We start from the raw sequence: 69439 nt of genomic DNA, 5'->3' as shown, positions 1-69439 counted from the left end.
ACGGAGGGAGTAGATTTCTAGGGGGTTAAGGGACTAACATTAGATGATTGTCCAAATATTGTAAGTAGGATTTTCAAATTATCTGATTTTACTTTTTGGTCTTTACTTGTACATATTATTTTTTTCATTTTTTTCTATATTTATTTTTTTAAACTCTTTTGTCCCATGCATAGCATGGGTGTTAACACTAGTATATAAAAATAGACATAATTTTAATTTTTATTCTTTCCAAAATAGTAAATACTCTTTTTATTTTATTAGTCCTCCACTAATAACATTTAAATAATATTCTTTTGATCCTCTTTTATTTCACAAATTGCACATTAAAACTTGCTTTGTTTCAAAATTATCTTCTTTTACACAACGAAAATAGTACATAAAAAATATATTACACTATTAAAAATCACACACAAAGAATAGTACATAAAAATAATATTACACTATTAAAAACTTGTATCAATTTTATTGGAACACAGGGATTACACACTATTGAAAATAGTTTATGAATTTTGAAGGAAAATTATTACTCTGTGCTATGCAATTTGTGATACCAAGCATAGAGAAAAAAAAAACCATCATGTATTTCATGATTTTATCTGTTGTATCGGTTATTGGAAAAGAATAGTAGCACTATTAATTTCAAACAATAAATGAACAATTAAGAAAACTCTTTTACTTATATTTTAACTAGTGTTAACACCCGTACTAGGCACGGGTCATGTGATTTTCATTATTAATAAGTAATAATTTTAAAAAGTGCAACATAAATAAAAATAATATCATATGTAATTTTAGAGAAAAAAATTTAATTCTCAAGTTTCCTTCTATATAAAGCATTTCGTTTTCAGCATTAGATTTTATATACATATTTATATTTTATGAGTTGAGTGGAGAAGGATAATGTATGACATATGTTAAAGTACATTATAAAAAAATAATAATTAGGGTAAGAAATCCAAACCACCCCACCCCCGCTAAAAAAAATGTGTTGCTTACAATGGAACAGAGGGAGTAAATACTACTAATTCATTATTATATAGTACTCTCTGTCTCATTAAAAATAAAACGTTTTTCTTTTAGTTGTCTCGTTACAAAAGAAACGTTTCCTAAGAAACAACATCATCGTCACCCCGCATTCACTTTGCATGAATTTTTTTCATAATATAACAATATCACTTATGATTAGTGAACTCTGAACAAATCCACATATAAAAAACATAATGTACAATTATAAATAATTAAAAAAAAAATCATTAAATTACTATAATTTTTTTCCATAAATTTCCAACATAATTTACTTATACGCAGCATCCATAAACATTTCCAATAACAATTGCATGGGCACAAAATTATATCATTTCCAATAATAAACATTTAATAATGAGGTGAAAATTTTATGTCATTATTTAATGGTTCAATATATTATTCTTGCTATTTTGATATAATAACCGGGCCCAATATAGAAAGGTGATTATTGTGATCCTATGGAATTAGCAGAAGATTTGGTTAATTAAAAAGAGCATCATACTACATCTTATAAACAAATTCCACATCTCCTTTCTCCATTCAAATTAGCTTGCATCAATTAGTGGACCTACATTTTTTTATTCAACTAATATGTTTTACTTACTACCTTATTATTCCAGAAAAGTGAAAGATGGATTAAAAAAAATTATAATGCAAGATCTTTAATTTGAACCAAATAATAAATCAATAATCTTTTATTCAGACAGTAGATCAAGTCAAGCTTTGTTTTTGTTTCTTATTTTAGTTAAGAAATCTAATTATGAAAGAAGAAAGATGGAAGGAAAAGAAGATGGGAACAAAGGAAGGTGAGACCCATCTTTTCATGTTCTTATCTCTTCAATGAATATGAACAAATAAGTGAAGGATTTAGCAAACTTCACTTACTCATTGGCAAGCTGCAGCTTCTTTTCCTTTTCCTCCCACCTTTTTGCTTCATGCAAATACTGTGAAGGGTGAAGATGTTGAAATAGAATTTTCCCAATTCGACAATGACTTCTTATACTTATTATTTGTTTTCTGAAATAGTTCTACTTGTTTGCTTTAGGCTAGTTGGTTGAGCAGCTGTTGGAGAAGAGCCATGTAGGAATGCATACCGTTCCCTGCAAAAACTTCTATCTTCTATCTTTTTGAGTAAAATCAAGGAGAAGAGAAACAAAATTGAAGGAATGAAATCGATTGTGAAGACAGGAAATGAACATGCATTGATGGTTGGTATTTATAGAAAAACTTGTTGGAGTTGGCTCTGTTTTTTATCCAATGATCACAATTTTCGAAAATGGTAGCTTTGAATTTTAACAGCATCCAACATATGCAATAAAAAGATTTCACAGCATCCAACGTATCTAATAAAAAGCTTTCACAGTGACCAATGTTATGTCATAAACTGTCTTCCATGCTGGTAATAACAATTGGATGGGCACAATGATCGACAGCTTTCCCGCCAACAATGGCAATCTTGTTATTTTTAAGACAACTCTCACTTTATATTAGTATAGATAGATTCATAAATAAATTGACACAGTTTTTGAGACACTAATAATATTATTATATTATAAATTGAATCATCTTCTTCACAAACACCCGGCGGCCATTGTTGTCCATTTTTGTCTGCAATTTTTATTTTCAGAAAGAGAAATTTCGGAATAAGGGGTTAAATTCGCTGACCTTTCGTAATTAGGGGTTCAATTCGCTGGCCTTTCATAATTAGGGATCGAGGCATGCGTATTCTTCGGACTAAGGGATTTCTGATGTTTTATCTTATTTATGTTCATTTTTAATACTATTTCCCTCTAAACATTTATCAATTGCCTAAAGTATCCCCTTCAAACTTTTACCTAAATTCAATAAAATAAAATAAAAAAGAAATCAGCGCCGTTTTCTTCTAAATAATTTAGCGCCGTCTTGAAAGCGTTGGAAACGATACATACGATCATAAGAATTCCACTAGATTAAATTTTTACACACAATAAGTTTCACTTAGCTATGCTTTTAGTTTTTATCTTTGCATATTTGAAAACCTATTTTAGTTATAGAATCGAATTGAATTGCATTTTTATTAAGTGAGTTCATTTATCCATGTATGAAATTACTGCATGCATAGACAAATACGGCACAATATTATAATTATTTCTATATAGTTTAATTAACTTTGTAGAAATACGTGGGACGAACCAAAATGGAAAAGTGAAGTGGGACAAATTATGTGAGACGAACCGAAATGGAAATACGTGGTAAAAGTGAAGTGGGACAAATTATGTGGGACGAACCGAAATGAAAAAGTGGGACAATTAAAAAAAACGTCAGCACCGTTTTCCTGTAAATAGGATTTGCCCAACTGTTTTTTTTCTTCCTTTCCATATAACCTTTCCACAAGCACGCATCCACAGATGCAAACTGAAAACATTTATTTAATCATATGCAATCAAGAAACATTTATTTACTCATGAGTATTTTTTTCTAAGAAATCCAAAAACAAACATGTTCATATAGAAGAGCAACTGCCAAAACTCTTCTTACACGATTTCTTCCAAAAAAGGAATGAATTCAAAAAATCATAGTTTCACAAAATACTTCAAAAAAATCATAGTTTCACAAAGTACTTCGTCAAAATTATAGTTTCACAAAATACTTCCACAAAAGCATAGATCATCCATGGACATGTTCTTCAAAAGCATAATTCTTCAACATACATGATCACTAAATTGGCTTCCTTGGAGTGAGCTTCTTCTTCGCACATATTTTTACTGTATTTTCTTCTAGGTTTATGCTTTCCACTACCTCTATGCTGCAATCTACTAGGCTGAAATTTTTTTATACTAATGTCAGCATATAAAAAACAGTTGGCTCCATCCTACAAATTATACACAGTTAATTCTTCGTACCTCATTGGTTCTTCAACTGCCTCCTGACTTTGGCATGCACTGGCATGCATCCCACCTAAAGGTCGTCCCTTTGCACAACTCTTCCTGCAGCTCAAATAAATTAAACAAAAATAAGATTGAGATAATAAAATAAAGAGTAAGATGCAATTCCAAGTAATTACCTTTTCTTTGTTCCATTAAAAACACATTTAGCTGATGATTCCCTATGACCAAATTCTTTGCATTGCATACATTGAACCTGCCACATTCCTTTTGTCCTAGATTTGTTTCCCTTACCTTCCAAGCATCCCGGTATTCTATTTTTCCTCGGTCTCCCTGGAGCTCGTTTTTGCAAAGGAGGTAACACCTTGAAGCTAAGGTTCATGCTAGGCCACTGAGACTTGTCAGGAAATGGGCTAATTACTCCTGCATATGCTAGCCTAAATAAATTCACTGAAAAGTAAGGATGTAGGTAATCTTCCATTTTAGGATTTCTACGTGAAGTTATCACTGCTAATGCATGTGGGCAAGGTTTCCCTGAGACTTGCCACTCCCTACATGAGCAAGTGTGTTGCTCAAGATCCACCACTTGTCTAATTACCTTGTGTCTATCTGTGATCTCAGTCACCTCTGCCTCACCCATACCACCTACTTTAACCTTCAAGTGGCCCAATTGTCTACTAAGAACATTGAAATGACGAACAACAATTGGAAGCATAGTGTGGTCTCCCAATCTTTCACCTATATTTCTCCTCCTTGCATAGAGCTCCATGAACTTCGATCTCAGACTGTCAACTAGCTCGGCTATTGGAAGGTCCTTAAGGTCCTTCACCCACCTATTCCATACTTCTGCAATATTGTTTGTAACATAATCACATTTGATCTCTTCAGAAAATTTGCTCCTCATCCAAAGCAGTCTGTGATATGTCTCTAAGAAGGGTTGCACCTTGTCATTTGCTTCGTACATCTTGTGCATTAGGTGTTCATGATAAATTGGACAAAATGTCCTAGCTGCAGGATACATGTGTCAAAAAATTGTACCTTGAAACCTCTTAGAAAAATTCTCCATCAAGTGGAAAAAGCACTCTCTATGCTCTGCCAATGGAAACACTGCCTTCACAGCATTCTCCAACCCCTTGCATGCATCTGAACAAATAGCTAAATGACGTGGACTTCCAATTGCCTTCTTTAGCTGCTCCATAAACCAAATCCATTCTTCATTGGTCTCACTTTGAAACAATCCAAAAGCTACTGGAAATATCCAGTTGTGGCCATCTAACGCAGTTGCTGAAGCTAGTTGTCCATTCCATCTACCATTAAGAGTCGTTGCATCTACACTTAAATATGGCCTACACATATTTAGAAATCCATTGATACTAGGCTTGAAGCAACAAAAAAATCTTTGAAAGTACATCCCATCTTCGGTCTCTTTCAACCCTATCTCAACCACACTCCCTGGCATTTTAAGCTCAACCATTGCCTTAAAGTTAAACAAATCCTCAAAACTGTCTTCCCATGTTCCATACAATTTTTCACGTGCAATCTGCATACCTGCATATATAGTAGAATATTTAATTGTGGTTACGTACTTCTCCTGTAACTCAGTTTGCAACTTCTTTGCTCCCATGTTTGGATCTTTCTTTAAAAAAGAAATTGCCTTTTCTCCAACCCAATGATACGAGGTCATCTTAGTACTCACTCTACCAGTGGATGAACAAAAATGCTCTCCTTTATTCAAAGTAACCTATCCAGGGACACAAATATATTAGTAAGAAAATACACACATAATTAAAATGAGCAAATATTTAACTACATCAGTACGCATTATTAAATATACCTTGACATGCTTTTCTTTTTTCATCAACCTAGCAACAATTGACCACGGACAAGTCTTAGCTTTGCAGAAACCTCTGAACAAATTTGGATTGGATTTCTCTGTTACTAGTTCAAATTGAGTCTTTATAGCATGTTGCTTCACTGCTCTCCTGAAATCATTCATATTTGCATATATGGTTCCAACATCCATTGGAGGGTCTTCCATATCATGAAATACAGTCTCTTCGTTCGGAATATGATCATCAACTGTTATGTCCATTATCTCATCAACAATTGGATCAGACTTCATTTTCTCTACCGCATCACTAGGTTTCTCTGAGGTTAGATCAACAAAAGCAAACATTGTTTCTTCATCCATCAAGCTCTCAGGAGCACCAATTTGTGATTATTCAAGTGGAATAATTTCTATACTGTCCCAATCAATGGTATCAATTTCATCTATGTGATCCATCCTACCAAATAACAAAAGAACTAAATATATCAAAATTTTCAACATAATTATATAAGTTCCAAACAAATATGTATGTATATATAAACAAACGTATATATACGTATTGTATGTGTATGTTTTCTGCCACAAACAAACGTGTACTATGTTCTGCTCCACAAAATTTCAACAAGTGTATGTCAAATTTTCCAATTACGTAAGCTAAGTAATATCAAAACACTAATATATTCAATCTCTCTACTTTTGAGACTTGTATATAAGGCAGAAAAAACAAAAACCATGTACATATGCATATTATATATAGCACAGTATGTAACAAAACAAAATTTAAGTATATATGTATATTGCATATACACACAAAACAGAAATACGTACTCCATATGTGTAGTTTGAATTCCTTGCAGAATCACAGCTATTTTGCGTTAAAGAGACGGATGAGAAAGGTAGAGGCAAAGGCGGCGAATAGTCGAGGCACCCGTTAAGTAAGGAAAAGAGGCAATGAAGGCAGTGAAGAACGGAGGCGCCGTGTTGGGGAGAGGAGAAGGGTGGAGGCAGGTTTTTATGAAAAAGGCGGGTGATTTGGGAGAGATTACAAGACGACGCTAAATTATTTAGAAGAAAATAGCGCTGATTTCTTTTTTTGTTTATTTTTATGAATTTAGGTAAAAGTTTGAAGGGGTAATTTAGGCAATTGATAAATGTTTAGAGGGAAATAATATTGAAAAAGAACTTAAATAAGATAAAACATCAGAAATCCCATATTCTGAAGAATACGCATGCCTCGATCCCTAATTACGAAATGCCAGCGAATTGAATCCCTAATTACGAAAGGTCAGCGAATTTAACCCCTTATTCCGAAATTTCTCTTTCTTGCTCCTCCAAGTAACAAGGTTTCCTCCAACAAATGTAAAGTATCCGGCAGTGGATTTTCTGTCATTCGGATTCCCTGCCCAATCCGCATCAGTGAAACCGTTAATCTCCAAGTGTCCGCGTTTCTTAAATAGTACTCCATGTGTCGCAGTCCCTTTCAAGTATCGGACAATTCTCAATACAGTTTCCCAATGATCCTCTTGCGGTGAGTGCATAAACTGGCTCACCACTCCCACCGCATATGCAATATCTGGTCGAGTGTGAGATAGATAGATGAGCTTTCCTACTAACCTCTGGTATCTCCCCCTGTCAGTGAGTTCCGCTCCTTCTCGTATCCGTAGTCCGTGGTTCTGTACCATCGGAGTGTCTGCAGGCTTGCAGTCTATCATCTCAACTTCAGCTAGAAGGTCCAACACATATTTTCTCTGGTTGATGAAGATTCCATGATCCGATCTTAGGACTTCAATTCCCAAGAAATATTTGAGAAGGCCAAGATCCTTCATTTCAAACTCTTTATACAAGTTTTTTCTCAACTCACCAATCTCCTCTAAATCATCCCCAGTAATGATCATATCGTCGACATAGATTATAAGACATGTGATCTTCACATTCTTCTTCTTGAGAAACAGTGTGTGATTCAAGTTGCTCTGTTTATAGTCATATTTCTTCATTACTTCGGTGAACCTCCCAAACCAGGTTCTCGGTGACTGTTTAAGTCCATACAGTATCTTCTTGAGTTGACACACTTCCCCAGACTCAAAATCTTCAGTGAACCCAGGAGAATGAATCATGAATACTGGTTTTGGTAGCTCCCCGTGTAGAAAGGCATTTGTCACATCAAACTGGTGGAGAGGCCAATCTTTGTTTGCTGAAATTGAGAATTCTAAGTAATTGCCCCATAGATCCTATATCTATCTATATGAAGAATAAATTATGTAACGAAGGGGATTCTTATTTGTACAAATGGTACTTCGAGCTTGCAACGAGCATGAAGAAATTAACGATACTTCTTTATCTTTTGAGTTGTTCTGCCGGATCGGTCGCTCAAGATCTTTGGTCTCTACCCGGACCCGATGAAAAAAATGGGATCACTTCTTATGGACTCGTTGAGAATGATTCGGATCTAGTTCATGGCCTATTAGAAGTAGAAGGCACTCTGGTGGGATCTTCACGGACAGAAAAAGATTGCAGTCCGTTTGATAATGTACTCTTACTGTGTTGATCTTTGCCACTGGAGAGAAGGTTTTAGCATAGTCAACTCCATACGTTTGAGTATACCCCTTTGCAACGAGTCGCGCCTTGTACCTATCAATTGACCCATTTGGCCTTCGTTTGATTGTGAACACCCACCTGCATCCCACAGGCTTCACTCCTCTGGTAATCTTCGCTTCACCCATGTATTGTTTTTTATCAATGCCTTCATTTCTATGAACATAGCCTCCCTCCAATGTTTATGTTCCATTGTTTCCTCAGCCGTATGTGGAATTTCCTCCTCTTCATATAGTGTTGCTTTGAAAGAACGTGCCATTTTTTTTAAGGAGGGTAGAGTTGTAACACCCCGAAAATTGGGCCAGTTATAAATCAATAATTTGGTAAAAAAAAATAAATAGATGATTTTTAGATTTTTACAAAAATCAATTCTGGTCGATATCAATTAACATGAATAATATACAATCTAAATTCTAATTAGCTTATAGATGTAAAAATGATTAGAAATGATCATAGTACTATATTTATATAAATTAAACCTTAGTCCTCTCTTTGCTATTGAAGTGGTCGAATTGTTTCCTAGAAATTTTGAGATATTAATAGATTATGTGTTGGACTTGTTGTATAGATTCATTCTAGAGAATATAAGCAAGCAAATATAAATAAATAGTAAAACAAATAATAAAGAAAAGAAGGGGGATATCTATCTTCATTCTCCCACTTACGGGAAGGTTCGAGACACAGCACCATTCACACACACACACACACGTTGAAACACACACACACAAAGCCCTCCTTCGGTGACGCTGCATCTATGACGACCGTGTGCAGATTTCCTCTCGTCTCTCTTCCTCTCCCTCTCAATCCCTCTCTGCTGCAGGCGCACACATAGACAAGTCTCTCTCTCTGCGTCGCGACTGTCCTAAAAATTTCGCCGTCGTCATCACCGAATTCTATCGAACCTATAGGCTAGTCTACCTTCCATTTGTGTAAGGGGTCTCCCTACATCTGCGATTCATTTAATTTTATCTTCAATTGAAAGTTAGGATTTATGTTTAGGTTTTTTCCCATATTTGAAGTTAAGCAAATTAGTTGGAAATCTAAATTGTGTAATGACTAATTAGTTTCTTATGCATAACCGGGAAGGTGAACTAGGAGAAAATATGATCTTGTTATGTGAATGTAGTTTTAATTTAGAATGCTTCAATATAGTTGGGCACACTGCTACTCAGATTTAGCTTGAGAAAGTATCATGCTAGTATAAGTTAAACCCTATAACTACATGTGAAGGTTGTTATTTTTGAGTATTCTTAACTAGAGATGATCATAATAGTGGTACAAAGTGATGCTTGAATAGGACAGTTTCTACAAAAATATGAGAAAGGTGGGATAAAAATCTTAATGTATACTTAAAGGTGAAAATGAGATTTAAAGTGAGTTACCAAATGATATTGAGGAGTGCTCCATCAAAAGTCGAAAAATAAAAAGGGAATAAGATTAAATTAGGAAATAAGATATAAATGAAAATTATAAGTTAACTGTGGGTTCATGTGATTAATTTAAGTTGTATATGAATATTGTAATATTATGTGGTTCCGTGTTTGATACATATATGCTTACATAGTTATAGGATATATATATATCATAATTAATAATTGTTATGTGATGATTATTAACCCTATATGCGTTATCGACACCCCTGTGTGGGTTATTAGCACCCTATATGGGTTATTGACATCCTATGTGGGTTATCGGCACTCTCGTATGGGTTATTGACACCTCTATATGGGTTAATGACACCTTAATATGGGTTATTGTTGGTGGTATTCTATGAACTTTGTGTCGAGACCAAGCATAGGGTTATCGATGTTAAATGTGATACTTGGAATTATTGAGGATATTAATGTTATCAATGATAAATATGACACTATAGAAGTTGTTGATGCTGAACAAAGTTATGCATAGTGATTAGTTAATGACTTATTGGCTTAAATTTAAATATTGGCCGTGTTAAGTCCTTTACTACAACATATTATTTTAATTTGAATATTGGAATTAACTGTGACTATGATGCAGGTCGCTAAGGTTGGTGTTTTCGCCTCAACATTTCGTGTGTCGTCTTTAGTAGCTAATCTTATTACCTTTTGGTATAGTCACTGATATTATTATCTTTTGGTATAGATCTCGTTTGTAAAAGTATGACATAATTATAACTAACTTATGTATAATATATTCAGCTACTTTGTAAATTATTTCAGAACTATGGTTTTGCCACTATCAGAATTAGAATCAATATGTTTTGCTATGAATATTTTTATGAAATGCTTGGTAACATGGAATTTTTTTTAATTTATCGAGTTTACAGTACCGGAATTGTGACGTCTCCTACCCGGGCGGTCATCGATCGGGCAGGGGGTGTTACAAACACCCCGAGTACTTCTATGTGGTAGAATATATCTCCCAGTATCACCATCAACAGTATTATCTTCACTCTCTGCACCGTTAGTAGTAACTGCAGTTTCATCGGTAGAGTCGGGGCATACCTCGGATATCGGTTGAGGAGCATCGGAAGGTGGTGGCTGAGGTGACTTTGGTGGAGAGGCATGCTCGGCGGCAGTGACCACTGTCTCTGTTAGGTCCTCAATCAAAGGACTTAGAGGTGACACAAACCAACTTAGACAGTCCTCATAATTATTTGTAGGATTTTGCTCCCCCTGACTGCTAAGGTGGTGAGGGTAAAAGAACTCTGTTTCTAAGAAATTGCAATTCATAGTGGTGACAACCTTCTTAGTATTAGGATCAAAGCATCTGTAGCCCTTCTTATTTACTTCATATTCCACGAAAACGCATTTTGTCGCACACGGGGACAGTTTGGTTCTCTCGTGTTTGGGAATGTGGACATAGACTACGCACCCAAAAACTTTCGGTGTCATGCTAAGAGGTACAAGTAGTTTGGCTTGTTTGGAGAGGATATCGAGAGGGGCTTTTTTTGTTTAGGATTTTTGTGGGTAATCGGTTTATGAGATAGATTGCGGTGGCTATAGCCTCGGACCAAAGGAAGGTGGGGACTTTGGATTCGATCATAAGAGCACGGGTTACTTCTAGGATGGTTCTGTTTTTTCTCTCGGCTACCCCATTTTGTTCAGGTGTATAGGCACAAGAAGTTTGGTGAACAAGACATTTTTCTCTAAAAAATTCAGACATAGTTTTATTAACAAATTCTTTCCCGATATCTGATCGAAGGTTTTTATGGTCGTTTGGAACTAAGTTTGAATCATTTGGAGGAAAAAGACAAATTTTTCGGTTACCTCGGATTTGTGTTTCAAGAAATAGATCCAAGTCATTCTAGTGCAATCATCAATAATGGTAACAATATATCTAAAACCGTTCCCCCCAATGACAGGTGCAGGACCCCAAACATCAGCATGTACTAAATCAAACATAAATTTCATACGAGTGTCTGAAGGTTTGAAAGATTGTCTGTGGCTCTTGGCCAAAACACATGTCTCACAAGAAAAATTCTCAGGAACAGTAAAATCAGGAAACAAAAGCTTAAAATAACCCGGGGAGGGATGTCCTAGTCTTCTGTGCCACAGCCAAGCCTCCTCTTTTGTGGACCCGTGAGCCAGCATTGCACTGCCATGTTGAGCTACCTCGTCCACATAGTAGAGTCCTTGGTCCTCAGTGCCACGCCCAACGATCTTCCTCGTCCGAATATCCTGTAAAATGCAAAAACTCAGATGCATTAGGAGTGTACAATTTAGCTCCCTTATAACATGACTTATTGACATCAATCTCTGAGATAAACCCGGAACAAACAAACAATTCGACAATCGAAGATTGGGAGAAATTTCTATGGTTCCAGCCTCTGCCACAGTAATTAGTTCCTCATTCGCAGTCCTAATGTAAGTTTTAGTGATTTCACAAAAGTCACTAAAATCAGTCCTTTCGGGAGTCATAGTATCGGTGGCTCCACAATCAAAAATCCAACCTTTCCTATCAATTTTATCACTGTTTTGTACATTGAATGCAGCGAAAAATTCATAAGAGGTGCAAAACGATTTTGGACATCAATGTGATAGTTTCTGGGGTGATTGCAGAATTTGGGAAACTATTGGGTGGCTTATCATAATACTGTAAATCTGGGGGATCATATTTGTAGGAATGGGATTGATTTTGCATTTTATAGAGAGTATGGGGAGTTGACTGAGATAACATAAACATATTAGGGTTTGATAGATTATCAAACCCTTTACTTCCATCAAATGTGTCGCCTCCCCGATTTGGTAACTCCACCGCTCTGGCCCCTTCCACAAAATTCCCGACCCGAATTCCATCGCCAGCGGAGGATTCTAGGTATGAGGCGTTGTTCTGTTGAGTTCCGCCCCTGATTGCCGCTTCTTGACTCTGAATCGAGGCATTCTGCCATTACCCTGTTTCTGCGACGCCGACGGTGGCCAATTTCGCCTGAGCTCGTGCTCTCTGCCTCTCGTCCCACCATTCTGGGTATCCTACCCGAAGGAAACACGTTTCTCTCGTGTGTTTGATTTTCCCACAGTGGGAACACCATAGTGTTCTCTTGTCCGTGGGCTTCCCTCCGGTTTGGTGTGTGGCTCCGGTTGGCAGCGGTCGATGCGGTCCGTTCCGGTTATTTGGTCAATCTCGCTGTGCTCCAAATCCATGACCTATCACCCCCGATGATGCATCGGCGCTTCCCACGCCAGGTGTGTCTCCGATGTGTTGAGAGGACGCTGGTGGCATGATCTTCCGTCGAGCCGCCTCCCTCTTCACATATCTGTAGGCCTCTTCACTGAGGGGTATGGTTCCATTTTGAGGATGTCCCTTCGAATCCCATCGAATTCCTCATTCAATCCAGGGAGGAATTTGATCAACCGTTTTTCACTCGAGTGTTGCCGGAACTGCCTGACCCCTTTGTCACAGCAAGTTATCGGCGATTTCTGGCTTCTGTCAACGCTCACCCACAAACCGTATATTCAACGGTAATACGTCTCGAGATCCATACTTCCCTGTCTAATTGATATTACCTTGTCTTCCAGGTCATATATAAGGTACGAATCTGCCTTGCTCTCGAAGGTTATCGCCAGGTTGTCCCACAATGCTTTAGATGTCTGGTGGTGGGCAAAGTCGGCGATAATATCGGTTTCAATATTATCAACGATCCATGAGAAGACCACTAGATCGGTTTCTTCCAGACCGTGGTATCCCTTGCTGTCGGGTTCTGGTGGTTCGTCAGTGATATGAGAGTATCCCCTTCTACTCCCAATCGCGACCACAGCGGGTAGTTTGTCCCCGTTCAATTTGAACGCCACGGTAACATTCCTGGTCGTTTTCAATCTGGTTGATTCCGTCGTAGGTTTCTCCTCCTCTGTGTCTGTGTCTGACATTTTGTGTTATAGGAAAGGATTTTCTGGTTGATTTCATCCTCTTGGCCGAGTTTTGGTATGAAAATAGGGCTAGGATGAAATTTTTCTGAGCCCTAAATCCTGCTCTAACGCCATGATAAAAATAGTTTGGGGAATTGTTTCAATTGTATTACTTGAATATGTTCGGGATACAACCTTTAGAGGCAAGACTCAATGTACATATGGAAACCACAAACTTCTACTCTATTTTTGGACTAAGATCAATTTGGAATCAATCACATTTAATTACATGATTTCTTTCCAACTTGTCGAATTTTGTGGTTATGCTTCACTGCTTAAGAATACAACTCACTCATGATCACATGTAATGATTATATATATAATTTATATATATTTATGTTTCTGTGATTGTGAGATGCATAAAATTTCATTTAATTATGTGATCACCTTTGTAATTCCCTGATTTAAGGGTAGTTTCGGTATTTACTTATCGGATTTTGAACAAGATTGGGGAAATCAAGTGTTGGGCTTCATTTTTACAGACTTATTTATAAATATAACAATAAGTCTATGCAACCAAATTTTGTACAACCAAAAATTGGTTTATTTGAGTAAAAAAATAATTTATTTATGCATTTAATTAAAAAGTATAGACATATATATAGTATATGGAATGTGCACAATATTATGGTATTTGTGTATAATTTTTTTAAATTTTTTTGAACCATAAAATGTAATTAATGCATACTTTAATACAAATTTAAAATATAATAGAGAAATAATTCAAATATAAAAATAAAAAATTGAAAATGAGGCTAAAGATTAATAAATTGGTTTTAATTTGTTAACTAATTATATCTATTATTTTAATATTTAATTAACATATCAAAATTACTAATATAATCTTGTTTTGATTGTACAAAATTTGGTTGTTTATCATTGCTGTAAATATAATGGTGGGCTTCGTCTTGATTGTCTAAAATTACAATATAGAATCATCACATCAGTCAATTCTGTCATTCGTTGCCTTTTGGTACTAATTAAGTGTGAGCGTGACTGCCATGAATAGGCCCACATGTTGAATTGAAGTGATTTTGATGGTATTTGCCAACTTGATTTAGTTGACATTTCAATAGCAGTTACAGCCATACATGAGAGGATACATTCTTCTCAATGATACTCATAGTCATATGTGAAAGCCAAAATCAAGTTATTTTATTTTACTACTCCCCCGTCCCGCTTAAGATGACACATTTTCCTTTTTAGTTTGTTCCAACTAAGATGACACATTTCCTTTTTAGATAACTTTCTCTCTCCAATTAATACACTCAACCACTTTTTTCTCACTCCTATTAAAATATCCATCTTTCTTTATCTCTCTACTTTAATACTTACACACACATTCTCTCTCTCCAATTAAACACTTTAACCAATAACTTCTAAAACCCCGTGCCGGCTAAGCAATATGTCATCTTAGCCGGGACGGAGGGAGTAATATTTTATTTTGTCTTCAACTAGATTCTACCATTGTTGGTAGAGTTTAGGGTTTTCCGCTCCGTTTTATTTACTAAGTAATATAATTGATTGTGTCTTGATGTAATACTCAGAGGGCATTTTAACTTTATAATATATGATTCAAGTTTAATTTTATTATTGAAACGGCAAACACTTTTTCACGTAACATATAAATTATATACAATCGTGTCGTCTATTTGGAGGTTGGCCATCTTAAGAAAGGGAAATCAGCTATATATTTATTTTATCCTGCAAGTGGTGTGGTTTTAAAGGTATTTATATCTTGAGGCTGATGTTGAAGTTGAACCAAAGCAAGAAATCTTAGATTGCATACTTCTTTAACTCCCGCTTCCAAATAAATAAATAAGAAAAGAAAAGGGGAAAATACAAAACCAAATTCTAAAGCTGTGAAGATTATATACTCCATTAATGTTTACACAAGGACCATCCTAATTCCTAACCCATATATATATATATCAATATATGCATCTGTCTCAAATAAAGTTGTCAAACTAAAATAACACCAAATTAATTAAACATTTTAAGACTTTTTTGAGTTAATGTTTTTGGTATATAATCTTTCTACCAATTAATTATTAATTAGGTCTGGTTAATCTTGACTTGTTTGTACTTGATCGATCTTGAAAAGGTTGATTGTATTTGCTGTAAAAAGACTGAAATAACTTTCTTCTGAATTGAATCTATGGAATTGATTATAACATGACAAAATAAATTAGAACTTGTGTGTATTCTAATATGTATGTGACTAATGTACAACTAATTAAACAAGGCCTAATTAGGCTAAATAAACTCCTGCACCAACTCACCAAAATCGAATTTGGGATTGCAGCATTGAATTGCATTGATCACTTCTTCAAATGCGGCAACACTGCACGGTACAACCAGCACATTTGTTTGGTCGAATCCGAACTCATTATACGCCCTCTCCAACATGATCTTGAACAAAGGGTGTGACAGATAGCCCGTTGGCACTACAAATCTCTGCCGGCACTTTCCCACGTACATAGGGAAGGTTCCGATGGGAGTCGTGCATGCTTCGGAGAGTACTACTCCGTCATCCCCGAGCAAGTTGTCATCATATGATGCCTCGTTGCTTCCAATGGACTTAACCTTCTTGGCTAGTATCTTCATTGATCCAAGTTTCTTCTTTGAGCCGAGTTTCTTCATTGATCCAAGTTTCTTCCCCAACATTTTTGTGTCATGGATTGGAGATTTATAGCAATTTTGTGGAAGAGGTAAGTTATGGTTTCTTGACTGTTGCATAGAGGGAAAGGGTGGATGGGAGATGGCTTTTTGTAGTGTTTTTTGGGAAAATTGTCATTCATTTGACTTTTTGAATCAAGACTCAAGAGACTTTGCATGATTGTGGTAGTTAATTGACGTGGAATTCTTTTCAATTTTTCATTTACTTTGATCCGGTAACAGTTATATTTAGGTTAGTACTTTAATATGTATAGGTACATTCGAAGAAACATGATTGGATGATCTTATTACTACCATTTTTTCCAATAAAATATGGAAAGTTGTTTGTGGAAACTAGACTCGCATCACCAATCATAATCTAAGGCTGCAAGAGCAACTCTAAGAATTAATCAGAAATTTCATTTATTTCTCGTCTACCAATATAACTCTTTGAAGTGCAAAAAATTTATTATGTTATAAATTAGTAGTCCCTCCGTATAATTGAAGCTTGTTGATTTGTTCAACCAAGATGACATATTACTAAAAAGGGAAACACATTTAATACATAAAATAAAATTACATAAAATCTCGTGCCACCCAAGAAATGTGTCATCTTCCTTAAGACGAAGGTAGCACTATAGTAGCTCCTGGTTATGTTTAGATTTTTTAGATACAAAAGAAACGCTCAAACTGAAGACGCAGCGATCAAAACAGCCGTTAACAAATGAACGAATAAAACAAAAATAAAAGACATACCCAAAAAAACTATGTAATATCCCCAAGTTTTCTGCCATTTGTGTAGGGGAAAAAGGAAATCCTGAGCACCAACCCCTCACCCATGTGCTAAGGCGACACAAATGTCTTCTCTTTTTAAACTCTCACTTCGGTGTGAAGTCTTGAAAAATTATTTTATGCCGGATGTCCCTTACAGTATGCGATATGCTGTTAAAATAAATTTTGAAAATACAATTACATGTGGCGTACACTATACATATATACACTTTAAAGTTGGTAAAAAGGTATAACTACCAATATATACAAGGTGCGCCAGCAAGTTGTTAGACTAATTAGCTCAGTGATTAGTGGGGCTGTATCATTATTGATGGACTATGGTCCATAACCAAAGATGCACGTCTCATGACTCATCACCAAGATTTTGAAATGAGACTCTTTGATTTGGTTTGACTAGTATTATTAGATGCCAACTGTATTCAGCTTTCAAATAGTATTAGTAGAGCGCGTTTATGAGTCCGTGTATTTAATTGATAATATTTACATATTTTTCGATAGTTATTCTAGTCATAACCTCATAGGTAGCAGATGTACTATACCAATGTTTCACAACTAGAGACAATTACTTTTGGATAAATTAATAACATCAACTGTTATATAGCATTTGTATATGTATAATGCTATAGGCAAACTGCAGATGATCATTTTTATAGATAAAAAGAGATGTAGGCTGTATGTATATCACTATATTAGTATATGGCCAATAAATTTTGTCAACTATACTACTAGCAATTTTTAAATTTAATTAGCCAATTATGATCCGGAAAATAAGTAAACAAAGACGGCACTAGTATATTATTGCGTTTTGCCTTTTGTGGTTGATAAAGAATGCTTGGCAACTTGGCAGCAAAGAAATTGGAGTGAAATTCAAACAAGAAAATAAAAGAAATAAGCACTATATCCATTTGTTGCGGAGTCATTTCTCCTTATATTTTGAAATAAATCACATTTTATTTCTCTTATTTAATTTTTCTTTATCCCTATAATTGTTTTATGCCTGCTTTATTTTATTTTTATATAATATACTCAAAACAATTTTTTTATTAAATCTCATATAAAAAAGAAATGCATCTAGATGCAGAAATAAACAGTATGAAATTAAATAAATCTAAATTGAAAACACGATATCCAATTATATAGGATGCAGTTGACGTGGTGCGCTTACTTTCGAGGTCAAGTCAACCTTCATCACTTTCTATGGTCCAAGACTCCAAATTACCTCCCATTTCCCCACTATATCTCCCCACTCCAAAATTTTAGGTTCTCTCCTACTCTCTCGCTCTTGCAGTAATATACCCATTCTAATTGGACACAAATTTTAATATATACTTAATAAAATAAAATAAAAATAAAAATTACATTTTTAAATTTAGAAAATGTATATTATAATGGAATGGGCTAAAAAGAAAATGGTATATATTCTTATCTAAAGAGGAAGTATATTATTTCGTTATAAATAATATCTCTGGATTCTTGTAATATTCGAACATGTATCATCGTCATCATCATATATATACTTTGATAACTTTATAGTGAAAACAAAATTTATGTTAAAATTAAGTTAAATATGGTAAATTAAATTCAAAAAGTAGATGGTGGAGATTTAAGTTTCCTATACTTCGTACCCAAAATAAAATATCTTATTGAATTCATTTTTTAGATGGTGTTGTACTATATACCGTACGTTTTTGTAAAAGAATAAATCATAACCTACATAACTAGTAATATGAAGATTATCGGTTCAAGTAATTTTTTTGAAGAATATACTCCCTCCATTACATAACAGTGAAGTCATTTCTCTTTTTAGTAAAAAGTCGACACATTTCTTCTCACTTACGTTTCCCTTTCTCTTACTTTATTCTCTACTTTTTCCTTTTCCCTACTTTATTATCATTTTATTTAATAACATTACACACATTTTTCTTAATCTCCGTGCCGAAAAGAATTGTCTCTATTACTATGGAACGGAAGGAGTAATTGATAAAAAGCTAAAATAGTGAATTGGGAGATGAAAAACCATCTAACGTCAGAAGAAACAACCCTCAGAGTATAACTCAAAACTAGGCGTGCTTAAACGATTTCCGATTCTCGGTTAACCGGAATCGGTACTGGAACCGACCGGTTAATTGAGGAACCGGAAAACCAGTTCCAGTTCCGGTTTGAACTTTTGAAATAAAACTTGTTCCGGTTCAAATCAGAACCAAGCAATTTCTAACCGAGAACCGGATTACAATTCAATTTTTTTTTTATAATTTAATATAAATCTAACTTAATTGAATTAATATTGAATTTAAGTAAAATAATTTGAACATTGAGTGATTTTTAGATTTAAACAGTGTTAAATTTGCGAGCTCTGTTTTTTTGAAGTATTTAAAATGTTTAAACCATGATGCTTTTAAATGTACAATTATTTCTCCAATCCATTTTTTATGAACTAACTGCTATGAGTAGGACATTATAAGTAGGGGTGGCAAATCGTGCGTGTCGGGTCGTTATCGTGTCGACACGATAACGACACGAACACGATAACAACAAACACGAACACGACCCATTAAGAAAACCTCAAACACGAACACGAACACGACCCGCTACCCTCCAGACCTTACACCATAACACGACACGAACCCATTAACGACACGAACCGTTTCGGGTCAACACGACACACGAACCCATTAATGACACGAAAATAAGTATTGAAAAATGAAAATAATAAGAATAATAATATTAAAATATTATGTGTTAATAAGAATAATAATATTAAAATATTATGTGTTAACGAATAACACACGAACAACACGCATTGTTAACGGATAACACGAACCCGACACGAACACGACACGAATTTTGTGTCCTTAATGGGTCAACCCGATAAGGACACGAACACGATAATCTCTGACCCAAACCCATTAATTTCGTGCCGATTCGTGTCGTGTTATCGTGTCGTGTCAAAAATTGTCAGCCCTAATTATAAGTATTTTTTTAATTTCCAAAAGAACTTATACAAATACAATATCATTTCATATGATAGAAATTAAACTTTATAATAAATTTATATAACAATTCATTTAACATACGATTTTAACCTGTTTGTGAATGATTTATTAATTATTCTGTATTAAACAAAAAAGTTACAACAAGATCAATTAGTATTGAAAATTCCATCGAAATATTTGTTTAGCTAAAAAAAGGAAAATGAAATTCAATTTCAAAACTCCTTTTAATAAAATGGCTCAATTTTAGAACTCTTTTTTTTATAAAAGAATTGTCAACATAAACTAGTCTGACCTAGTACACTTGACATCACTTTTACCTATATATGAATAATTGAATATTATTGTATCGTTGGTTTATATTTTTTTGTATTTATTTGAATTTTTAGTATTATTTGTTATATTTCCAGATATTGAATTATTATTTTATTAATATTGAATTATTTAGAAGTATAAATAAATTCGGATTAAAATTATACATCGGTTCCGGTTCGGAATCGGAACCGATTGGTTTTAACCAGCCGGTTCCAGACTGGAACCAACCGATTCCGATTTTGTGATTTATAAAAAGTTCAAATTGATTAATCGTTCAACCGATCCGGTTAGAACTGGAACCAGCCGAATAAGTAGACCTACCCAAAACGGTATAAATGGTTGTAACTCAAATGTCCATCACGAAGTGGCTATTGGGCCTAATATTTTGCATCGGCCCTTTTATTTCCTGTGAATGATTGCTCCTAAATTCTAGGGTTTTTGATGAAAGTTAAACCCTGACTGGAAATCCTCTCTCTCAAGGAATCAGCCATGAGCAGATCGGGACAGCCACCGGATCTAAAGAAGTAAGCCTTTCATTGCTTTATCAGTATATCGTCGTTTATTGCGAGAATTAAACCAACTGATCTTAACCTTTTTTTTTGTTATCATATCGGCAGGTACATGGACAAGAAGCTCCAGAGTGAGTTATCATTTTTCCTGTTGATTATTTCCTGTGAACAGTAATTGATGATGTATTTAAGTTTATTACGCTAAATGGCAGCTGCTACTTTGTTATCATGTTCGCCTTTGTCCCTATCCGAAAATAATGATGCTTTAGTTGCTCAATTCTTCTGCGTTTATTTTGTTCTTTCACGTGTATAGGTATATTTCTGATGAGGTGCTTGGTTATCAGTAATCTATGCTCTGTTTATATTGTCATTTAGTTCTACGATCAAGCTTGAATCGAAGTCAGCCTAGCTATATTTTTGTTTCTTCAAAAAACTATAATGGAAATAAAATGCAGTTAATTAAAATCTATGCTTCTTAAGAAAGTATGGCAGTCTTTGTAGTAGTTCTTTTAGCCTATAAAATTAGAGTTATCAGCCTTAGCACCCTGCAGAATATTGATGTATGAATTTGAAAATTTCCATCAGCATTCGTTTAGAGTTGCTGACACTGTCCATGCCTTCTAATTAAACTTTACACACAAACAATGTCATGGAAACACAGTTAGATTAGATTTTAATTTTGTATTAACAATTTTGTTAAGCTAGCCATTTAAGCTTGTAATGCATCTGAAACTGTTATATATGTGTGTTTAATATGGTATTGACTACATATCGAAGCAGTATTTCTTGGTTTATGAATTCAATGACTCTCAAATTTTTTAATAATAAATCAGTTGCTTTACGCTGACTGGGGAAAACTATTGCACCACTGCTGCTTTAGGAAAACTCGATCTAGAATCCTCCCTTCATGTTAATTGCTTAATAGAAATCCTCCATTCATTTTCGCACTTGTCCCTATCCGAAAATAATGATGCTTTAGTTATTCAGTTCTTTTGCGTCTGTTTTTGTTTTTCCACATGTATATGTATATTTCTGCTGAGGTCCTTGGTTATAGTAATTTATGCTCTGTTTATATTGTCATTTAGTTCTACAATCAAGCTTGAATCTAAGTCAGACGAGCAATATTTTTGTTTCTTAAAAAAGTAAAATGGAAATAAAAATGCAGCCAATTACTAATTGATTCTACGTTGTTTGATGCTGTGAGTGTTGTTATAACCTGCTTGTGTTAGATGTTTAAACATGGTTGTTACAAGTTCAAGCCACGACCTATAGTACTGATATTTTTTCTTCTCCTGTTTAGGGACATGTATTATCATATCTGATATTCTATAGTATTGGAGTAATTAAATAATATGGAATTCTATGTACCAACACTTATGACACGGGAATCATTTGTTCTCTTAACTACATGATATGCTTTGAGTACAATTGTTAGGTATGGATAGGCTGCACTGCAACCAAAAGTGTATTGGCCATGGGTTACAGAAACCCTTTTCTCTTTAAAATTTGTGCTTCTTAAGAAAGAATGGCGGTCTTTGTAATTCTTGTAGCCTATAAAGTAGAGTTATCAACCTTAGCACCCTGCAGAATATTGGTGTACATCACGTGTTAAAGCTGTTGCACTATCCATACCTTCTAATTGAAATTTACACACAGAAAATACCATGGAAACACATTTGCGCTAGATTAACAGCTTTGTTAAGCTAGCCATATAGTGCATCTGAAACTGTTAAATATGTATTTCTAACATGGTATTGACTAGATATCTAAGCTTTATTTATGGGTTATGAATCTTAAGTCATCAATAATATACTAATATTAATAAATCAGTTGCTTTACGCTGACTGATGAAAACTATTGTACCACACAGCTGCTTTAGGCAAACTTGATCTAGAATCATCCCCTCATGTTAATTGCTTAATAGAATTTGCCTTGATATCATTGGATGTGCTCTATAGTTTGTTTTCTCCTTGATATCCACACTCAAATTGTCTGATACTGTACTTTCCAGTAAAGCTTAATGCCAACCGCATGGTGGTTGGAACACTACGTGGTTTCGATCAGTTCATGAACCTGGTGGTGGACAATACTGTCGAGGTGAATGGAAATGAGAAAACTGACATTGGCATGGTGGTAAGTCCTTTTCGAACCTGTGGTGGTTGAGAATATTTGTATGCTTCACAACATCATGATGGTCAATCAACCTTACAAATGTTGTTGCTTGCTTCTGTTGCAGGTAATTAGGGGTAACAGCGTGGTTACTGTGGAAGCTCTTGAGCCGGTTAGTAGAGCACAATAAACTGTACATTGTTTGTGTATGCATCCAATCTAATATGGGATACTGCAGCTGTAGTGATTTCAACATTATGCGACTTATGTTAATCGTCCAAACTAAATAGCTTACCTATTGTTTCTGATTTCTATGCCGGTGAATGTTGGAGCCTTTCTATAAAATGCTGTGACTTGTAAAGAATGATTATCTGCATTTTGCGGTTGGAATTCTCCTTTTTGAATGATACGCCATATTATTGTATTTCGAAAGTAGGGAGCGTCCAATAATATTGAAGTATTTTTCTTAGTTTAACAAAGTGGTAACTTTACTTTTTTTGTTTGTATAAAAAAACTAAGGAGCGTCACTTATCTTGGAATATCTACTTCCTTTTGCCCCATAAAGTTAAAAATAAATTGTGGCTTTTGCCTTTTTGTTTTCTTGCTTTATTAGTGCAGCGTCTGCAGACCGTTGCGGATAGAACAATGAGAGTGAAAGAATCTCATTCTTCATCTCGTGTGATATGCTCTTCTTGTTCGTATTTCTTTTTAATTTTCATACTGAGATAGACAGATAGTTGAAATAATTTTGGTCCATTATAAGCTACCCCAATCATGTTGATCAACTGCCTCATTTAATTACGTACGGAGTAGTATCATATTTTTTGATGAAATGTGTGCAACATGTAAGCACAAATCAAATTTTATCTTCTATTCTAGGGCTATAGCTTATACTCTTATTTTGAATTTTCATAATGACACAACATTTATTTCTCAAGCTAATACATTGATAACATCATCAAGACATATGCATACACACTAGACCTGTATGTCTACCTTTATTTCGTGGTACAATAAATTTAGTCGAATCTCTATCACATACTACAGTAATTTTTATTGCACTCCACCAAATTTATGAAGACTCAAGTCTAAAATTGGTTCAATTTATATTAGTGCATATAATGTGTATACTCATTTATGCCTCCATGACTCAGCTGCTTTGGAGTATTTTTAATCTTCCCAATTTTCCTTTTATATTGTTAATACTTCCCATTTTTTCAAATGCACAAGGTTTTAACTTTAAGTTACACACACTATTTTATTTGTTTCAAATGCACAAGGTTTTAACTTTAAGTTAAACCCTACACACACTATTTTTTTTTGTTTCGCACAAATTTGGCAATAAAAAAGTTCTTATTTATTATTCATTAAAATGGAAACAACATTATCTCTATATTTTTCACTTTCTTCTATATTATTATTTTTACTTACTAGTATAAAATAACGATAAATAAAAGAGTAAAGGTCAATTTTGGTCCTAAACATATGGCTGAAATACCAATTTGATTCAAAATATTCATTTTTTGAAAAATGGGTCCATAAGATATGAAATTCGTGTCGTTTGCGTCCATTTTTTACGGTCAACCGTCGATTAGCACAATTTTGACCCGATTAGGCTTAATCTTGGATTATTAGGCATCTAATTATTTTCTAATTATTTTTCTAATTAAATGGATTTTAATTCTTTTTCAATTCCTTTTGCATTTCTAATTGAAAGATCATTCATTTTCCCTACAACACTCCAAACACTTAGAAACTAATCGACTCCCTCCCAACTCTCTTTCTCTTTTCTCGCCGTTCTAAAAAAAAAAAAACCTAGCTCCGAATCCGACCAAGAACACTTCCGCCGTTGCCGCCGCCGAGTATCTCTTGATGGCCATGAGTTGGAACTCATCATACCCTAAGTTCCGCTCCATCGACGGACTTGTGAACGTCAAGGCGACATATTCGAGGAAGAGGAAGTCCAGCCACCATTCGCCTGAAAATCAAGGTGAAAGTGAAGGGCGGTCGGAGCCCGATCCTGTCGGACACCATTCTCCTCCTCCGAAGCAAATGGAACAAGGTCCGTCGGCGAACCCTAATGCCGACGCAGAAATCGAGCTTTCTCCAATTCTAGAAGTCGAGCCCGACGACGAAGTCCCTGAGAAAGAAGACGATGCAAGGAAGATGACGACAAACCCTAGTTCTTCGGATTGTGGAGCTCCGCCATTCAATTTTTCAGAAATCAACGGTGATTTTGACTGTGCCAGTGCCATAGAAACTTGTTTTCTGACATCATTCGGCAATGGCCTTGATTTCAATTGTAAAGTGTTGAGGACGTATTATGCTACAGTAATTAAAATAAGCCTAATCAGGTCAAAATTATTGTGCTAATCACCGGTTGACCGTCAAAAATTTCATATGTTATATACGGACCCGTTTTTCAAAAATGGATGTTTTGGACCAAATTGGTATTTCGGCCATATGTTTAGGACCAAAACTGACTTTTACTCTAAATAAAATCTCGTCTTGAAAAACAAATGTTTCACATTTAGGGAATTATCGCCATCCTTTTGTTATTCGTCAATCGTTATCCATACATATACTACTATCTCATAACTTCCTATACCACCATGCCTCAACTACTTGATGTGAGACAAATATCGAAAAAAAAATAGTACACTATAACGGTTATCAGGAATTTGGATCCCCCACTAAAATTCATGCGTCCGCCACTATGTATACTACTAATATTATCGTAAAAAATTATTAATGCACTGACATGAGAATTTAAAATAAGTTTTGTGAAACCCTTTATCATACTATCAAAATACGCAGTTTACTTCAGGAATCAAATGCTATACCATTTGATAAGAACGTGCCGACTTTCATTGTTTATTTTGGATTTTGCATCTTGATTTGCCAACTCTTGATCCAGTGCCATGATTATAAGCAAGTGGAAGTAGTTAGAGTGCTTTATAAATAAAACCATATTTGAATAATATGGAGAAGATCCTTAATTGGTTGAATGTAGGAGAAGCCACTGACTTAGTTAAGACAAATATTGTGTTAACTTGCAATAATTCATGTGAACAAAGTGGATCCAACTAAGATAGCCTGTCATTTTAAAGAATTTTGTTGATATTCTATGAATAATATAATCGTAGTTACATTCTAATTTTAAACAATTAATAATATCTCTTTTAATTTACCTTTCAAAAAGTGAGACCAAATGCCAATGGTAATAAATGAATTTAACTTCAAAAGGAGAGCTCATTAATTACACTCGTTTGATAGACTGGAGTGCCAATACTTACTGGGGTTAGGTTTCAAATTTCATTTCTTTATCCATTTCCCCTCTTCTTTCTTTTTGGTGCTTGTTGATGGCTCCATATATATTTGGTTAATTATAGACCTATAGTAGAACCCAAAGCATCACCACCTTTAATATCACAAAAATATACACGTTATTGCATTAAAAATAAAGTGTAAATAAAGCATGAAGAAATGTTATAAATGATGATGAACAAGTCCCACCATTCCACAGAAACTTTACTTCTACTCAACAAAACAGTAGAATTTCTCTCTCAAAATTCTTGTCTTGTTCTAAGTTCTAACACCATCAACCATCAACCACCAACCTCATAATCATTAACCTGCAGTTTTAACACAAAAATAGGACACTAATTAATCCACCAAACAATTCCCTATTGAATATATTTCCCTCCATCAAAACCCCCCTCTCAAAATCTTGAAACAAACACAAGCTTCATAACCGTTTTAAAGGAGGAAATATGACAGAGATAGTACGCTCTCCATCTCAACAGCTGCCCTCCACCTCACAACAGAATGTTGTCAATGCTGATTTTTACAGCAGGGGTTGTGAAATAGGAGAAGAAGGGGATGATGAGCTGCCTGTTTTAGCTGTTTTCTTGAGTGTTTTTAGGAAGTCATTGGCTGGTTGCAGAAGCAGGAGTGGAATTCAAGAGCATGCGATAATGGAGATTGGTGGCCCTACCAATGTTAGGCATGTTGCTCATGTCACCTTTGATAGGTTTAATGGCTTTCTTGGCCTCCCTGTTGAGTTTGAACCTCAGCTTCCTAGAAGGCCTCCTAGTGCCAGGTCAGAGAGGCTCTCTGTGTTTCTTCAATTCTTGTTTTAATTTTGGGTATAGGCATATTTAGTAGTATAACGGCTAAATTCTTTTGAATGTAGACTTATCAAACTGTATGAGGAAGGCAAGTTATACTAGTACCAAAAAGTCTGGAACTTTTGTTCAAAATGTTTTTGCATTTCATTTCCTTTTCATGAAATATTGCTTTCTTAAAAGCTAGTCATATGCTCTCGATTGCATATGAAAGGTGATACTCCATTTCTTCCAAAATAGATCATCTTAAACTTGATGTTGAAAGTTTGATTGAGGATTTTGTGTAGTACTCGAGTGTTTGGAGTTTCAACAGAGTCGATGCAGCTATCTTTCGATGGAAAAGGCAACTGTGTGCCTACCATCCTACTCATGATGCAACGGCGCCTCTACTCACAGAGAGGCCTCGAGTCTGAAGGAATCTTCCGAATCAATCCAGAAAATGGACAGGAAGAGTATGTGAGGGAACAGCTAAACAATGGATTGATCCCAGATGACATCGACGTTCACTGCTTAGCAGGTCTCATCAAGGTAGTTTTGTTTAGAATGGTTAAAAAGTGAAGATAAGATGGGAAGTGATGAAAGTTGATTGATGGTATTTGTATTGTGTGTATAGGCTTGGTTCAGAGAGCTTCCGAAAGGGGTGCTGGATTGTGTGGAGGCGGAGCAGGTGATGCAGGCGCAGTCGGAGGAAGAGTGTGCTCACCTTGTGAGCCTCCTTCCACCCACAGAAGCAGCGCTGCTGGATTGGGTGATCAATCTGATGAGTGACGTTGCTGAGTTAGACCATCTCAACAAGATGAATGCACGAAACATTGCCATGGTTTTTGCTCCAAATATGACTCAGGTAATGTAATGCTGAAAACTGAAAGCAAACAATAAGAATTACTCACTCTACTAATGAGGCTGCTTTAACTGTTGCAGATGTCCGATCCTATGACAGCGTTGATGTACGCCGTCCAAGTCATCAACTTCCTCAAGACTTTGATTGTCAAAACCCTGAGACAGAGGAAGGAGGACTCTGTGGTGGAATGTGGTTCGGTGATGCATCACAAGAACAAAGGCGAAAGCGAAATACGGGAGGAGGAAGATGAAAAGCCTCACAATGAAGATGGAAAAGGAAAAGGACATTTTGGTGATATGCTAAGCAGCAGCAGCAGCAGCGTTGAAGTTGAAGGCGGAAGAAATCAGCCAAGGTTGCAGCCAAGAAGTTTGAAGAAAGGAGCAACGAGAAACACTAGTCAATCAGAGATTTACCAGGCTGCAAGTGCAGGTGACAGAAACAAACAAGCGAACGTGATTAGGCGTGCAAATTCGTGCACAGTGCCGAGGGAAGCATGGCGATGAACCACCCTACTTCCATTCATCTTATTCTACTAATATCCTTCACTGCTTGTCTTTTTCACACTCTTTGGGATGGATTTCAAATTTGTAATGTAATTTATGTATGGACTATTATTCAGTTAAAGTCATTTTATAACAGATCAAAATGTATCCATGTTGTGAATTGCAGAACTTCACCAGTAGTCTTTACAAGAGCAGGAGCCACCATCAAAATGGTGGAACCGCGTCGCATCCCTAATTATAAACCGACAATCTACAAATTTGCTAACTGCTTTTACAAACCTGTGACAATCTCCACATATCCTCAAGTTCTTAATAACAAGAATTTCCTTTGTTGAACTCATGTTCAAAAGTGCAAACGCTATCGCTAGCCTCTCGCTATGCACACCTGAATTCTCCCCTTCACTGCCTTGCTTTGCTAGATTCTCCAACCTCTTCAACATACTGTAGATCTCTTTCGACTGCGGATGACGTTTGTCACCCGCCACAAACAGATGATTTTCCCCTTTGTACTCAACATAGCTATAACCAGGATCCTTCTTCAGCCCTCTTTCTCTCATCATCACTCGAACCCTCACCACACCTTCCATGTCACCCGCTTCAGAGTAAATATTCGATTGCAGAACGTAGTAACCGATGTTCGTAGGCTCAAGCTCAACAACCTTGTTGAAGGCCAACTCCGCCAACTCAACATTCTTATGAATCTTGCAAGCACCTAGTAGGGCACCCCAAACGGGACCATCTGGCTGCAGTGGCATCGACTCAATGAGGTTTAGCGCTTCTCCCAACCGACCTGCTCGACCCAAAAGATCCACCACGCATGAGTAGTGCACTGAAAGAGGACTCAATCTGTAAACGTCCTGCATCGAGTAGAAATAACCCAATCCCTTCTCCATCAGCCCAGCATGACTGCACGCGGTCAGAACGCAGACAAAGACTGTCTTATCTGGCCGAATGCCTTCCTTGATCATCTGATCAAAGAGCTCCACAGCAACCTCTCCTTGTCCATGCATTCCATAGCCACCTATGATGGCTGTCCACGACACCAGAGTCTTCTCAGCCATGGCATCAAAATTTGCACGCGCCCTCACCAGATTACCGCACCTGGCATACATGCTGATCAACGAATTCCTCAGAAACGGATTGGATTCAAATCCACGAACTTTTATCATCTCTTCCACTTCAAGGCCGATTCTCTGCTCGCCAAGGTTGGCACAGGACGATAGTACGCCAACAAGAGTCACCTCATCGGGGGGAAATCCAGAGCACTGCATATCACGGAAAAGATCCAATACCTCGGCACAAAGTCCATTCTGCGAGTAACCGGATATCATGGCATTCCAAGTGATCAAACTCCTCTCAGGAATTTCATCAAACAGCCTCCTTGAAGACTCGATCGACTCACAACGCGAGTACATGGACAAGAAGCAATTTGCAACATCGTGATGTGAGATGAAACCTAATTTCATAACCAAGCAATGCAATGAGCTCCCGAGATTCAAGTGCAGTGGAATCGAGCAACCGGGGACAAGCCCCAAGATGGTGACTGTGTTCAACGGCACGCATTTAGCCCTCATCTCGAGGAAGAGAAGCAAAGCATGTGAGAGACTTTTGAGAATGAATCCAGACATTAAAGCATTGTAGCAAACAGTTAGCCTGGCTGAGTCAGCAATTTCGTCGAACACCTTGCGCGCATTATGAAACAAGCGGAACTTAGTGTACATGGAAATGAGAGCCGTTTGGACGAAGGGTTCAAGAAGGCAGCCGGATTTGACGACGTGGGAGTGGAGCTGTTTTCCGGTGAGATGGATGGAGAGGGCAGCAGAGGACTTGAGGATGAAGGGGAAGGTGAAGGCGTTGGGAGTGGCGCCGGAGCGGAGCATTTGGCGGTAGAGAAGCAGGGCATGTTTGTATTGCCCATTCTTAGAGAGTTGTCGCAGCTGCGTGTTCCATTTGGACCCGCTCGCGGCGGCGGCGGAGGAGGTTTCAGTGGGTTGCGGAAGACGCGCTGTCTTGAAGCATAGCGGCAAGCTCTGCCTACTCATTGCCTGGGGGACTCTGCAATAGAAATCACAGCATCCCCTACTTTTGTTTTAATATTTTTTTTTTTTTTCTACTGTATATAAACATTTTTATCTTTAATACTCGAACCTAATTATTTACTCTAAAGAATAATCTCTAATAAAAATAATATTGTAAAAAATAAGAGAGTGACATAGCAAATTTGTGTATTACTTCAGTTTTAAAATCTATCTCAAATAGTGGAAAACGCACACTACACTATATAAGTTTATGATTTTTGCAATCAAATTTTAAGCTTGTGAAAAATACCAAATTTCGGCTATATTTAGAACCAATAGCCCTATATACAAAAATGGCAAAATGTTGGCGTAGGTTAGAGATTAGCTATTTTGTAGGGAAGTTGAACGGGAAATAAAGAATGGAAAACAGTATGAGATCCACAATTGGTGGGGTGGATTTGGTTACATTTGTTAGTTGAAAAGAAGGCATACAATACATGATCTGGAAAGCAAGCAATTAATGAGAATGACAAGTTCGAGTGAACCATTTCCAGCGGCGGACTTAGAGAAAGAGTTGCATCCGGGCAGCAACAAGGAATTTGAGGTAGATTCGGATTCCTCCGCCGTCGACCAAAATAAGGTAAGGTAACCACTCCATTCATTACTACTATTCCCTCCGTCCAGCTTAAGATGACACGTTTTCCTTTTTAGTCTGTCCCAACTAAGATGACACATTTCCTTTTTTGGTAACTTTCTCTCTCCAATTAATACACTCAACCATTTTTTTCTTACTCCTATTAAAATATTCATCTTTCTTTATCTCTCTACTTTAATACTTACATTCACCTTCTCTCTGTCCAATTAAACACTTTAACCAATCACTCTTAAAATCCCGTGCCGGCTAAGCAATGTGTCATCTTAGCCGGGACGGAAGGAGTAGTATTTTTTGGTACTTGTAAGGTAAGAAAATGAATACAGTAGTATTTTTTGGCACTTGTAAGGTAAGAAAATGAATGATGAATGATGAATGATGTGCAGCAAGAGCAAAAACAATTGGCTGAAAGGAAAGAGCAGGAGACTGAGGATGCGCTGCACAACTTTAAGAAGACGATCATCATTTCTGGGATCGTCCTTGCCGTCACCGGCGCAATCTTCGCCGTAACCAATAAAATCAGAGAGAAATAGTAGACACTTTTAACACTACTTTTTTTTTTCTGTCATAAGGATTTAATGTAGTTTTCCAATTTTGCCACAAAACCGCTGAGTTTCTCGATGCAGATTAGTTCTACCATAGTCCCATATACTAGTATATTACAGATCTATGAATGATTGCATCACAACTTCTATAGTAGTATTAGGTTTCAACTGAACCACGAAACTGAGATTGAATATACAGCTTTTAATTCTAAATTTAATGTTGGGTATCACATGAAGTCAAAATATATTTATCTGTAGAATAAAATTAAGATCCAAAACTTTCATTTCTACAATTTAAATTCCATAGGTAAAGAGTAAAGTAAATACTATTTAGAATTCTAAATAGTTTTAAAATTAGATACTTTCACACATTGCTACCCATGCATTATATACACATTGCATACACATATAGTGCCCTTACATTAAGATAATACACACATTTATACAACACACAAACGTGTATTCATACATTTATATACACACACACTGCACATGCGTGCGCACATACCCACACTCACAACACACTACACATACATGCTAACAAGCACAAACACTAAATCACTAACACAGACACACATAAACACTATATACACACAACACACATACTAAACACATACACATTGCACACAAGCATAACAACGCATCCATTGCACACACACATGACAAAACCTAATGCGCACATATTACATATACACTGCAATCTCCCACTTTTATACTAAAAACTTTATTTGGTATGATAAATTTCTGATACAGCTACGCTACCGTATCATTATTGCAAGTCATTATTGTAGACTTACAGTATACCATACCATATTTCAGTATAGCGAAAAATGGTGTACATGTATTATACTGAAAAAACCCATTTTATACCCAAATATTTTAAATAACATTTTAACTATTTAAATAACGTCCAAAACAATAAAATTTCATCGCAATCAAATCTTTTCATAATCTTCAAATCAATAAAACTTCAATAATCAAATCTTTATTCGAAAATATTTCAATATATGCGGTGTCGGTATATGAACACTGCTACGGTTACCGTACCAGAAATTGCGCTATATCAAAAAATTGATATTTTCGGTATTTTTTTAGTATGATAAGCGTGGTATTTTGATATTTTTCCCCAACATTAAAAAGGAAAAGCAAAATATAAATTCAGTTATGACAGTTGATACTGATGTTCTTCTCTCTGCCTCAATAGACCTCAATGGCTCAATTTCTCCAATTTCCGCCGCCACACTACCCGTCGTCTTCCCCTTCTCTCTTCCACCGCAACCTCAACATCCTCGGTCGACATCGCAAAATTGCCATCCTAAATCATGGCCGAATCCGCTCCGCAATTGCGACGAGGGCCGCTTCCTGCAGCTACCGCCCTCCGCCGATCAAATTCCCTTCCCTCACTGCCCTGTCGCCCTACCTCCAATCGGAATGGCGGCCGATCCTCACTGGCTGGCTATGCAGCGCCGTTTCGGTTTACTCGCTCTCCAAACTCGTTCCTCTGGCGGGGCAACTCTCTTCCTCGATCGCCGTCTCAAATTTGGCGACCTTAAGAAACGGGGCTTTGGCGTTGGGGGCTCTCCTTCTGATCCGAATTGTGGCGAATTACTTGCAGCAGGCCTGTTTGTGGGATGCCGCGTTGAATTGTGCGTATAATATAAGGGTTCATGTTTTCGATAGGGTTTTGCAGAGGGATTTGGGGTTCTTCGAGGGCGGAAACGGGATTCTTCCTGGGGATGTCGCGTACCGGATCACAGCAGAGGCGGAGGATGTGGCTGACACAGTGCACTCTCTTTTGAATGTGATCATTGCTATTTTAAACATTATACCTCCTTGAGTTAGGTTATATGAACTTAAGACTTAAGCTATATCTAAGTAAAGGAACAAATAGGAGAGATTAAGGTGTAAACTATTGAAGTTGGGGGTGAATTATGTGTCTAACTAGTAATGGTAAATCTTTGTGGTTAATTTTGATCTCTTCTGGTCTTGAGACTCATGTGTCATATTTGATTTTTTAGGATTGACAATGGAGTATATTATTCTGATTCTGATAATTCTCGTTTTTGTTCAACAGACGATAGTACCAAGCGTTTTGCAGTTATCAGCAATGGCAACTCAGATGTTGACCATAAGTCCTCAACTTTCTCTAATTTCTGCATTTGTAAGGAAGTGGTGTATAAACATATATATATATATATATATATATATATGCATAGCATGAATAGATTTGTTTATTAGAACTGATGAATCAATTTGTTTCTTCTATTTCCTTTTAAGGTGATTCCAGCAATGGCTCTAACAGTTGGATGCCTAGGTGAAAAGCTTCGCATAATATCTAATGAGGCGAATCTTAGTACAGCCTCTCTAGCAGCCTACCTAAATGAGGTTTCATAGATGAACTCATTTAGAACATTTGAAACTATTCAGACTTTTTTCTTTGTTATGGTTACCCACATGCATATCACAAATTTTGATCTATTAATATCTTGTCTGCACCTAATTTAAAGGACATGGACATGTACTCTCTTTTGATAGATAAGTTCCACGTTGCTCTTTCTCTAGTATACAGCTGAGGATTGACAGCATATGCGTTATTTCTTTTGTTCCAGGTCTTCCCTTCAATTCTTTTTGTGAAGGCAAACAATGCAGAATCCAACGAACGTATTAGATTCCAGTTGCTTGCATCTGCTGATCTATCTGCACGATTGAAGAAGAAGCAAGCGAAGGTTTTAATCCCTCACATAGTGCAGATAATGTTTTTTGGGCTTTTACTCATTCTGGGTTCCACCTCAATCATAGTTTCAAGAGGCTCATTAAATTGCTCTGTCATAGTTTCCTTCATGACATCACTGGTTCTTTTGATTGATCCTATTCAGGTACTGAATTTCCCCTTTTGTTAATAGTTTCTTGATTTTGTTCGTGTGATGATATTCTGCTGACTCAAAATGGATCATGAATCAGGTGGGGTTTTCAGTTTTCATGGTCAAGTATTTTGGGGTTTTGTAGTATTTTCTTTTTTACTTTCTCAAAAATTAATTTGATTCCATAATCTATGGCACATGGAGACATTAACCCCAAAACCAAATTTAAGAGAGCGGTCTATGGTTATGGCATATGTCAATATTGTTTTGTTAGCTTTTTGCTAAAAGTTCAATCACTTCATAAAAAACCTAATAAAAAATGCAAGTTTATTGGCTTTTCTTGTGTGCAACTGTCTTAAGAGCATAGCATCAATTTGAAAATTACAGGATTTTGCAGGATATTGGAAAAGCATACAATGAGTTAAAGCAAGGAGAACCAGCAATTGAGCGGTTGTTTAACTTAAGCTTGTTCAAATCCCAGGTAGATTCATATGCACCAGTAGACTTTCTTATTGTTAGGTCTGTCATTACTAATCTAATACGGCTGATAAGACAATTTCCTATTTTTCCTGTAGGGGCTTTGGCTCTAACTCAAAGAATTAGTATAACTGCTTCCAGGATTTATTTAACTCATTATTTCATGTGTTTCTGAGAATTCGTTGATGCTTCAAAGTAAGATTCCTAGCATTTCCCGTTAAGTTGTGTCAGTTTTTATATAGCAATAGTGAATCTTTTAGATATGTGATTTCTACTTGCTACATTATTCATGTATAATTAAAAATAAAAAAGTAAACTCTTTGAAATAGATGAGCTATTCTTAGAATATATGGGTCATATGCTGCTTATGAATTATGATGGCATCTGCAGCTAATTGAGAAACCAGATGCAGTTGACTTGGCCTCTGTTACGGGAGAAGTGGAGGTGTGCGGCCTCTCTTTTTCATACGGAGATGGTATGGCTCCTGTACTGAATGGGCTGGATCTTCATATTAAAGCTGGAGAGACAATTGCTCTAGTTGGGCCATCTGGAGGTGGCAAGACAACTCTCGTAAAACTTCTGCTTCGCCTATATGAACCTCTTTCAGGTAAGTATCGGGAATCTTCGTAGAATAGAAGCTCATCACTGTCGGTTGTATGAATCTTTTACATCGATGTAACTCTAATTTCTAATTCTTCACCGGCAGGTTCAATATTGATAGATGGCTGCGACATTCAAAATATTCAATTACAGAGCTTAAGAAGACATGTTGGTTTGGTGACTCAAGATGCAGTAAGTGGCTAAACCGATCTATGTCTTAAATTTTTGCTCTAAAGTCAGGAGGGTTTAAATCAAATTTAGTGAAATTCAAGAGAACCAGAGATGATCTGTTATGATTTAGTTTTGCTTGGTACCACTTGTTATCATCAAATAGGTATTATAAGCAGCATGATCCATGAAAGTGCAAACTAGGTCTGCTTATAACTTATAAGGTCGTGTTTGCTATCAGTTGAAAGCTATTTTGAACTCTCTCGATCTCAGGTACTCTTTGCTGGCACTATTGCTGAGAATATTGGGTACAAGGATCTATTGAGTGGTGTTGACATGGAAAGAGTTAGATTTGCAGCTGAAACTGCAAATGCAGACGGATTCATTAAATGCCTACCCGATCAGTATCAAACCACTGTTGGTCCAAGGGGCTCAAATTTTAGTGGAGGCCAGAGGCAAAGGCAGGGGAATTTATTTGCTCATTTTAAGTTGATTTACTTTTTCAATGCATGGTTTTTTACCATCCTCGTTATAATTCAAGCATATAGTTTTCTCTGCAGTCTTAGTTGATATTGTCCCTGAGGTACCTGTTTGTTTCTGCCAGGTTAGCTATTGCGAGAGCACTCTATCAGAACCCGTCTATTCTTATTCTAGACGAAGCAACTTCCGCATTAGATAGCAGATCCGAGCTACTGGTAAGACAAGCTCTTCAACGTCTAATGCAAGATCGCACGGTAAGCTAATTAACTGCAGTTTTGTATAGTAAGGACTATCTGAATCGATTTTATGTAGTGGTTTTGTTGCAATCACTAAATACATGGATATGTTTGCAGGTGGTGGTGATTGCTCATCGTGTAGAAACAGTTTTGATGGCTGAAAGAATATTCCTATTAAGGGATGGAAAGCTGCAGCAGTTGAGTCATTCTGCTCTTGGATCACTGGCATCAGGACTTGTAGTTTAGAATTAGAAAACAAGGGGAATTTTGGTGTTTTCTTCAAATTATCATTCCAAAAGCTTCACGAGGTGTATTTTAGAGTGTAAATATTCGGACTTTTTTTATATGAAAGCCTAATTTATGTATAATACATCATTGTATTCATTTGTATTGGTAGTAGGGGTAGTACCTCGTTTCAGTTGATTTAACTCAAGATACCTACTTTCTATATTTAGAAATGAATTTTATCTTCTCATTATAATATACAATCACTTTTTTTAATTTACTTTATCACACTATAAATTTCGTGGCATAAAAATATGGACATCTTGAATGGAACGAAGAGAGTGCTAATAATTTCATGGGGTTTAAAAATACATTTCAAAGATTATGATGTACTATCTTTTTTGCTTAATTTTTAGATTATTTTAGAAAGGATTCCTTAAAAATGACGTTGGTAGCATTCATGTTATCTAACAATGAGTAGTTCTGTATTTAAATAAAGAAAAAAAAGTAATTATGGAATAAGATGTATATAGAAAAATAGAAAATAGATGGCGGGAATATTTGGCGCCATTTCAACTCTTATATAAACCATTATCAATAAATCCTTATTTCAATTCCTGGTCTTTCACATTGAAATCTGAAGGTTAGACCAAAATTAACCCTAGCAATCTCATTCATGATTTCTGATAGCGTATTTTGTTTCTACTGATATCTACTTTGAATTTGTTTATTTCTTCTAGAAGAAAATGGATACATCGAACCCGGCGGCTTTTGTGAACGCGGAGTTGCTGCGCATGTATGTAGGGCGTAGGGTTCGCGCAGTGATTCAGGTGCTCAGAAACGACGGCGGCTCAATTTTCGGAAAATCGACCGATGAGCAGGAACTGGTTATCAAGGGGCAGCCCCCTAATCCCCTCACGACTTTTGTTGAGGTTATCGGCATCGCTGACAGCAATCGATCTATTCAGGCTGAGATTTGGACTAACTTCGGTGACAATTTTGGTATGTTCAGAGTTTGATTAACATATTCGTTGCCGTTGAATTGCGTCTTTTGCTTTTTCTGTTTTCTATTCTGTTCCATTTCTAGTTTATTTTGCAACTAAATTCAGTACACTATTTGTTGTAATTTCCCTTCTTTCTCTTCGTTTTAAAGTTAATTATAGTAAATTGCTGATTTTCAATGGGAAACGCGATATCTATAGTTCATTGTCGCTTCGTCCTTTACCTTGAAAATCATAGTTCAATTTAGGTAATTTTCCCCCCGTTTGGGAATCTTGTATCTCTACTTGGAAATGGCAATACGCTCAAAAGAATAATCTTTGCAGTTGTTTATTCTGATCGGTGTTTTGTTCTCTTTACAAGTCTTTGGAGGGTTATTTAATTGTAGTACTAGTATTGGTTGGCTGCCTCTGCAACTAAAGGAATGAAAATTGTGTGCTGCCTCACTTACATAAACTCTTGTGATTCTTACCAACTCTGTTTTGTTTGTGCAGATGTCTCAAGCTACAATACTGTTTGTCAACTTGCAAATGGGGATTTCAAGCACCTGTTCATCTAAGCAGTTATCTTGTCTGCAGCCGTAAAGATTGATTCTGCATTCACATTTCACAAGTAGGGCAGTTCTTGAATTCGTGACTGAATGTTGTGGTCTGCCTTTTTGTTATATCTACATGGACGAATTCGAATCTTTTAAGCCTTCTTGTGGTGTTAGCTAGCTACTTTCTAACGTATGTTCAGTTTGAATGTTGCTTCATATATCAATCAAAAAACCTCATTAATATGAATTGTCAAAGTAAATTTTGAGGATCATGAGGTTAGCAGTAGTTTGCCAGTAAAGGAATGAACCGAACCATGTCAGTCTAAATTTCAACAACTACACATACATTTTTCCAAAACTCCCTCTTAGTATGATCTGGATATTCTGTTCTTAAACTTGGTTATACGCTAATTTGGAATCTCACTATATTCTTCAGAAACATTGATAAAATTATAAAGCACTAGAATTTGAATAAAACTAATCTAAGGATTACACCATGTGAAATACAGAAAGTAGCTACTCTGCTAACTTCCATTCATATTGATGAAAATACTTGTTCCATCATGTCAGAATATGGCAATTTGACGCAGAGTTAATGGATATGCTTTGCTTCAGTATCTACCAGTTAGCAAGATTGATCTGTACAAATATTAGTCAGAAGAACTCCTACTTCTGTTCTTGTCGAAAGCACATCAAAACCTAAAGCATGATAAAATTAAGCAGAACACATTGGCAATAACTCATCTGAGTCGATGATGGTGCAACAGAAAAAGCAGAACAATCTTTTAATAAGGAAAGTATGGAATAAATCTCTAATGTCACAACTCACAATCATGTATTACAGCAATATTTCAAAGTCTAGCTATAGTCTACATACTAATTACATTATGGAATAAAATGAGAACAAATGATGTACTAAGGTAGGTTAGCTACATGAGGGATAACTATCGAGCATGGTCAATTTTTGAATAGCAAAGAAGTGAACTTACTTTGAACTCTATAACTGCAACCATTAAAGAAATGTTGAGAGGTCTTCAGGCGGTTCGATCCAAATACTCTCAAAAGGATCTTGCTCCCCCCAATCATAATGTTGCTTCCGTGGATAGTACCTCCCATCTTTGAGTGAATATGAAACACACTGTTTTCCATAAAATCGAACCTTTGAGAAATAGACATTATTTGTCATTGTTCCAAGAAGATCTGTCCTAGCATGGGAAGAAAAAAAGTTAGCAAATAGTGACATGCCTCCCAAAGTTTGCATCTCAACCCATACTTTATTTGTCTGGTCCAACTTATAAATCACCGGGTTTATTGCAGCGCAAGTGTATATGACAAATATATCCCCATTATGCTCTGCCATAAATTTGCCTTTCCACCAATTATTGACGGAGAAATTCTCTGGGCATTTAGGAGGTGGCACAGACTGAACGGCCCAAGTGCTTTTTTCAGGGTCATAAACCCCAAGCGAGCCAGTGAGACTCAAACAGTAGAAATGACCCTGGCAGTAAACTTGCTTATTCCAAATGCTGCTAACAAATGGCATACGGTTTTGGCAGTTCACAGTGGTCCATTCAGTTTTCCCAGGACGACACGTGCTAACCGTGACTATGGTGGGGCTGACAGGCTTAATTGTGAAAAGGATACAGCTAGGAGATGTTGGAGCAGCAGAGAAAGTAACTATCTGATACGTTCCTTCTAGCTCAGGCAAATTGATGATTTCCCGCGTGTAAGGGCAACAGAAAAATATGGACTGCGATCTAGGTTTGTATAGCAGCAACCAACCATCCTTCGCACAGCAAACCCTAGAACCATCTAGCTCTGGCAACTCAAGCCAATATGATTTGCGCTGAGAAGGGTCATAAAACTTGTGCAAGTTTCCTTGTTTTGGGAAGAACATAAGCCATGGAGGCTTATTGGCCATTCTGACAGAAACAGCAATAGCTAGCCATTCTTTGCAAACAGCAGAAGCACGAATATTGTCCCTCAAGCTTAACTTAGAAAAAATAACTTCCAAAATCTCTGTTGGGAGCTGCAATTGTGTTAGTTGCGCATCTCTCTGCCCCTTTGAAACTTGTCCGTTGCCTCTTCTTGTTTCAGACAGCCTACACCCACGAAATTTCGTAAGGTAAAGTCACACCATTTTAAGCATTGCTACTTCACTAGTAGGCTAGATAACAATGCAATATTAGAAGATTGCCTCTGCAGTATACGGTCCAAAAAAGAAACTAGATAATTCTCAGTAGTGAGAGTTAATACCCTGATTCCAACAGCGATATACATTATGGCCATATCAACAAAAAGACCTATGAGAGTTAAAGGATGCGTATAGCAATTGAATGGTCGAGGATTTATAGTCACATATAAATTATCGCAGCAGCAAAAACGAGAGTTAATACCCTGATTCCAACAGTGATATACATTGTAGCTATATCAACAAAGACCTGTTACCATGGACAAATTTCCTTACATGTTCAACGAAGCTCAAACTGGGTGAGAAAAAACTAATCCATCCATCCAAGAACATTAATTTTGTTAAGCTAAATTCTCTTAATTGTCTTTCTAATGAAATATGTCTAATTTTCCACTAACAATATTTCAACCACGTTTTCTCTCTACCAAGATTATTTTTAGTGGATGGTAGGGTTTTGGATTTAACACAAAGATGAAAACAGTATGATGGATCAGAGACAAAAAAAAAGGTGCATTATCAAATTACCCAATCGCATTCTTGATTCTTCTCAGACACTCAAATGTGATCGCACAATTGAAAATATTCAAGAAAATACAATTATAGTATACAATTCGTGCATGCGTCAATCACCAATTCACCCCCAAACCCACATACTAGGGCAACGAAAACCCCTTATTTCACGTAATTCAGATAAGTAGCAGTGTGAGTCCATGACTGAAAAAAAGTTTAGATAAACTCACAACTTCGTCTTTTTTCTTCTTCTTCTTCCAGCCATAATTGGCGAAACCAGATAGAATTTCACGGGAAAGTAATGTTCTCTTCGTTTTGGGTTTCAGTGTTGTGTGTTTCCTGTGAAAAAAGTAAGGAGACGAGGATTATGGAGAACATAGTAACTATGATGTGTTATATGTTATATGTTTACACACAAATTCTTCAAATTGAATTTTATATCAAATATTTCATTTTATTGAACGTAGAATTTGGAATTGAAATATTATTCAATTCCATAAAATTCTAATTCTAATTTCATATACCAAACAAACCCTTAAAGAATTTTAACTCTTACATACTTTTGCTTCTTAAAATATTTGAGCATGATTTGCTAGGAACTAACAACTTATAGTAGATGAATCAAGTTTCCAACCAGATCAATAAAACGATACTGGTTGTACCTACTTATTTTTAGTCATAAACCAATCTCCTCTGTTTCATCCTTTTAGTTGAGCTCCTTTATACGAGATCACACACACGAACTCTATATATTGTACTCAACTACAACTATATTCCTAGATTCTTACATTATTAATGAATCACATAATGTATTAAAATGTTTCGAAACATGATACATGCCATCTAGCATGTTGAAAGTCTACCTCTTTCTTGCATTTTATTAATTGGACACCAAGCAACAACAATAGTATTGATTGATCAATTATTATTGATTCGGAGCTTCTTTGTTTTTACCCAGAAAAGTAGTACTAGTATGTGCAGAGATTTTGGACAATTACCACCCTACCATCACATGTTGTGATTGGAACACATGCATAATTTGCAACAGGTTTTCAATAGAATTATTTATCTACTATATAAGTCGAGTATTTGAGTAAACACGTAATCAGACTCATACGAATGTTAATTACCATGGTTATATACATAAAACATTTTTGCTTTTCAGGATAAAACATTGTAGTACAAGTCGAGTTAGTGGTTAGATAGTAAAACACTAAAAATGGAACGCTATGCAAGATACCATCATTAATCATTAGTTTATTCATGTTTTATCCCCTTTTAGGACTTCCAGCCTAGGAAGAGGGTCGGAGTCAGATTATAACTCCATTACTAAATCCAAGTTTATGTTGTTTTAAGACAGTGAATTCGAGGAAGAGAGTCGGAGTCGGATTATAACTCCATTACTAAATCCAAGTTTATTGATGTTTTGAGACAGTGAATTCGGGCCTATCTTATGATAGTAAAAAATATCATAAAATAGTGTGCATGAGATGAACGAAAATAAAAATATGATCCTCTCACTATCTCACAAGAGTATGTACTTTTGATTCAGCACGAGTTTTAATGCACAAATATTGGTAAAATAAAAGAAACGTAGAAAGAAAAGGTAAAGTATTGTTAGTGGAGAATAAGTCCAAACTCATTAAAAAGAATTTTTTTTTCTAAAATTAAAAAATGCGTTCTCTCATGGAACCGACTAAAAATGAATGAATGCATATTATTGTGGGAAGGGGTATCTATTTTGATGACACTGATATTTCAAAATTTATGCGTATAATTATATTTTCGTACGAACAAACAGGCCTTAGAGAGAAGATACTCTACCCCAACTAAAATCAGCGGTCAAGCCCAACCACCAAAAATGCCAATTAGTAAAACCGGTAATTACTAAATTCAATCTCATTTTTCTTGCCTCTATAATTCTCTTATGCTTCCTACATCCGATCGCACTTATATAATCCTTATTCTTCCAATCCAACCATTTCCAAAACATCTGCCGTTAAAAATATTCTTATAATGCCTCAAGTTGATCTGGAAACCCTAGTGGCGGCCTGCGCCGGCGGAGGAAACGACCGGAAAATAACCTGCGAAACCCTCGCTGCCGACGACGACAACGCCGCGACGTCAGACATCCCGCCGGAGTCGTTCTGGCTATCGAAAGACGCAGAATACGAGTGGTTCGACCGGAACGCGTTTTACGAGCGAAAGGATTCAACCAGAGGCAACTCCAATTCAATTTCAAGTTCAACCCACCACGCTGCTGCTAGTGCTACCTCCAACTCCAATCCCCAGCGGAGCTTCAAGTCCATCATCGGCCTGCCGAAAACACAAAAAACCGCCTTCGTCGAGTCCAAACGCCGCGCCTGCAAACCGCCCAACATAAGGTTGTTTCCCAAGCGGTCCGGTTCGTCTGCAGGGAAACCGACGGCTGAACCGGGTTCACCCAAGGTCTCCTGCATGGGGAGGGTCAGATCTAAGCGAGCCCGGCGACGGTCCAACTCCATCAGAAAGACAAACGATAAACCGGCTGAGAAGAAGAAAACCGGGCTCTACTCGAAGGTGATGAGCCTGTTCGGGTCGAAGAAGAAGGCGCCCAGGTCAGGGAGCCGGAGAGTGATGGAGAGTATCCACGAACCGGCGCGGATAAGCGTGAGTGTGAAAGCACCGGTTTGTAGCGAACCGCCCGGTTTGGGTGGGATGACCCGGTTTGCATCGGGGAGGCGGCCGAGGAGTTCAATCCAGCTGTGAGGTGACACAAAGTCTTTGGGTAGATCGGAATATTGGAGTTGTTGCGTGACGTGGCAGCTTGCATAACTGTTTCCAGATATGCCATTTTCTTGACGCCTTTCGTTTTCTTTTCTTTTTAAAAATGCTTGTTCATGGTAAGATTTTTGAGTTGGTGAATATAGGTAAGAAATATCAAATTATATACGAGCGGTGGTAAATATACTTTTTTTTTTTTTTTTTTGTGTTAGAATTGTAATTTCTTCTGCTTAATAGTACTTTATTCTCTACTTCAATAATCAATCATGTGCAGTGCTTCAAATTAGTCCATTATATAAAAAGGGATCTTGTTTGCATGTTATATATGATTTACATCTTAAAATTATATTATAGTTTCTATCTATTTGAAGGGGTAGAGATTTTACTTTTTAGATCAAATTTACCAACAAAATGTTTTTGCCATATCCAGGCTTGCAGTTGGACAATTATAAATGCTTTGACCGGCTAGAACGATCCGGGATTTTTTTGCCCTATCAAACTAATTTTGATTTAGATATTGATTACTTACAATATATTAGTCTCTCTTTACGTTAACTATCTAAATTCAAACATATTCACACACATTATATGAGTATAACTAATCAATACTACCCCGGATTACATGTCCAATTGACTCAATATAGTATTAAAAATATATTCCTTGAAAATTTTATCTCATTTTTCCATTTTCGTCCTTTCTCCAAAATTTGTCTCATTTCACTTTTACTATTTTTGGTAGTGAACTATATATTCCATTAACTCATTCATACTCACATTTTATTATAAAACTAATATATAAAAGTAGGACCCACAATTCACTAACCTTTTCAACTCACTTTCCATTACATTTCTTAAAACTCTTGCCGAGTCAAAGTGGGACAAATTTTGGGGAACGGAGGTAGTATAAAATCGAATGAGTGAATATAAATTATTGGAATGTGTATCTACTTTAATATAATAAAATAGTGATACGAGATTTTAGGAGATTTTGTTTTGTATTTAAATGAAGAGTGATAAACTATATTTTTATATATTAATATGAGAGAGAACTTTTAAAAAAATGATATGTGATCTCTTGTGTGCAACAAACTAAAAAGAAGAGTGTGACATCTACCTTAGACCATCTCCATGGTGTAAAATCTTCTCCAACCATACACCAAAATCAAATTCATTTTTAGGTTTGTTTGTGAAACAACACCATATATATTTGGTGTTATCGCAAAAGTTTTATGAGACAAAAACTCAAAAATGGTGTAAATCTTGAATTTGATGTAAATGGTTAGAGTAAAATTATTTTTTGGTGTGACATATACTAAAAAATGGGTTTGAATTTGGTTTAAATAATTCGAGATGACCTTAGGACAACGAGAGTATTAATTTAGTGAGTTAGTGGAATATACTATCTCTGTAGCAAAAATAATACTCCTTCCATCCGCCTGTCGTTGAGTCGCATTTCTTTATTTTTTCTCTTACCTTATTCTCTCTTTATCTCTTTATTTTATTATATTTTCTATTTTAACTATTTTAAAATAATTTTTTTAGATCTCGTGCCTAATTAAAAGAAATGTCTCTATTACATAAGGGCGAATTGAATATGAATAATAAGTTAGTAGAGTAAAGCATCCAAAGGGGGAATTGAATATGAATAATAAGTTAGTAGAGTATAGCATCCATGATAAAAAGAAAGAATAAGATAAAAAGAAAGAATAAAATTAACGCAGAGCTAAAATGTAACTATATTAATTTAAAATTTGTGATGATCCAATTTTAAGCTGAAGATGAACTTAATAAAATTGAAATCAAGAAATGAATAGTAAAACTAGACATAAAATTAAAAAATAAAAAATAAAAAATAAAAATCAAATGAAAGTAGTACAGTACTAACTTTGATGGCACGCAGGAACGAAAAAAAAAACTAGAGTAGTTTTGATATTGAGAAATAAATAATGGCATTAACAAAACATTCCTAATAGAGATCAATAGGACGGCACACAGGAAATAAAAGCAAGGGCAAGGATACACAGATTTCTCCCACGTTAATACAAGAAAAATAATCTTCAACTTGGACTATCTTTTTCTTCTTTTACATTTATAATGAAATTAAAAAAATTAGGAAAACTTGTTGACTAATTAACTTATTTGATTAATCATCTTTCATTTTCCTCTAAACTGTAGTAGTCTTCACGGTAGGTATAAGATTAATGCAGTAAGCATGAGCTTATCTTCAAAATCAATATCGTAAATAAAGGGTAATTGAATCGAGATTGAGTAAATATTCATTCAAGATTGATTGACTTATAATTGAATCAGACTCATGTTTAGTTTATCAAATAGGTCGAAGACATGTGAGTCTAATCCGATCACATAATTATTAAATTTAGCTAGATAAATACTCTTACTGCATTCGTTTATACTCCATATATTAAATTAATGGTCGTTAAAATCTCGACTAGCTAATGTATTTAAATTCAGGTGAACTTATTGATACTACAAAATTTAATGTAACTAATTAAATTGCATCCCAACAAATTAAAACAGAATCACCAAACAAACTCTAAATATTAGGACTGAAAACTCCTAAACTCGACTCATTAAATATAATGGACGATCTTCAATTGCGAATACGATGATTTTGTGCCAGCTCGAATGTCAATTCTTTACAAAATACATTATGAGAAAGACATCCAGCACTAGTGCAGCATACCAAATGGCAGTATTGCATAATTACCTTAAAAATCATGCAACTGGTTAGTATATTTATTGAAATTATTGACTGGAGGTATAGTGTGGGTGTGGCGCTTTCAATCAATCAATAGGAAAAATTATGACCCAAACATTATTGTTCTTGACTTTGTCATGGAACGAGATAACGCATGATAGATTTAAATGAAATACATGATACTACATTAAGGGCACGTTTGTTTATCAGGATTTTATTTGGAAAAAGAATTTGACTTTTTTTATTTTTCAATTGATTTTTTAATTAAATTAAAAAAGTAATTAAAATTATGAAAACAAAAAAGAAAGTACTAGTACAAGTTTTCAAGATTCTGATTCTTCGATTTTTTTAGGTATTTTTTTCCCCATGTTTAAGAATTCTTGCATATGGAGATGAGATTGATCATGATAATTTTTTTCTTAAATCAGAACATAACTATATTGGTTCACAAATATATTGATATCAGTTGTCATCATAAAACATATATCCTTTGTCCCACAAGAGTATGCACTTTTGGCAATAGAGATGACAGTTCATGACTGGATTTAAAGGTACGCACCCAACGATCATTCTCGAAGTCATTGCTGACCAGCCCCTGTGGATTTGACACGGTGTAGCCCATTTTCAACAAGCAATGCATGTGTTTGGGCCCGACCATCGACTCAAAGCCAACGACAACCAGCATTATATGAGCTACTATTTGGCTAATGAGATATACCCGAGGTGGCCCGTAATTTTGAAAATGATTAGATGCCCAACTGAGCCAAAAAGAGCTTATTGTGCACAACAGCAAGAGGAAAAACCTCATGCGTGACCAAATTATCAAATATCGATTGTTCAACACATGAATTTGAGCTTTTAGGGGCCGTTTGGTGGCTATGTTACAGCAAGTTATAAGCTCTTATCTAGCTTTAACCGTGTGTTTCGTGCTTATATTAATTTCCTTAATTAATATCTCGTGTTACTTTTATGGCTCTGAGAAGCCCGCCTTGAAGCCTATGTTTTAATGTACTTAATTAAGTAATTCACCCACAATTTTGGGGGCAATTATTGTCTTTTTTGCAGAGCAGAGGCTGTGTTAAATAATGCACACACGTCAAATTATTTTGTAATAAAAGAAATTAATATTTTAATATTATAAATTAAAAATAAAATAATATGATTGGGTGAAACATCATCCCTGTGCTATCAGCCACAGCAGGGGATTCAAACCAATTTTGATAGGTTTCACTAACAGCTTTGAAAATTGAACCAAGATAGTGGAATAAATTACTAAGATCCTTCTTGGTATGGTGGAATGAAATGAGGGAATTGAATGACATTCCTACCTCCATTCCATTCCTTTGCTTGGTAAATATTTTTGTTGGGAATCACCATTCCATTTCACAATATTCCATCCATTTAGCTAAGGAATGGTCATTCCATTCCATTTCATTTTCCTTTCTTCTTATTTTAAATTTTAACAAAATTATATAAATATTATTTTATATTATATTTAAATTTAATATCATCACAATTTTATAATTTAAAATTTTTTAATAATTGAAAAATCCACACACACACACTACACGCACTTCACATACTACATGCACTTCACACACTTCACACACTACACGAACTACACACACTACACACATTTCACACACTTAAAAATAGAATGCTTGAAATGTGTGAAATGTGAGTAGTCTTTGTAGTGTGTGAATTGTGTGTAGTGTGTGAAGTGTGTGTATTGTGTGAAGTGCGTGTAGTGTGTGAAGTGTGTGTAGTGTGTGAAATATGTGTAGTGCGTGTAGTGTGTGAAGTGTGTGTATTGTGTGAAGTGCATGTAGTGTGTGTAGTGTGTGAAATGTATGTAGTGCGTGTAGTGCGTGAAATATGTGTAGTGCGTGTAGTGTTTTTTTTTGGTAGAATCAACATACTCCCTCCGTCCACAAAAAATAGAGCACATTTGCCATTTTTGGTTGTCCACAAAAAATAGAGCGTATCTAAAAAAGGAAAGTTTTCAACAACTTCTCTCTTACTTTTTTCCTTCTTTCTTACTAATAATATGGATCCCACTTTCCACTAACACTACTTCTCTCTTACTTTTTTCTCTCCTCTCTTATTAATAATATGTACCTCACATTCCACTAACATTACTTCTCTTTTACTTTACCAATTCCACATTAAAACTCATTATTAATGAAGGAATAACAATTTCATTCATTTTGCATTCCTTGTGCTTACCAAGCATAAGAATGGAATGGAATTGTCATTCCATTCTCACCTCCATTCCATTCTCCTCTCCATTTCATTTCGTCCTCATTTCATTCTATCATACCAAGAAGCGCAGCGCCGCCTAAGTTGTCCTTTATCTTTCCCACTCACAATTTATGCATGCATATTAAAGTCTACATAAAATATAACATGATATTTTATCTTTGCACCAAACATTGACTAAAGATATTTCAATTTTGTTATTAAATTATCATACATCAATGAGAAATATAACTAGCACAAATCATGATATATATATTCTGGTCGTTATCCCAACTAGACGTTAACACCGATAGTCTACCAAGCGATTGGTCAGCAAAATTGCAAAATTATCATAAAAATGTGACAAAATTATTTGCTTACTCTCTTAAACACTGAATTTAGTCTATTAGGCTTTGCCCGTGACCAGCCCAATTAAAACGAATTCCATCCAATCAAGCACAAAGAATTCGTTTCTTTCTGGGCCGCATAGCATTAACCGTTATATCACAAGACAATGACAATCAGTGCTTTCTAAATAAAGAAATAGTACTAATATTACTATTAGTAGCGACATGTTTAATATAAGTACATAATAGAAGATGTGAGTATTAATCCTGGTAAAGATGGACGTGTCGTGCATTGAGTGGCTGACAAGGCCTGGCGTTGTTCTTGCATCTGATGTCGAGTGGAGCTTTGAGAGCTGCTACTTGTTGTTTAGATATATATCTCGGCTGTATATAACATACAGAAATGATGATAAATAAAGGTTTGATACATGGAAGAGTGAAATTGAATGTATGATTTTGACCTTAGCGATAACAAGATAGATGAGATGCTCGGTGCAAGGAGGAACACTCGAAGACCCTGTGTATTTGTAGTATTTCCTCAGACTTGTCCTTAATTCTGCCGGATGGAATACTCCTACTTGTATTGGCGCTGTCGCCTCGCTGCTTCTGTACTCACTCCCCAGTTCATACAGTTTCTTGTCTATCTGCATTTCATTCATTAATCACTCTACTACAGAGAGACGGAGGGAGTACTACTCTATTGAGTTTCAACTTTCAAGTGTGACTGACCGTTTGAAGAACTGGATCAGGCCGTCCAAGCTGGAAAAGGGTGGCTACTACTAACACTTTGCCATCGTCAGATACATGCACCATGTGAAGCTCTGCCGCAAACCTATATATGCAAGTAACCAAGGAAATTCATTGATCATGTCACTCATCGTATACTACTAGCTAGCTACCTGTTTCCATTGACTCTATGCTCAGATGGCGAATGCCAGTGCATTTGCTTCAACCTATACTGCTTCTCATCCAGACTTATCTCTCCTGAATCATCAGGGTACTCAATCTGCATCACCACAAATCAATTTATATTACTCCCAATTAAGTACAACTGATCTTTATCAAGCTTGAGTAATAATCTTACTGCAACGGTGAACTTATTATCGACCAAAGTGACATTCACAGCTCGGTAATTTCTTATGAGAGGCTTCCACTTGCTGTTTCGAACAGCTCTGGCCGAGACGATGTTAATGGGCGACTGCAGTTTCCCAGTTGCGCAGAGGGAGAAGTTGGGATTCAAACTCGCCCACTTGTCTGGCCCCGTTGCTCCAGAGTATGTGAATTGCAGCGTCTCCTCTACCTCTAAATAATCCAAACATCAAATTTTCTATCTATAAACATATCTACGTAAGTAAATAATATGAAGAGGCAATCATACTACCACTTGTGCTTGTAGTAAAAGCATTTGAGCCGAGAATAATCAGCAGACTAATTGTCCAAGTGAAGAATCCGAACCGAGCAGCCATGGAAATAATATCTAGAGATTTTGAAAGTAGAAATGGTTTGTTATTGATGTAAATATCATATACTACTATATTGCTGAATATAATTGTCACCTTTGAATAATGATGTGTGTGTGACAAACGACAACTTGCATACGTAGACCCACTTCCACTTTCTGAATCTTCTTCGCGCCCTCAACTTTTTTTGTGTGTCGAGAAAGAGACAGCTGACCTTACCTTATCAGATCCAAGGCTTTTTAGGGGTTTCAATTATTAGTCCTAATGTGGACAAATTTTCCTAAAAAAGTGTGGACACGACCACAACCACTCCCAAATTTTCAATATAAGCATGAATTTTGAATTATTGAGTATGCTATCAAGATTCATGATTGATCATTACAGGTGCAAATAAATTGTTTCGTAAGATGTTACTTCATCTCACGCACGAATTCTTTGGAAGAAAGCTGCTTTATATATAATGAATCACAAAAAATATGAAAATTTGTTTGTAGTTACAGTGATTTTCTATCAACACAATAATGTGAACACAATCCTATACACTTAAAGAGCATAAGTTGCCTTTAGATAGTCAACGATTTCTGCACTCTCAAACATCCCCACTCCTGTGTTTGGATCTTCCAAATAAGGGACCTGCTTACACATAAACATATATAAAAAATGATCAAGTTTCCCTAATACGTTTAATATCGGCCAAACGCAAACTACCTGAAAATGTCCAACTCGCTCGAAAAGGATTTGACGTTTCGGGCTGCCCCTAGCACAACTGCAATGTGAAACAAGGAATATAATGGTTATATACGTAAAACATTTCTCCTTGAGTTTGTTTCATGCTTGATCCAGTTATGTCAAGCAGGGCAAAATGGAGTTTACCTGTGAAGTATGTGAGGTAGCTCCAGCTCCACAAGTACTTCGCGTACGACTTTGCAAAATGGCGATGCCTGAATAGAAGAAAATAATGCCGTTGGGTGTAGGCAATAACGTGGTTCAACTAAAAAGCATATAAATCTACACCACCATTGCTCATATCATTTGGTTTTTTTAGAAAGAGGGATTTCCTCCTGTGATAATATATGCAACTAGAAAAATATTGAAATCTTTAAGATCATCATAATCTGACCTCATACGCCCAAATCTCTAGAGGTTTAGGCGGTAGTTTTGAAGGAGTGTACAAACTGCCCTGCATAGTTAAGTGTAAGTTATGTAAAGCCAAAAACTGATGGAATATATGAGACAAACATTTAGTTTATTTCCGAACTTCATACAATGTTATCCTACAGAGTATTAACATAACATATCATAAGAGGATGTATCCTTTGTGATATCCGCTCAAACTCCATCCTACACCACCTGCTGTGTTTCTGTGATCGGGTAGATATGTGTATGCTTGAAAAAACGTCCGAGTCTCAAATTTCTTCGGAACATTCAGATTAGGTAAGAGAAGGGTATTTTTTTGCATGAATGTATGCCACATGCATGAAAAGAGAAAGGATAAAGTATACCTTCCCAATTCGACCAATCATAGCAAATCCCTCTGTTAAAGTCTACCAAGAACAAATATGCAGGTGGGAAAAATCATTATAGGAAAATGCTCCTTGGTAAGAGAATGAAACTATATAAAAAAGAATGGTTTGCTTACAGTTAAGAGACCAAGAGAGAGCAGCAATGGTACAGTGCCATCACCTGAGACCAAAACAGCAATGGGACATGTACCTTTTTATAAATTTCTTTTTCGAATATTACATAGCATTTCAGTGAATAAACACAACATTCTAAGGTCATCTAATGGTGTAACATTTCATTGAATTTTTTCTTCAGTGAAACAAATTTAAATGGAAGCTAACCAGATTTAGAAAAACATACCATAGTTTCCAACCAGATACTTGATTATGTCATCAGATTCATACATAGAAACTCCTGTGTTTGGGTCCACCTGCAGAAGAAAATATGAAGCTCACTTCCTCCAAAAACGCATGGTGGTTTTAACTTAAAAGCTCAAGAAGTAGTCCACGACGAGAGAGAGTGGCGGACTCAGAGATTAATACCAACAGTCAACTCCAGAACAGTACCATGCATAATGAGACATCTGTTCCAGTAAACAAATAATGATGACATGGCATTTTATACAGCACCTGATTACTAATTGTGCGTGTTAACCTCTGGAAGTCCTTTTGAGTTATAAATGACAGATATCATATTCTTGATTATGGACATTTTACCCTAAATATCGGAAGAAGGTTACATGATACGCAAGAAGATTAAGCATTAGGCAGTTGTATCTTAACAGAATAGCTTCATGTGATGTGAAAAGTGTAATGGTCTAACCATGTAGGGAAACAGCTGTTTGCCACCCATTTGGGAAACCTTGGGACGAAAGTTTGGGCCATTTCTTGGACAAGGATAATACAAGACATCAAGATCCAAAACTGCAACAATTTCTCGAACCTGTGATGATGAAATGAAGTGTGAGTTGGTGCTATAAAAATATACTAGTAGCGAGATATGTACTTATATTATTGTGAAGATACCTTGCGACAAAATGGGCAGCTGGCGGCATTCCCATCATAAGCGACATGGAAACATACACGCTTATTTTTGTTTAAGAGATGAATATAAGAGAGTAATTTAGGAAAAGGAGTACCCTTCAAATTCATAAATCTCAATTGGCTTCTCAGGGCGAGGGCCTAACTTTGAAGTCTCCTTCAACTTAAAGCCTGAATAAGAGTGGATTTTCAGAGAAATACCATTCATTCCAATAGTGAAGAATATAGGAAAGATACCAGCAAATCCTAGAGCATACTGATCAGGTGGAATCTCCGATGCTGGCACGAGGTTCACAGAATACCTGTCACGTGATGAAGTCATAAATTGTTTGAAATTGAGCACAACAAAGTAAAAATAAATAAATGAAATAGGAGAGGAGATACCCGGAGACAAGCACACTAGTGGTGAGGCGAAAGAGCAAAGCGAGAGAAGCCCCCATAATGTCGAAAACCCTATCGGGGCGGATGGAGAATGGTTTGGGCGAAGGCGCCTTGAAATTGGGCGGCGGAGATATCGATGCTGATAACTTCACCCTGAATACTCCGCCGTTGCTGCCTCTGTTTGACGACACCGGCCAGAATGCAGGAGCCGCAGTGTAGGTCAACATTCCGGCCATGGTTATGCTGAGCAATGGCGCAGAGTGATATTTGGAGTTCAACCGACCGCTTGTGGCCTCAAACACGACAGCTGATACACTTAATTAATCACCAGCTTTTCAATACGAAACCGGATAGTATTTTTTTATCAAAATTTGCAGACGTTACAAATTTAATGGTTTTGTTAGGTTGGGCTCATTTCATTTCCCAGATTCGGCTCCGAATAAAATAACATGTGTTTTGGGCTATAGGATTTTAATAACTGGACCGAACTAAATAGGGGACTTTCATTGTATGACTATTTTTAATTTTGACCAAGGAAAAAGGAGTGGGTTGGCTAGTGTATGTGGGTTGGCTATTTAAGTGGCTGAATCAGAAATTAAAATATGTCGCTGCTGAAATTTTTAAAAAATATTTAATTCTATATAATTTAATTTTTATTACAAAGTTGAAAAAAATAAAATATTCTCTACTGTGACCGTATCTCAAAACTTCACGACGCTTTTGATATGAACAAAAAAATTAATATTTTTATTAAATATAAATTTATAAATAGTACGTAGTACTTACTCCCTCCGTCCACGAAAATTTGTCCCAGTTTTTCCATTTCCGTCCGTCCCCCAAAATTTGTTTCATTTCACTTTTACCATTTTTGGTAGTGGACCTCATATTCCACTAACTCATTCTTACTTACATTTTATTATAAAACTAATACTTTAAAAGTAGGACCCACATCCCACCAACTTTTTCAACTCACTTTCCATTACTTTTTTAAAACCCGTGCCCGGTCAAACCGGGACGAATTTTCGTGGACGGAGGGAGTATAATTTTATTTATGAAAACATAAGTGAAAATTTTGACTTCGGAGATTATAAATAGGCCAGCCACAATGGTAAATAGGTCAGCCATAAGCTAGTCTATTTCTCCTCCTGCCACATTATCCGGCACTAAAATTCCTCCTGCCACATCATCAGGACAAACATCTGGACAAGCAATAGGCTAGCCACAGGCTAGCCACATCATTAGCACTATTAAAAAAAATAACTAAACTTACGGAATTAAACAAAAACTGCAGAATTAAACATACAACACATATACGGGAAAATTCATTAATTTCATTAAAATTTAAAAAATTACATTAATTAAAAAAATACCATAATAAAAAAAATACATAAAACCAAAAAAACTATCGTTGTGCAGTCCTCCGCGCCCACAACTCTTCAATTAAATCCTTTTGGAGTTGGATATGCACATCCACTTGGCGCATGTCGGCATGTGCCTGGAGGCGGACGGCTTCATCGTGAGGTACCCCCCTTCGTACATTGGGGGTGGTCACGCCGTGGCTTGGACCGGCTTCATCGTCATTGGCCCAATTAGTCAGTTGTACACCTTCATCTTCGACTATCATGTTGTGCATGATAATACAGACGTACATTATAGAAGCAATGCAGTCGACATGCCACAAACGCGTTGAACCCCTAATTGCCACCCATCGGGACTGGATTGGAGCACACCAAATGCGCGCTCCACGCCCTTGCGCGCCGACTCCTGCCGTTCCGCAAAGTAGGCCTTCCTGTCCTCATTTGCGCATCTGATCGTCTTCACAAAGACGGGCCACCTAGGTATATCCCATCCGCCAAGTAGTAGCCCAAATCATGCCGGTTGCCGTTGGCGACAAACCGATGGACGGACCGACGCCTCGACACTTGCTTCGTTGAAAAGGGCAACGAGTTGAGGACGTTGAGGTCGTTGTTCGAACGGCTACCCCAAAATACGCGTGCAGTCCACGCCAAATCGGCTACGGCCTCGAGGATCAGGGATTATTTCCCTTGTAGCCTCGAGGATCATCGTGGGATTATTTCCCATTGTATGCAGGTGGTGTCAGAACCCTGTCATCCCGTAGGGAAGATCTTCCATCCTTATGCATACAATCTTCTTGCCTAACGCATCTCGCAGGGCCGTGCTTCTTCCCATTATCTTGCAATGATCTGCCGAGGTAGGGCATCGAAGATATCGATCCTGAATATTTTTAACGACGCTCACGCAAATGGACACTCGAGTATGAGGCGATCTCAACGATGTGGAGGTACTCGTCCCACATATCACAGCATCAGCTCCGTAGAGCCAAGCTTGCACGATTGCCGCGGTGCACTTTTGAATAGGGGTGCGGCCGGGTCTGCCAGCCGCATTGTGCCTCAAGCGGAAGCACTTATATCGGCCGCTCCAAAGCATCAACGATACGCATAAACAGCTTTCCATGCGCATCCTAAAACATACCGCTGAACATGTTGGCGCTTTAACCGAAGGGTTGCTACGCAAAGTAGTCATCATATGCGGCCACATGTGCGGCTAATCACATTGATCCCAGAGCAATCAACGCTCGGCGGTGGACAATGGGTGGAGGTCGAGGTACCGCCAGCTGCAGCCCTTTGTAGCAGCCGGTCTATCTCACCCTCCGTATATGCCTCTAATGCTTCGCCCATTTGCCGTTCGTACTCCTCATCACTACTACCACTACTACCACCCGCGTTACTCATTTCGCGTTGTTGCTCTTGTACATAAATTAAGAGAGAGAGAAAACTCGTTAAAACAAGTGGTGCGAATGAAAATGGCGTGAAAATCGCGTATATATAGTGTTTCGAAAATTTAATTAAAAAAAAATGCGCTCGTCGATCGCTTGACGATCGCCAGCCTACAATGGTGGCGAGCGGATCGGCGAGCGCTCAGCATCGGCCAGCGCTCGCCGAAATTCTCACCGAAATGGCGCTCGCCGATTGCAATGGTTCGGCGAGCGGACCGGCCAGCACCGAGAATCGGCTAGCCGGTCGCTCGTTGCCCATTGTGGATGCTCTTATCACATGCTATAGTATAATAATAAATAATATAAATAAAAATAAAGAAAATGAAATATAATAAAACACAACATGAATTGATTATGCGAATTATTTAATTCATATACATAACACACGTAATAGATACAGTACTTGAATTGGGATTTGGAAATTGATAGAAGTTTGTAGGAAAATTAATGGAAAAAAAGAAGAAGTAATTGCAATAAAAGCTAATGATTTCAATTGATTTAATTTAAAATATTACATCATGAGAATTGAATGGCAAATGTAAATAGGCTACTAAAAGTTAATGGGTTTTGGGTCTTTAAATTTCACTACCTCATTATCCATTTTTAATCCAACATCTCTTTCAACAATTACCATGGTTTTATTTTTTTTTATTTTTTTTTCTTGTTTTGACATCGGCTAAGACTTCTGCTGAAGCGGGTGACTCGACCTATATTGTATTGAATCTGTCAATCGACTACTTTTGGTAATTGTGAGATATGTGGTGTGCCTAATTAGACATTTACCTAAAATAAAAAATATCAAAAATAAAATGCTAGTTTAATTGAAAAGCTAAAAAGTAAACATGCAAACATACATATTTTGGGAGCATTTCAATCATATAAAAATAAAAATAAAAAGTGCAAAAATGCTAGTGTAATCGAAAAGCTCAAAAGTAAAAATGCAAATCTATATATTTTGGGAGCATTACAGTCCGATAAAAATTAAAAAAGTGCAAAAATACTAGAAACGAGACAAACTCAAATTCGGAGACTTCCCATGACATTTTTTTTCATAGATTATGAATGTACAAATGTTTGTCTCAAAGCTTATAGATTTTCCATGATATTTTTCTCAGGCATTATGAATGTACTAATGTCAAAGTTCAAGAACAATTTATACAATTGTGTGTAAATTAAGGAATTGTTGGTTTCTACTGTATTACAAGAGATAAACTAGCCGGGCGTAATACAACCCAGGAAAAAATATAAATGGAAAACTGAAACGAAATTACAATATTGAAATCGAACCAAATAAACCGTGAACAGTTGTTAGCCGAGTCGAGGAGTCCTCTTTCCGCAAGACGAGATACGCCCCGGTAGTGCTCTTTGGATTGACGTTTCGTCCCCAAAGATAAAACGGCTACGTCTCTGATGAAGCAGCACCGCTATCAGCAGAGCTCCGGCGAACCGGATAGAGGAGAGGGCAGAGCTTTCGACCGAAAAACAATGCAGAGAGAGATGAGAGTGTATGATGCAGATTCTAGTTTTCAGTGTGTAGAATGCTAGAATGACTAGCCAATTTATAGGCTCAGTCCATTGTAGGGGTCAACGCAGCCTTGATGGCTGTCATCAATGCCAGACCGTAACGGTCGTCGGTTACGAGGCGTTACAAGCCATCGGGCGTTACGAGCTCAGAGCTAGAGAGGTTGAATCTAGACGCTTCTAGATTCGATCATGACGTGGACTATCACGTGTCAGCCACGTTGGCTTCCCGCGTCATACTGACGAGGTGTCATCCCGCTTGGCTCGCTGACATGGAAACGGTGGTGGTCTAAAAAGAATTAGACCCACTAGCCTTGGGTCGAGCCCACGACCAGGCCCAAAGAACAACCCAAAGACCACCAAAGACCAATTGCTAAGATCCAAGGACAAGGACACGAGCACGGTCTCGGGCTCGGGCTCGAGGCTCGCGGCGGGGCGGGCGCGGCGCGCGCGTGTGCGCGCGTGTGGGCTCTTACAGCCCATCTTAGTCCACTATAATTATTACATGCAATAATCATTCTTATTAAATACTAGTTTAATAAGGTTGTAACTTCCAATGTGGGATAATTAACTCTCTTAATTATTCCCTAAGCTTCTCTCATAGCTCATTTAAGTTTGTAATTTTGCACAACTTTAATCCATTATTTCTCACTCACCGGGAATCGGATTTGAGAAAATGAATATACCACGGTCATCTACTCCGAACGTAGATCGACGCTATATCATTTAATTTCACAAAATTAAATGTCTCGTTGAAATTATAATTGGTCAAAGTCCATTGACCGGCATAGATTCCAACAATCCCCCACATGAGTGGAAATAGCCAAATGCAAATGCATGCAGACACAAGCTCAACCCTCGAGAGGTATATAAGCATAAGGATAGGTAGCTTTTAGCTTTGAACCTTCCATAGTCAACGCCATCGGATACACAGGCGGTCTAGTAGCGCGATGCTTTGAACTAGTCCCCCACGGCGTGCACCGAGACAATGGTGTTAACACTTAAACACCTCAACCTCATCCGTTCTCACGTTTTGTGTCTTTTGCGGCCTTGGACACCACTTTGGATTCATAAGTGTGTAATTTGAAGCGGCCACACTTCACACTTACATAGGTGATTCCTACTCGAGTATCTTGCCCTACTCGGTCTCTTTGAGAACTCAATCTCCTTGAGATCCTTAGAAATCATTAAAAGTCATAGACTTATCCTCACCACAAGGCAAGTTTTCAACACTCTATTGCTCTTTAGGGAATAGATGTAGACGAGTGTTTCACACGAACTCTCATAGCTTAGTTTTCCCATTGAACCAAGTTCTTGGGATCTCCAGTCATCATGGTTGGGTTACCACTATGACAATTCTTTAGTTTGTGGATTTCAAACTCATTCCCTCTAGCAACTTATTCATTTGATCACGGTTTAACCCTTTGGTTAGCGGATCCGCTAGATTATTTATTGACTTCACATAGTCAATTGTAATCACGCCTGTTGTGATCAAATGTCTCACGGTATTATGTCGTCGACGAATATGTCGAGACTTACCATTATAGAAGCCATTGTTCGCCCTCTTGATGCACTATTTATTAGCACTAAAAATACCTGCAAGCATACAGGGTAGATCTAGTATAGCTAAAGGTCAGTACCGGGATATCGAACACAGGGAATAAGATTGCAACTGACTACCATATACTAAGCATCACATACTATCTAGAGACACGGAGTTTTTGGTTTTGGATTAATTAAACTAGACAGAAAATAAATAAACAAATAACAAAAAACATAAAAACAATGATACAAAGCAGGCGTAAGAAAGTAGAATTTAAGGATTCAAAACACAATTGACTTCCTTGAATTACGGTCTCTAGAGTTATTAAGTCGGTCACTTAACTAGATTAAACCCCCTCCCGAGGTGAGAAATCCGTAGATTAGGTGTAATAATTGAAGTCCCCTTCTAATTCTTAGACCTAACTCCTAAAAGATCGTTAAGACCAATGACCTCACGTGAAACCTCAACTCTCCCGAGTTCTATTGAATTAAAGTGTGAATTATCCCTCGTCCAAGTCAATTATTTCGTCTCCCGAGTACTCTAATCAACTCTAGCATGTATTCAAAAGGTAGCTAATCAATTGAATATAGAAGGCACAAGGATAAATCAAATAACTGCAAGAGCTAACAAGGAAAATCAATTGAATATCTTCACCAAAAAATCCACAAAAGATGTTCTACTCATAGACAAGTAAAAACTACAAATAAAGTACGAGACATGAAAGAAATTGATAAAACCCAAGGTTGAATCTTCAATCTTCAGTCTTCTCTTGCCTGGATCTGTAGAGCTCCGCTCCAATGGAAGATGGATGAATTAAATGTGGAAGATGGAATGGAAGAATCTATAGAGGGGGAAGGATTGGAGGCTCTGAGATGAAGATTAAAATTAGGTTTAGAGGTATTTATAGGTTGGAAAAAGGTTAATTTTCGTGGCCTTCAAGATATGGGAGAGATTTGGCTTCACAATATAATAATTTATTTTCTTCCGTGAATTTCCGCCTAAATTCCCGTCAGCTTTGACTGCACTGCGCAATGTTCGTAGAATAGCCACAACTTTTTCCATAGAACTCCGATTGAGACGTGCGAGACATCCACGCGAATCTCTTTCAAAGAAGAAGAGAATGGTATGAACTAAGCACTGATTGAACTTCAAAATCGCTGGCAGAATGGGCTCGAACAGAGGCTGCTGCACCTTGGCCTTTTTGCACCTTTTTTTCTATCATTTATCAACAAACACGTCAAAAATACCAAATGTATAACATATGCAATTTAATAATATAATTTGCATGATTGACATTTAAAACGAGTCAAATCTAGCCCTTAAAAACATGCAAAATCCGTGTTTGTCACCTCCCGATAGCGGCTTGGCTATCACAGTGAATCAACACTGGTGGCACTGGCTTAGACCAACCTGGAATATCCTCAAGGAAGTTCTTAAGCCACTCGGCTTCTTCCCCGGCTTTATCTAAAGCTATGAATTCTGATTTCATGGTTGAACGGACTATACATGTCTGTTTCGTGGATTTCCACGAGACAGCACCACCCCCAATTGTAAAGACGTATCCACTTGTTGAAAGTGAGTCTTTATTATCGGATATCCAATTCGCATCACAGTACCCTTCAAGTACCGGGGGTATCTCGAAAAATGTAGCCCATGATTTTGAGTATGTTTTAGATATCTCAAAACCCTTACAAGAGCTCTCCAATGCTCTTTGCTTGGATTACTCGTGTATCGACTCAACTTGTTCACGGCACAAGCAATGTCCGGTCGAGTGCAATTAGTCAAGTACATAATGCACCCAATGACCCGTGCATATTCTTCTTGTGCAACGGGTTCGCCCTTGTTTTTGCTCAAGTGAACATCGAGTTCAATTGGAGTCTTAACCGGCGCGCCATCGTAGGCATTGAATTTCTTCAATATCTTCTCAACATAATGAGATTGGGTTAAGATGATTCCATCGGATGTTCTTAGAATTTTCATTCCAAGAATTACATCGGCTAGACCCATGTCTTTCATGTCAAAGTTTCTCTTTAACATGACCTTTGTCTCGTTAATCACTTGAGTGTTACTACCCATGATTAACATGTCATCAACGTAAAGACACACTATAACATACCCGTTATCAGTGCTCTTAATATAGACACATTTGTCACACTCGTTGATTTTAAACCCATTCGATAACATCACATTATCAAACTTCAAGTGTCATTGCAACGGCGCTTGTTTCAATTCATAGAGGGACTTAACCAGTTTGCATACCTTTTTCTCTTGTCCAGGTACTACAAACCCTTCGGGTTGTTCCATATAGATTTCATCCTCTAATTCACCATTTAGAAACGCAGTCTTAACATCCATTTGATGAATCTCAAGATTTTGCAATGCAGCAATCGCGAGAAGCACTCGGATAGATGTAATCCTCGTTACAGGTGAATAGGTGTCGAAGAAGTCATGTCCTTCCTTTTGTTTAAAACCCTTTACAACCAATCGGGCTTTATACTTATCCACTGTTCCATCGGCCTTAAATTTTTTTTTAAGCACCCATTTGCACCCTAAAGGTTTCGCACCTTCGGGCAAATCGACCAACACCCAAGTGTAGTTTAGCAAAATTGAATCAATTTCGCTTTGAACAGCTTCTCTCCAATGTAACCCGTCTGGGCCATCGAAGGCTACTTTTATTGACGTTGGCTCTTCATCCAACATAAAAACAATGTAGTCAGGACCAAATGTTTTTGGTGTTCTGACCCTACTACCACGATTTAGGCTCTTCATCCGCGGATTTAGAACTAGTGGCTTCATCCACTGTTTTAGAACTATTGGCCTCATCTTCAATTCTTGTCTCAAAATTGATTGGGACTTCTTCTTTGTCCTTGCAAGGAAACGTATTTTCGAGAAATACGGCATTCCTTGACTCGATTGTTGTTCCTACTGTAATAGTCGATATTTCAGACTTGTGAACAACAAATCTATATGCACTACTATTAAGTGCATATCCAATGAAGATACAATCAACCGTTTTAGGTCCAATTGTGACTACCTTGGGCGGGGGAACTATCACCTTCGCCAAACATCCCCACACTTTGAGGTATTTGTAGGATGGTTTCTTTCCTTTCCACAACTCATAAGGAGTGATGTTTTTTTCCTTTGAGTGGAATTTTGTTTATGATATAGTTGGCTGTCAAGATAGCCTCGCCCACATGTTATGTGGTAATCCTGAACTCAGTAGCAACGCATTCATAATCTCTTTTAAAGTTCGATTTTTGCGTTCTACTACACCATTAGATTGTGGTGAATATGGAGCTGTTGTTTGATGAATTATACCACTTGCGTTGCATAACTCTTCAAACGGGGCTACATACTCGCCTCATCTATCACTTCGAATCGCTTTGATTTTTACAACCAAGTTGATTCTCAACCTCGTTCTTATAATTTTTGAACGCTTCAATTGCTTCATCTTTACTTCTTAAAAGATAAATGTAGCAATATCTTGTGCAATCATCTATAACAGTGATAAATTACTTTTTACCACCTCTAGTTTGCACCATCCTTAAACCACATACATCCATGTGAATTAGTTCAAGGGGTTTCGTTTACCATTCAACTGAGTGAAACGATAACTTTGTCATTTTAGCCTCAAGACATATTTCACATTTGTCTTGGCTATCCACTTCAATTGCCTTTAGTAATTCTAAGTTTACTAATCTTTTCACGGCTTTTGAATTTACATGTCCCAATCTACAATGCCACAAATTTGAAGACTCGGTCAAATAAGAGGAAGTAGATGCTTTATTATTATTGTTAGCCAAAGGCTTTGGAACAAGGCGCGTAGCCACACTAAGCTTGAAAAGTCCGTCGGTTACATAACCTTTTCCGAGGGACTTCCCAAACTTATACAAAGCAAACCTATCAGACTCAAATACAAGTTTAAACCCCTTATTAACTAGTATTGATCCTGACACTAGGTTCTTGCGGATGTCCGGGACATGCAGCAGATCCTTCAAAGTGATAGTGACGCCAGACGTCGTCATGAGAATCACGTTGCCAATGCCGAGGACTTCGGACGATGCTTGATTCCCCATGTTAATCTTCTTCCCTTCAACAGCAGTGTAGGAGGCAAACTTGCTCCTATCTGAGTAAACATGAGCCGTAGCGCCGGTGTCGATGTACCAGCCGCCCTTGTTGTCAACAATGTTGACTTCTTCAGTGACCACGGCAACAAGGTCATCTTCATTCCAGTCCTTGAACTCTTTCTCAACGACGTGGGCTGCCGGCTTCTTCTTCTTGCTGCGGCAGTCTTTGGCAAAGTGGCCAATTTTGCCACACTTGTAGCATTCAGCCTTCAAACTTCTTTGTAGGCTGCTTTCCCTTCCCCTTGTCCTTCTGATTTGGGCGAGGGCGTTTGTTGGAGGGACCGCCTCGCTCCAACAAGTTGGCTTTGGCATCAAGTGGGCTAAAGCCCTTAGCCTTTTGATCGATCTTGTGCACATCCGCTTCAATGCGCAGCTTCACGATCAAGTCTTCAAGACTCATCTTCTTTCGCTTGTGCTTGAGATAGTGCTTGAAGTCCTTCCAACTAGGAGGAAGCTTCTCGATGAGTATGCACCGTATAAAGTTGTCGGGTAAAATCATCCCTTCAGCCGCTAGTCCGTGGATGATCATTTGGAACTCTTGAACTTGTTCCATGACCGGTCTAGAGTCGACCATTTTGTAGTCCGTAAATTTGGATACTACAACATGTTCAGTACCTGCAGCATTGTCAATACTGTACTTTTTCTCTAGGCTTTCCCATATCTCTTTGGATGTGGTTACAATGGAGTATACATTGTACAAACTATCATCTAACGCACTTAGAATGAAATTTTAACAAAGATAATCTCCTTTGCGCCATTGTTCATAGTCCGCCAAGATCTCGAGCCTCGTCTCTTGATCACTTGGCGTGGGCGGCTCGTTCTCCGTGAGGAAGATGGCGATGCCCAATGTTGTCAAATAGAACAACATCTTTTGGTACCACCTCTTGAAGTCAGATCCTCCAAACTTAGGTGGCTTCTCGGCGGGTGGCATCATTCTAGGTGCCAAAGGTGCCGCATTTGGTCCTTGGAAGGAACCATTCATGTTTCCCCCGAAGGAGCAAACAACATGGTTGGGCATATGGCCCCCACCATTCATGTTGGGCATAGAGCCCATCATGGTCGCACTGGTCCCGAAGGAGCCAATGCCCGTGCTGAACCCGAAGGTTCCAACACTCGCATGAGACCCGAAGGCCCCAACACTCGATCCGTTAAAGGATCCGAAGGAACCACTAAAAGTGGAACCAACCGACCCACTCGAGGTGGATCCACCAGTGAGCCCATGGGTGTTAGAATACACCCAAGAGGTTGTTGATGAAGATGGATAGAACCCGGGAGTTGGCATCATCGTGGTGGATGCCATGGTGGAGGAAATGATGGCGGTGGTGGTGGCCGGAGTGGTGGCAGCAACAGTGTTGGATTCAGTCGACATCTCCAAGCAAAGGTGTTTAAAGTTTCGAAAGTTTTAGTTTCAGTTTATAAGTCCAAATCCCTTGCAAGTTATATCTCGTCTTGCGATTGTTGGTTTCTACTGTATTACAAGAGATAAACTAGCCGGGCGTAATACAACCCAAGAAGAAATACAAATGGAAAATTGAAACGAAATTACAATATTGAAATTGAAACAAATAAACCGTGAACAGTTGTTAGCCGAGTCGAGGAGTCCTCTTTCCGCAAGACGAGATACGCCCCGGTAGTGCTCTTCGGATTGACGTTTCGTCCCCAAAGATAAAACGGCTACGTCTCTGATGAAGCAGCACCACTATCAGCAGAGCTCCGGCGAACTGGATGGAGGAGAGGGCAGAGCTTTCGACAGAAAAACAATGCAGAGAGAGAAGAGAGTGTATGATGCAGATTCTAGTTTTCAGTGTGTAGAATGTTAGAATGACTAGCCTATTTATAGGCTCAGTCCACTGTAGTGGTCAACGCAGCCTTGATGGCTGTCATCAATGTCAGACCGTGACGGTCGTCGGTTACGAGGCGTTACAAGCCGTTACGAGCGGTAGGGCGTTACGAGCCGTTACAAGCTCAGAGCTAGAGAGGTTGAATCTAGACGCTTCTAGATTCGATCATGACGTGCACCAAGCCCACGACCAGGCCCAAAGAACAGCCCAAAGACCAATTGCCAAGATCCAAGGACAAGGACAAGGACAAGGACGCGGGCGCGGGCTCGGGCTCGCGGCTCGCGGCGGCGCGGGCGTGTGCACGCGTGTGCGCTCTTACAGCCCATCTTAGTCCACTATAATTATTACATGTAATAATCCTTTTTATTAAATACTAGTTTAATAAGGTTGTAACTTCCAATGTGGGATAATTAACTCTCATAATTATTCCCTAAGCTTCTCTCATAGTTCATTTAAGTTTGCAATTTTGCACAACTTTAATCCATTATTTCTCACTCGTCGGGAATCGGATTTGAGAAAATGAATATACCACGGTCATCTACTCCGAACGTAGATCGACGCTATATCATTTAATTTCATAAAATTAAATGTCTCGTTGAAATTATAATTGGTCAAAATCCATTGACCGGCATAGATTCCAACAGGAATGAAATCATCATCAATAAGAAAAGCACACATTATTGTATACAGATGTGTCCACGGTTTGAAACCAGCGGTTCGCGGTTCGGTTCTGGTTCCAAAACCATCGGTTTCAGTTTCAGTTTCAGTTCCGAACAGGCAATTTTTCGGCGGTTTTTTGCGGTTCCGTCTTGGTTTCACGGTTTTTCGCGGTTCTGGTTTGCAACCGCCCGGATCCGGCGTTTCCGGCACAATTTCGGTTCAAAAATTTTCGAACTTGAACTAAACCACGGTTTAGAAAATGACGGTTTCGATTTAGATAAATTCGCACGGTTTCGATTTAGAACCGTAACCGTCGGTTTAGAACCGTAACCGTCTGTTACAATTTCACGGTTAACCGCTGGAACCATAAACCTTGGGCACCTCTAATTGTATATTATTATAAGAACATTCGCTTTAACATTTTTTTATTTAAAAAAGGACGATCAACTTCCTTAGCCCCCAATGTAGAAAGAATAAAAGGTTCAGCAATAAGAAAAGAAAAAAGAAGTGAATTCCGACATAAAAATGATGCTCCATGAAGTCGGTGGGAAGCATGTCAGATTTTGATTAGAAGAAATCAAATAAGTGGAAAGATTGGATAGTCAACAACTATATATGATTGAGATCGACGATGATATATACTCCCTCTCCCTCTCCCTCTGTCCCTAAAGAATATACACTTTGGATTCAGTATGATTTTTAATGTAAAATTAGTAAAATAAGAGAAAATTAAAAAAAATTAGTAATTAAAGTATTGTTAATGAAAAATGAGTCTCACCTCATTAAAAAAAAAGTTTCTAAAACTGGAAAGTGCATATTATTATGAGATAAACCAAAAAGAAAAATATACATAATCTTATGAGACAGATGGGGTATATATTATTTATATTGCAACTTTGGGTTTACCTGCATCGCAATATCTCAATTCTGCTACTGTTTTTTGAAGCAAAAATAAAAAAACTTCAATCCTAATATTGATTACATTTCCTATTGCGCACTAAATCTTTTATGATCATAAGTGGAAGTATTTTTTTATTCAAAACCACCACTCCATGATATTGATATGCATATTCTGGATTCTCCAAAAGTGCCATTGTCTTATAACACAAATGGCAACATTGCTATCTGCTAAATTTATGTAGCTGCTAGATATTTTATATATTGCTCAATGCTCATAAGTATATCATGGTAGATTCACCATTTTCCTTTTTACAGTATTTATTCTTAAATTTTTGTTTCTTGCCTACCACTTAATTACCCAATGGCAAATGGATTAAATATTGCACGATTAACAAGTTGGTCTACATACAATGGCGGAGCTACGCTGGGGCATGGGGGGCCCTTGGGCCCCCCAGCCATTCGACTTTTAATTATATTATATATATTCAGAGACACTAACATATGATTTGGTAGCCCATTTGGCAAGTTATATTGGCTAAAGATTGTAGTTGTTGGAGAGGTGTAGAGTTCGATTCTTAGCTAAGGCTTTCTTTTTTTAAAATATTTGCCCAATGTGTTAGTAAGCCATTTCTTATCAAATAAATTGCAATATTTACCTAATTTTTTTTGTCAAATTATATTTTACAGATGTGCTAGATTTATTTAATAACTCTTATGGTCAATTTATTTTTTTAGACATGTGTCTAATTCATGACTTTTAAAGGGTATAATTTGAAAGGATATTATGTGCTAGATTTTATTTAATAACATTTACTGTCAATTCATTTTTTAGAGATGTTTTATATTCATGACTTTTAAAGGGTATAGTTTGAAAGGATATTATTTGTTCTATAACTTGTAAATATACATTTTTAAATTACTTTTTTTTATTAGTATTGCAGTATAATTAATAGTTTTATCAAAAAATTTTAATATTTACACTTAAACAATTGTTTTACTTATGAAAAACTTAATTTTATTAGTAGGTAAAATTTTTTTAAGGTCATCACAAAGTTCTTATATCAATTATTTTCAGTTAGATTAAATTTTCTTGATATGCATTCATTTCTTATGTACTAAATATCTGAAAACATTCCTTTATTTTTTTCTAATTCTAACTGATGAAAAAAGGCAAAACATAAAAGAGTCTTCCTACGACTAATTTTGATGACAAAATCATTGAGAGATACCTATATTTATTAATAGTGGCGCTAAAATTTTTCTTCTTGGACCCCCCACCAAAAAATTCCTGACTCCGCCACTGTCTACATATTAATAAAAGGGCTGGCACCCTTAAAAAGATTGCTTGTTCCAAAAATACTCATCATGATAGTGATAATTGATGAAGACTCTTAAGATTTGCTTACTAATCACCACCAGTCTATCACTCCACCCACATATTTAAAACAGTGAAATTCTATATAGATAGTCCATAAATTTTGTACATTGCGGATTACGATTCCTTGAAAAAAAATACTCATTCCATTAAAAAAAATATATATTTGAGACAGAATTATAATTAATGCATAATTGGTGAAGTAAGAAAGATGAAGACAATGATAGTTAAAATAGTATAAGTGGATAGTGTGATCCATACTATTATTAGTGTTTAATGTTGTATTCTAATGGTATAAATTGTACTGTATATAAATTAAAATATTTGTGTAATGAGTTTGGGAGAATTTTACACAAATGGAAATGAGATATATTTATAAGACTGACGAAAAAGAAAAATATCTTTATTTTTATGGAACGTGGGAGTATCATAAAAAAATTCAAGGATTTTGATAGGTGTTTTTTTGCATTTTTTTCAACTTTTTTGCAACTACTCCCTCCGTCCAACAATAGGAGTCCCATTTCTTATCGGTGCGGGTTTTAAGAAATGTTAAGAAAAGTGAGTGGAAGAAAGTTAGTGGAATATGGGTCTCACTTGTATATATTAGTTTTAAATGGTATGTGAGTGGAATGGGTTGGTGGAATGTGGGGTCTCTTTACCATTTATGGTAATTATGAACCGAGACTCCTATTCGTAGACGGACCAAAATGGAAAAACGGGACTCCTATTTGCGGACGGAGGGAGTATAATATATAAAATTCAAATTAGAATTTATTAATCCTTTATTTTTTTACCAGAGGCTCTTGTTGTTAATTACATTTTTATTTAATAAATTCTTATTTTAATTTTATACTATTTTTTATCAATCTTATATGATTATAAATTATTATGAATTAAAAAAATAAGAGATCGACGCTATGAATAATGATAATGAAAAGACAAAAGCAATCTCAAGATTCAAGGTTACATACTCGAGTCAAATTAAATACACAGGATATGACACTATTTATGATAGGAGAATCCAAATCGATAAATATAGAGCATTAGAGCTTATTCTGCACTATTAAAACTTTTCACATGCAAAGCCAAATTGAAGTGCACAGCTCCGAATTAGTCCTAATCACTCGTATTCCCAAACAGCAAAGGTTAGCATTAAATCATAATCAAGATTAATCACCACTTGATC

General features: G+C 36.8%; 10 protein-coding genes and 1 long non-coding RNA gene across 17 annotated transcripts; 6 read left to right on the top strand and 5 right to left on the bottom strand.

Annotated features, from left to right (window-relative positions):
• Nucleotides 1-8952: 8952 nt before the first annotated feature.
• LOC125185137 lies at nt 8953-10510 on the top strand. The gene is made up of 2 exons (XR_007170069.1): nt 8953-9239; nt 10327-10510. It is a non-coding gene; the product is annotated as an uncharacterized LOC125185137 (long non-coding RNA).
• A 5298-nt stretch (nt 10511-15808) lies between these two features.
• On the bottom strand, nt 15809-16449 carry LOC125185610 (auxin-responsive protein SAUR50-like). The gene has a single exon (XM_048082169.1). The coding sequence runs from the start codon at nt 16431-16433 to the stop codon at nt 15951-15953; it is 483 nt and encodes a 160-aa protein (XP_047938126.1). The 5' UTR covers nt 16434-16449; the 3' UTR covers nt 15809-15950.
• A 4368-nt stretch (nt 16450-20817) lies between these two features.
• On the top strand, nt 20818-23491 carry LOC125218900 (probable small nuclear ribonucleoprotein G). The gene is made up of 4 exons (XM_048120696.1): nt 20818-20973; nt 21067-21089; nt 22970-23091; nt 23195-23491. The coding sequence occupies exons 1-4, from the start codon at nt 20939-20941 to the stop codon at nt 23255-23257; spliced, it is 243 nt and encodes an 80-aa protein (XP_047976653.1). The 5' UTR covers nt 20818-20938; the 3' UTR covers nt 23258-23491.
• Nucleotides 23492-26598: 3107 nt separating this feature from the next.
• LOC125220189 (rho GTPase-activating protein 5-like) lies at nt 26599-28698 on the top strand. Its single transcript, XM_048122343.1, has 4 exons — nt 26599-27169; nt 27482-27722; nt 27808-28038; nt 28116-28698. Exons 1-4 carry the CDS (start codon nt 26841-26843, stop codon nt 28536-28538), a joined length of 1224 nt encoding a protein of 407 aa, XP_047978300.1. The 5' UTR covers nt 26599-26840; the 3' UTR covers nt 28539-28698.
• LOC125220187 (putative pentatricopeptide repeat-containing protein At3g11460, mitochondrial) lies at nt 28669-30619 on the bottom strand. The gene has a single exon (XM_048122342.1). It carries the CDS (start codon nt 30578-30580, stop codon nt 28709-28711), a length of 1872 nt encoding a protein of 623 aa, XP_047978299.1. The 5' UTR covers nt 30581-30619; the 3' UTR covers nt 28669-28708.
• A 2317-nt stretch (nt 30620-32936) lies between these two features.
• LOC125220186 (ABC transporter B family member 29, chloroplastic) lies at nt 32937-36943 on the top strand. 2 transcript variants are annotated; one of them, XM_048122341.1, is made up of 10 exons: nt 32937-33554; nt 33828-33914; nt 34031-34138; nt 34363-34479; nt 35012-35095; nt 35482-35698; nt 35798-35883; nt 36133-36320; nt 36464-36593; nt 36693-36943. In XM_048122341.1, exons 1-10 carry the CDS (start codon nt 32964-32966, stop codon nt 36819-36821), a joined length of 1737 nt encoding a protein of 578 aa, XP_047978298.1. In that variant the 5' UTR covers nt 32937-32963; the 3' UTR covers nt 36822-36943. The 2 variants fall into 2 exon arrangements, with proteins under 2 accessions (XP_047978298.1, XP_047978297.1); XM_048122340.1 differs by having other exon boundaries at nt 34363-34629.
• A 411-nt stretch (nt 36944-37354) lies between these two features.
• On the top strand, nt 37355-38493 carry LOC125223965 (replication protein A 14 kDa subunit B). Of its 3 annotated transcripts, none has more exons than XM_048127289.1 (3): nt 37355-37443; nt 37541-37802; nt 38294-38493. In XM_048127289.1, exons 2-3 carry the CDS (start codon nt 37547-37549, stop codon nt 38356-38358), a joined length of 321 nt encoding a protein of 106 aa, XP_047983246.1. In that variant the 5' UTR covers nt 37355-37443; nt 37541-37546; the 3' UTR covers nt 38359-38493. The 3 variants fall into 3 exon arrangements, with proteins under 3 accessions (XP_047983246.1, XP_047983247.1, XP_047983245.1); XM_048127290.1 differs by having other exon boundaries at nt 37421-37443; nt 37544-37802; XM_048127288.1 differs by lacking the exon at nt 37355-37443 and having other exon boundaries at nt 37464-37802.
• A 261-nt stretch (nt 38494-38754) lies between these two features.
• On the bottom strand, nt 38755-41396 carry LOC125223994 (F-box/kelch-repeat protein At1g57790-like). 2 transcript variants are annotated; one of them, XM_048127321.1, is made up of 3 exons: nt 41269-41396; nt 39327-40439; nt 38755-38976 (listed from the first exon to the last, which is right to left on the bottom strand). In XM_048127321.1, the coding sequence occupies exons 1-2, from the start codon at nt 41301-41303 to the stop codon at nt 39350-39352; spliced, it is 1125 nt and encodes a 374-aa protein (XP_047983278.1). In that variant the 5' UTR covers nt 41304-41396; the 3' UTR covers nt 38755-38976; nt 39327-39349. The 2 variants fall into 2 exon arrangements, with proteins under 2 accessions (XP_047983278.1, XP_047983277.1); XM_048127320.1 differs by lacking the exon at nt 38755-38976 and having other exon boundaries at nt 39094-40439.
• A 1484-nt stretch (nt 41397-42880) lies between these two features.
• On the top strand, nt 42881-44147 carry LOC125220005. Its single transcript, XM_048122112.1, has one exon. The coding sequence runs from the start codon at nt 43055-43057 to the stop codon at nt 43784-43786; it is 732 nt and encodes a 243-aa protein (XP_047978069.1). The 5' UTR covers nt 42881-43054; the 3' UTR covers nt 43787-44147.
• A 4937-nt stretch (nt 44148-49084) lies between these two features.
• Nucleotides 49085-50626, bottom strand: LOC125223609 (alpha carbonic anhydrase 1, chloroplastic-like). Of its 2 annotated transcripts, none has more exons than XM_048126826.1 (6): nt 50487-50626; nt 50190-50407; nt 50005-50111; nt 49835-49937; nt 49567-49749; nt 49085-49489 (listed from the first exon to the last, which is right to left on the bottom strand). In XM_048126826.1, exons 1-6 carry the CDS (start codon nt 50569-50571, stop codon nt 49367-49369), a joined length of 819 nt encoding a protein of 272 aa, XP_047982783.1. In that variant the 5' UTR covers nt 50572-50626; the 3' UTR covers nt 49085-49366. The 2 variants fall into 2 exon arrangements, with proteins under 2 accessions (XP_047982783.1, XP_047982782.1); XM_048126825.1 differs by having other exon boundaries at nt 50484-50591.
• Nucleotides 50627-50996: 370 nt separating this feature from the next.
• LOC125223608 lies at nt 50997-53840 on the bottom strand. 2 transcript variants are annotated; one of them, XM_048126822.1, is made up of 12 exons: nt 53493-53838; nt 53346-53410; nt 53207-53279; nt 53094-53112; nt 52891-53010; nt 52429-52498; nt 52205-52248; nt 52068-52109; nt 51686-51745; nt 51439-51506; nt 51274-51331; nt 50997-51198 (listed from the first exon to the last, which is right to left on the bottom strand). In XM_048126822.1, the coding sequence occupies exons 1-12, from the start codon at nt 53723-53725 to the stop codon at nt 51109-51111; spliced, it is 942 nt and encodes a 313-aa protein (XP_047982779.1). In that variant the 5' UTR covers nt 53726-53838; the 3' UTR covers nt 50997-51108. The 2 variants fall into 2 exon arrangements, with proteins under 2 accessions (XP_047982779.1, XP_047982781.1); XM_048126824.1 differs by lacking the exon at nt 52068-52109 and having other exon boundaries at nt 53493-53840.
• Between the last annotated feature and the right edge of the window lie 15599 nt (nt 53841-69439).

This window comes from Salvia hispanica, chromosome 4, assembly GCF_023119035.1.
Source record: "Salvia hispanica cultivar TCC Black 2014 chromosome 4, UniMelb_Shisp_WGS_1.0, whole genome shotgun sequence".
Taxonomy (NCBI): domain Eukaryota; kingdom Viridiplantae; phylum Streptophyta; class Magnoliopsida; order Lamiales; family Lamiaceae; genus Salvia; species Salvia hispanica.
The sequence above is the reverse complement of the archived record's forward strand: the minus strand, read 5'-3'. Positions and strand labels throughout refer to the sequence as shown.

What these genes read in the sequence shown, in the direction of transcription:
- LOC125185610 (XM_048082169.1), bottom strand. Translation starts at nt 16,433, where the DNA reads ATGCAACAGTCAAGAAACCATAACTTACCTCTTCCACAAAATTGCTAT.
- LOC125218900 (XM_048120696.1), top strand. Translation starts at nt 20,939, where the DNA reads ATGAGCAGATCGGGACAGCCACCGGATCTAAAGAA. An exon ending in CAGCCACCGGATCTAAAGAA is followed by an intron (nt 20,974 to 21,066) that starts GTAAGCCTTTCA and finishes TCATATCGGCAG; the next exon opens with GTACATGGACAAGAAGCTCC. An exon ending in AAACTGACATTGGCATGGTG is followed by an intron (nt 23,092 to 23,194) that starts GTAAGTCCTTTT and finishes CTTCTGTTGCAG; the next exon opens with GTAATTAGGGGTAACAGCGT.
- LOC125220189 (XM_048122343.1), top strand. Translation starts at nt 26,841, where the DNA reads ATGACAGAGATAGTACGCTCTCCATCTCAACAGCTGCCCTCCACCTCA. An exon ending in AGAAGGCCTCCTAGTGCCAG is followed by an intron (nt 27,170 to 27,481) that starts GTCAGAGAGGCT and finishes GATTTTGTGTAG; the next exon opens with TACTCGAGTGTTTGGAGTTT. An exon ending in GCTTAGCAGGTCTCATCAAG is followed by an intron (nt 27,723 to 27,807) that starts GTAGTTTTGTTT and finishes TTGTGTGTATAG; the next exon opens with GCTTGGTTCAGAGAGCTTCC.
- LOC125220187 (XM_048122342.1), bottom strand. Translation starts at nt 30,580, where the DNA reads ATGAGTAGGCAGAGCTTGCCGCTATGCTTCAAGACAGCGCGTCTTCCG.
- LOC125220186 (XM_048122340.1), top strand. Translation starts at nt 32,964, where the DNA reads ATGGCTCAATTTCTCCAATTTCCGCCGCCACACTACCCGTCGTCTTCC. An exon ending in TAGCAGCCTACCTAAATGAG is followed by an intron (nt 34,139 to 34,362) that starts GTTTCATAGATG and finishes CTTTTGTTCCAG; the next exon opens with GTCTTCCCTTCAATTCTTTT. An exon ending in GTTTGGTGACTCAAGATGCA is followed by an intron (nt 35,884 to 36,132) that starts GTAAGTGGCTAA and finishes TCTCGATCTCAG; the next exon opens with GTACTCTTTGCTGGCACTAT.
- LOC125223965 (XM_048127289.1), top strand. Translation starts at nt 37,547, where the DNA reads ATGGATACATCGAACCCGGCGGCTTTTGTGAACGCGGAGTTGCTGCGC. An exon ending in TAACTTCGGTGACAATTTTG is followed by an intron (nt 37,803 to 38,293) that starts GTATGTTCAGAG and finishes TTGTTTGTGCAG; the next exon opens with ATGTCTCAAGCTACAATACT.
- LOC125223994 (XM_048127321.1), bottom strand. Translation starts at nt 41,303, where the DNA reads ATGGCTGGAAGAAGAAGAAGAAAAAAGACGAAGTT. An exon ending in AGAAGAAAAAAGACGAAGTT is followed by an intron (nt 40,440 to 41,268) that starts GTGAGTTTATCT and finishes TCGTGGGTGTAG; the next exon opens with GCTGTCTGAAACAAGAAGAG.
- LOC125220005 (XM_048122112.1), top strand. Translation starts at nt 43,055, where the DNA reads ATGCCTCAAGTTGATCTGGAAACCCTAGTGGCGGCCTGCGCCGGCGGA.
- LOC125223609 (XM_048126825.1), bottom strand. Translation starts at nt 50,571, where the DNA reads ATGGCTGCTCGGTTCGGATTCTTCACTTGGACAATTAGTCTGCTGATT. An exon ending in TACTACAAGCACAAGTGGTA is followed by an intron (nt 50,408 to 50,483) that starts GTATGATTGCCT and finishes TGGATTATTTAG; the next exon opens with AGGTAGAGGAGACGCTGCAA. An exon ending in TCTATCTTGTTATCGCTAAG is followed by an intron (nt 49,490 to 49,566) that starts GTCAAAATCATA and finishes TGTTATATACAG; the next exon opens with CCGAGATATATATCTAAACA.
- LOC125223608 (XM_048126822.1), bottom strand. Translation starts at nt 53,725, where the DNA reads ATGGCCGGAATGTTGACCTACACTGCGGCTCCTGCATTCTGGCCGGTG. An exon ending in GTATGCTCTAGGATTTGCTG is followed by an intron (nt 53,280 to 53,345) that starts GTATCTTTCCTA and finishes ACTCTTATTCAG; the next exon opens with GCTTTAAGTTGAAGGAGACT. An exon ending in AGCGAGTTGGACATTTTCAG is followed by an intron (nt 51,199 to 51,273) that starts GTAGTTTGCGTT and finishes ATGTGTAAGCAG; the next exon opens with GTCCCTTATTTGGAAGATCC.